Genomic DNA, 53,608 nt, shown 5'->3' on the forward strand with positions numbered 1-53,608 from the left:
TTATTATTATCATTTAGTTATAAAGTGCCACAAATGTCCGCAGCGTCGTACTTAGATAATACAATAAAGCAGTACAAGGCGAAAAACAGGACATTACAATGTAGGCATAAACAGTGCACCACAAAACAGGCAACACAATAGAATATAAAGTAAACACATAACCAAAGTGGCAAGGTTCCAAGGAGAAGTGCACCAGCTATTCTGTATAGGAAGCTAACTTTTATATATAGCTAGTGTCATTTTCATGTTACTGGGCCGTGCCATTGATGGGAATGTATCTAATATTTGCCAATATAGATATAAATATGTAGCTTTTGTCTTTTATTATATTGCATGGTTATTTGCATCAATCTTCAACTGCATTTCAAACTTTATCTGCTGCCACAGTTGACTTAACCTGCTAATTAATTAATATACCGTGGTGCTGGTTTGTGCCTGGGTATTTGTGTTAGGTGTTGGTACAAGTGGTCATCTAAGTCGCCTCTAGTGGTCACCTACCCCACAAGGGGTGAAACATTAGTTTTGGATCTCACAAACGGTACAGGCCACCTGTACAGTCCCGCTTGCAACCCTATCCGAATTTAGGGGAGCACAAGGTGAGGATCCAGTTTTGTTTGGAGTTTTTAAAATCATTGTAATTGTAAACGGGCAACCAGTGTCTGGTGTTGCTGTGCTAAGGTTGCCTTGCTGTATCCTCCAGAATGATGTTCTTTATCGGAGGGATAAGCATATACAAATTGAGAAGGTATTCCAGAAATTGGTGGTCCCACTACCTTAAGGAGACAGCTACTGACTTTGGCCCATACCAGACCATGGTGGGATCATCTTGGAAGGGACAAAACCCTTTGCCAAAATCAAATTTAAGCCAAGGTAGCAAAGTTCTGAGCATCAGATAATCATCAGTAAAACACACAGAAAACTGATATATATATATATATATATATATATATATATATATATATATATATATATATATATATATATATTAAGACCTAGCCATACACATCTCACAAGGGCTACATTCAGTGGTGGGTTTCAGCCGGTTCTCACCAGAACCGTTACCTAATTTTAGGCTCGGTTCGGTGAACCGGTGACTACAGGCTGAGTCCACCCCTTTCGTTGATGGGGAAAGCAGGCTTCTTGATAAAAAAAACAAAAAAAACCCTCATATGTCCGCGGCGTCAGCACTCCTCATCCCTGGTCCACGTCATCACGTCACGCCCGACATTCAGTGAGGAGCGGCGCAGAGAGGAGTCGGCAAGCAAGAAGCAAGAAGCAAGAAGACAAGAAGAGAAAAAAAGAGACGCAAGAAACCGATAGAAAAGTTAAGTGAAGGAATGGAAGCAAGGGGGAGCAAAGGCAGCATGGCAGAGTGTGAAGGGGGAGCAAAGGCAGCATGGCAGAGTGTTTTGAGGGGGAGCAAAGGCAGCATGGCAGAGTGTTTTGAGGGGCAGTAAAGGCAGCATGGCACAGTGTTTTGAGGGGCAGTAAAGGCAGCATGGCAGAGTGTTTTGAGCGGCAAAAGCAGCATGGCACAGTGTTTTGAGGGGCAGTAAAGGCAGCATGGCAGAGTGTTTTGAGCGGCAAAAGCAGCATGGCACAGTGTTTTGAGGGGCAAAACACATTTTTGTATACTTAAAACGGTCATTAGGGCAGAGAACTGGTTGTGAATCTTTTTGAATCCCACCACTGGCTACATTGCATTGAAAATACAAACACCTAAGGGAAAAGAAGCATCTAGACTGTAATATACAGATTTTTGCAGCCTCAATCAGAGGCAATAGTTAAACCTATATCTGCTGCTGATACAATTATTAAAACTTCAAATACTCAAGGACAGCCTCTGAAGTATTGCATAAATCAGTGGCTTAAAGAGGGCCCCAATAACAAAACATCCATAATACACCGCCTATCCATCTGCAAAGACCAGAATCGAACCAACTCAGGCGAACTACTAACCAAACAGCGGATCCAGGGTTATAGCTGTGAAGGCTTGTAGGAGCTCTGATAACTAATACAATAGCTCACTAGCACCATATACTTGCCTGAGAACACCGTATAACGTTCACAAGAAGAATGTAAATATCACTCCTGATTTTGAACTACATATCCATACTATGATATTCTATTTTCCGCTTAGGTGCCTCAGCCTGACAATTACGCTTTAACAATTCAGCTTTGTTCTACAACCTGACATCCGAAAAGAAGCAAACGGAGAATCCTTAATCATCATCTACTAAGCAGTGGAACGCTCAAACTCTGCAGAAGATATTCAACCACCAATCAGAAGACTCTCAAAGTGTGACCTGCAACACAAGTCCAACACCTCAAATCAATGAGGTGTTGGACTTCTAACTCCCCCTTCTAATGGAGGCGGATGGACCCATTACTAACCCTATTATGAACATCCCCTAATCGACTTAACAACAGAACTGAGAGCATCCTTAAAGGAATTTAAGGCTCGGATCCCCACAAATTAATGGTGCGAGTGACTTTTCTGTGGAACTTGTTGTTGCTTTAACTTGTGTTAGATGATTCTTTGTGCTCTATAGTGAATACTGTTCATACAGGCTGTAGATGTTTCATTTACATATTGCACTACATAGTTATTAATAATAGTTATGTAAAAGACTTCTGTAAGTGTCAGGTTTAGACCACTTCCTTCCCACATATGTTCCACATTTTATCACATTTCCCTAGTGACAAAATCTCTAGTTGTCAGCTGAGAACTCAGTAATTCGGTTATTTCCCCAGTTACAATTTGCTATCCTTCCCCCTGCTCCCCGCTATAGTCCTTCTGTAAGTTTATGGGAGATTTCAACATGGTCCTAGAACCTAAGATAGATCTTCATCTGAAGGTTATTTCTCGTGGCAGTTTATGTAATTCCTCTACTTTAAGGCACATTTTGGCAGAATTTGACATTTACCCTCTGACCAACATTGGTACACACACAGCCCACTCAGTACTTTTACCTTTGCAGTCTGGCTGGTCCAGTGTGCAATATGATGTAGCACATGCCCTTGTGTTTCTAACTCCCATTGTCCTATAGATTGTAAGCTTGTGAGCAGGGTTCTCTTACCTCTCTGTCTGTATGTATTACCCAGTATTGTCTTATTAATGTTTGTTTGTAAAGCGCTACAGAATTTGCTGGCGCTATATAAATAAATGTTGTTGATGATGATGATGATGATGATGATGATTTACGACTTGTAGAGGGTCATACACCATAATACCATTCTTCTCACATGTACCTATGTCATACTCCCGTGTAAACTTGATCCTGACACATAAGTGGTCCCGCCAACAAACCCGATAGATAGATATAGTACCGATAACGCGGATGGACAATGCGCCCACTCACTATCATCTGTTGAGGCCAAACAAGTTGCACAGGGAAAATTACTAGATATTAAATAAACGAATCACCCGCAAGACGCATCAATATTTAGGGCTAGATTTACTAAGCTGCGGGTTTGAAAAAGTGGAGATGTTGCCTATAGCAACCAATCAGATTCTAGCTTTCATTTATTTAGTACCTTCTACAAAATGACAGCTAGAGTCTGATTGGTTGCTATAGGCAACATCCCCACTTTTTCAAACCCGCAGTTTAGTAAATCTAGCCCTTAGTCTCCAATTCATTGGCTTCCCTGAGAGAGCAGACGTGCTGGAACCTATTAGAGGTCTGGCTGCTAGGGCAGGTGGATCATAAATATTTTACTCCATATATCGGCATGGAGTGCACCCATTGTGTAACATGTTAGGAGCCAAATCCTGATGCTCCACCTTGACCATCTTTTCTAAATGATAATGATATAATTAAGCAAGAATAAAAAAGACCTTTGAAATTTGCTAACACTACAATTGCCATTTACTCGGATTTCTCTGCCAAAGCACAGAAACAAAGGAGGCTAATGGGAGAGGCCAGCATTCAAAACCTTGGAATAAGACACATCACAGTGTATCTGGCTAAATTATGGGGTATATTTACTAAACTGCGGGTTTGAAAAAGTGGAGATGTTGCCTATAGCAACCAATCAGATTCTAGTTATCACTTATTTAGTACATTATACAAAATGAACTTGAACTTGTTAGATTAAATAATTAACACCACTAATAATATAACCTTTCCCATGTCACAACTTTTGTGACTACTTGATTCTGAAGAAGGCTGGAGGAGAACCTGAAACGTTGTGCATATGTTTCCCCACCTGCCGTGTGAAATAAACCAGCTTGTAAGAGCCAGTTGAAATATATCCAGCCTGGAGATGTGTTACCTAAAATATTTATGGACCTGCTGTTAGTACTGACTGGAGGTACCGAATGCAAATTCTTATCGGTGGCAGTTGCTAATGTGGAAGCTATTACGGAAAGAAGGGTTGAGGTTGTCTCATTGACATCAAAGAACATACTGACTTTCCATACTTCTGCGGTGCTCGATCACTCTAAATATATGAAAAGTAGGTTTCGTAGACTTGTAGGCCTGTGGAACAAGTACACACTATTGGAGAATGTACGAGTTCTTAGATTTTCAAGAGGTTTGGGAATTTATTACAGCCTCTATTCTGCAGGTCTAATGCATCTTTATGACTAAATGGACTTAAATGCTGAATCTTTATAAGTGGTTGAAGCACTTAGTGATGAAATAAATCAGCTGAAACAAGTCGTCATACAAATTACCAAGCAGAAAGTGTTGGAAAAGATAAGATGAATGTGGAACTTTGAGTTTCAACCAGTATAGAGAAATTAAAAGATGAGATCAACAAGGTTAAACAATGAATATATAAAGCAGATAACAATGATTATTTAAAAGAAAAAGTCTGTAACTGTCGAGAAGAGAGGTCAAAGTTTACCAGATTGTGCAAGGGAAGGAGGTCACAGCTGATAAGTAGGGGTGTGCACCGGGCACTTTTAGTGTTTTGGGTTTTGGGTTCTGATTAGCTTGAGGTTTTGGGTTCTAATTTGTTTTGCCAAAACACCTGACGAAAGGTTTTGGTTCTGATTTAGGGTTTTGGGTTCTGATTTATTTTTAAAAAAGCATAAAAAGCGCTAAAATCCAGTTTTTGTTTTTTTTTACACTCCTACGCTATTATTAACCTCAATAACATTCAATAACAATCATTTCCACTAATATCCAGTCTATTCTGAACACCTCACACCTCACAATATTGTTTTTAGTCCAAAACGTTGCACCAAGGTAGCTTTCTGGACTGCGTAGTGGAGTGGCCCCGGTACCCAATTTGGTACCGGGGCCACAATACCTCCTCCAACTGGTCTGAATTCCACTGCACAGATGGCTGCTCCTCCATCCTCTGCAGCATATAGAGGGTGGAGTTCTAGCGCGTCAATACCTCTTGTTTTCGATCATGACAGTGCATTTTAATTATTTTTGGATTTGGCCCCAACACTGAATGTAGTTTAATATCTGATACGCATCAATCTGGACTGCGTAGTGGAGTGGCCCCGGTACCCAATTTGGTACCGGGGCCACAATACCTCCTCCAACTGGTCTGAATTCCACTGCACAGATGGCGGACACCGGATGCACGTCTTACACCAACATAGCTGTTAAGGCCGCAGTTATTTTTGGGTACAGCAGCAACAGTGAACGTAGTTTGACTTTTAGATAGCAGTACCTAGTATTTTTTGGGTACAGCAGCAACAGTGAACGTAGTTTGACTTTTAAATAGCAGTACCTAGTATTTTTTGGGTACAGCAGCAACAGTGAACGTAGTTTGACTTTTAAATAGCAGTACCTAGTATTTTTGTTTACAGCAGCAACAGAGAACGTAGTTTGACTTTTAAATTGCGGTACCTAGTTTTTTTTGTACAGCAGCAACAGTGAACATAGTTTGACTTTGAAATAGTAGTACCTAGTATTTTTTGGTACAGCAGCAACAGTGAACGTAGTTTGACTTTTAAATAGCAGTACCTATTATTTTTTGGTACAGCAGCAACAGTGAACATAGTTTGACTTTGAAATATCAGTACCTAGTATTTTTTAATTAATTTTTTTTCCAATTATTTTTGTATAATTTTTTTATAATTTTTTTAAAATTATTTTTGTATAGGTTTTTTATAAAAAACAATAAAAAATTTTTTTATAACTTTTGAATAATTTTGAAATAACAATGCCCTTAGCAGAACAGAGCTCAGGACACAGGCAGCACCACTGGACTCAGCAGGACAGAGCACAGGACACAGCACCACTGGATTCAGCAGGACAGAGCACAGGACACAGCACCACTGGATTCAGCAGGACAGAGCACTGGACAAAGCACCACTTGACTCAGCAGGACAGAGCACTGGACAAAGCACCACTTGACTCAGCAGGACAGAGCACTGGACAAAGCACAAAGAACCACTAAACTGATCAGGAGCTCCCTAACTACAACCTCCCTCACGAGTGATCACAGCCAGAATGAAGATGGTGCCCGCAAGGTGAGTATTTATGACATCCGAGTCTTGCGAGATCAGACGCGAGACTTGGATGTCATAGCCTCGGTTTGGCTCCGTTTGGCGCCCGGAAGTTCCCGAACAGTGCTCGGATCCCGTCGGATCCGCACTGTTCGGGTGGGCTCGGATTTGCGGAATCCGAGCCCGCTCATCCTTACTGATAAGTAACAACAGTGTTACTGTCCAATAAAATACTTCAAATTCCGATAGTCAACCTTCTCTAGAACTACAGAGTTCAGACCTGGGAGAGAGCAACATGGAACTCACAATAACCATGAGAAGCAAAAGGAAACTTAACCGCCGTGACCACAAAGAAATAGCAACAGACAAATCCTTCCTAAGGAAACACGATTCTCAAGATGAATCAGTCATTAATTTATCTGCATATACATTAACAGAGGCTGAACAAATTGCTTTCCTGAAAGGATGTAGATTTGTGCTCGATGAATTTGGAAATAGCTTTCGTACTTAGATAGAATTAGTGAGTGTGTTTAGGACAATTAAAAGGAAGGCTTTCCCTGCCACAAGAGGACATTTGAATATTACAATACAAGCTGTTTCCATCCATTCAAATGTAAATGATACATATCTATTGGTAGATTATAAGATAGGACAGAAATTAGATCAGGTGTCATAAATAATACTATAATTAAAATTGATACATATAATTGCATAGCCTTTGAAAAAGAGATTATTAATATTGATAAATGAATGCTTCTTACTAAAGACCACCCGAAAAAGTCACCTAAAATGCATAAGAATATAGAGTGGCATATTCAATTAGGATTCGCGCCCACGAATACGCACGGCTGCACGGGTCCGTAATGACTCTTTATATGCGCAGCCGAGTACAATCACAGGCGCAAATCCTAATTTAATATGCCCCAGAGAATCTACCAGGTAGACCCATTTTATCGTTGATTGATTTCTCATTGAAACCTTTTGATCAGCTCTTAGAACAATATTTAAAGTGTTTAGCACAGAACAGAGAGTATTACTTGTTGGATATGACAGATTTTTTTGTGTTAGTGGTTAATTCTAACATCCCACATGATGAAGGAATGAAATGCATCACTGAGGGCTTATAGGAAGCCAACCTGGAAGGTCAGATGAACTTTTTTAGGTTTGGTGATAGATACATGCAAAAGTCGGGATGTGTGACGGGAGCATCCATGTCTTCTTCATAAGCTACTATTTTCATGGCCCCAAAATACATAGCAAGGACATAGACTGCAGATAGCCCGATCAGCATTACATGTACACCATTGATATACCAATTACTCAATGACTTCCTTATATTTTTTTTTACTAATAAAAAGTTATTTTGGTCTGTGTACCTATTATGTTTTCTCTAGAGTTCTCCACTCTTTCTACTATGGATTTCACCCATGCTGTGGTGTGTTCCTGGGAACGGCTGAATTCTCTAGGAGGTCCAGTTGGAGACTAGAAGCCTAAATTGTTTAATGGGGGCGCTCACCATCCCTTGACTGGGAATATTTTTACCATGGCTAGTATTGAAAAAATATTTTTTTTGATAATCCTGCACAGGTCCGGCTGGAACATTTTAGACCAGGGGACAGCATTGGGCTCAGCAGCCTGTTAGGAACATCCTAAAGGAAAAAAAAATGGAGGTAGACCAGTGACCCAACCCAAAGTAGCCCACTATGTGACCGGCCCAAGGCCCCTCAGCCCAGCCAGTCCCAGATTCTGTATAGAATAAATACGTCAAGCATTTGTACAGATTCATAAATGCTTTGTTTATAATTTAGACAGGTCGGAAATTGTATTAAAAAGTATGACGGATTAGGTTAATTTGTATCATCAGATGCTCAGGATTAAAATATAATACAAACACATGTAGATTTAAAGGTGAGCTAAGGACGTGTACAGCAAGTTTTAGGGGAGAGGAAAGGATGACTGACAATGCAAAGACGTTTAAATATTAATAAACCGAGGGAGGAACTACTACTTGAAAGAAGAAACGAAGCAGAAGAAGATAGACTACTAAAGAAGAATAAATAGTTATTTCTATCAACAACCAGAATAAACCCTCTCCTTTGCTATAACTGTGCTTTCTGTAACACAATAATAACGAGAGTAGCATAGCCAAAATCAAGACAGCTAATTCCGACTAGAGATTTTCTTACTTGTGAAAGAAAGGAAGTAATTTATGTTTTTAAAGTGCCCCTGTGGTTTGGTCTATGTAGGACAAACTAGTGGAAAGATTAAAATTAGTTTGTGAACTATAGAGAAAGTGTAGGAGGAGAGCACAAGATGAATATTACATAACTAAACATATCTAAACCTTCTATCTGAAACTAGAGGTAATGGATTCAAATCAAAACGCAACTTGCAGTCAAGTTGTAGTTTTAAAAAAGCATGAGCGTAGTTCCAAATTCATTCAAATCAAAGTGGATCTTCTGATTCATTGAGGAAAGTAAAGCAAAAAAATTAGTAACTTTGCACCTTGGCAAAACCATGTTGCATTGGAGGAGGAGGTAATTTAAAATGTGACGGCAGATTTCTAGTTAGGGTAGAGCATGTTCTAGATCAACTTTAAATTTCAGTGTACAAATAAAGCTAACAAGTATTTGTGTGCTAGATGAAAAAACAGCCAATATTTATCTTATGTGCAAAATAATAAGCTAATTTGCACCCCTTGTATTGTAACTTGGTTTGTTCAGGAGAAAGGTTACTCTTTTTTTTTTTGCCTTACTTTCCTAAATAAATCAGGGCCAAGATGCGTTCCCATTTGAATCTGGGTGGAAGTACGCTCTGACTGAACGTTACTAGATGTATGTAGCAGACAGAACAGAGTGCAGGATACAAACATTGGTGCAATATAAGGTGACATCAGAATGCACACAAAAAAAAACATATTTTAAAATAGAGTTTGACGGCAGATAAGAACCGGTTGGCCCATCTAGTCTGCCCAATTTTTAACCTGTGGTAACCTCAAACCCTATTTGATCCTTTAATCTTTGTAATGATATCCTTATGTCTATCACAAGCATGTTTAAATTGCTTTTCTGTATTAGCCTCTACCACCTCTGATGGGAAGCTGATCCACTTGTGCTGTAGGCCATGCACCATTTTAGTTGCCCTTCTTTGTACAGTCTGTAATGTATTTATATACTTCTGGAGATATGGCCTCCAGAACTGACCACAGTATTCTAGATGAGGCCGTACCAATGACCTATACAGTGGCAATATTACTTCTTTCTTTTTGCTACTGATTTCTCTCCCTATACAATCAAGCATCCGACTTGCCTTTCTCATTGCTTTGTTACATTGCTTACCTGCCTTTAAGTCACCTGAACTATTGACTCCTAGATCCCTTTCCTCCCCAGTAGTTTCCATTATTGTGCCATTAATACTATATTTAGCCTTTGGGTTTTTAAAACCCAAGTGCATGATTTTGCATTTTTGGGCATTAAACTCTAGTTGCCACTCTCTTGACCATTCCTCTAGTCTGCCTAGATTCTCGATCATTTGTTTTACCCTTCCTGGTGTGTCTACCCTGTTACATATCTTTGTGTCATCTGCAAAAATGCATACTTTCCCTTCAATACCATTTGTAATGTCACCAATAAAGATATTAAAAAGCACTGTCCAAGTACAGATCCCTGGGGTACTCCACTGGTAACCTTTCCCTCCTGTGGATGTTCTCCACTTACTATAACTCTCTGTTTTCTATCCTACATCCAAGATCTTATCCATTCAACCATCTTAGAATCCTACCCAACCTTTCAAGTGTATTTAACAGTCTCTTATGCGGGACAGAATCAAAGGCCTTACTAAAATCTAGATAAGCTATATCTACAGCCCCTCCTTGATCTATTGCTTTAGTCACTCAGTCAAAAAAGTCAATAAGATTTGTTTGACACGTTCTCCCCCCAGTAAATCCATGCTGTTTGGGATCCTGTAAGTTACTGGATTTGAGATATTCTACAGTTCTTTCTTTTAATAGTGTTTCCATCAATTTCCCACTACTGATGTTAGACTCACTGGTCTGTAGTTGCCTCTTCCTTGCTTCCACTTTTGTGTAGTGGGACTACATTGGCTCTTTTCCAGTCCTCTGGAATTACTCCTGTATCTAGTGACTGATTGAATAATTCTGTTAATGGTGTTCCCAACACCCCCTTAAGCTTTTTTTAGTATCCTTGGATGTGTCACATCTGGCCCCATTGATTTATCCACTTTCAGTTTTGAGAGCTCTGTTAGGACCTTCTCCTCTGTAAATGTACTTGTATCTACCTCATTTTTATGAGTATACTTGCAACTTAACTGTGGCCCCTTCCCCACTCTTTCTGTAGTGAACACTGAGCAAAAATACTTATTAAGATGATCTGCTATTACCTTGTCACCCTTAACAAGACTCTCACTCTCTGTCTTTAGACTTATTCAGCCTCCTTTTGTTTTTCTCCTTTCACTTATATACCTAAAAACAAAGTTTTGCCCCCTTTGCCTACTGACTGGGCCATATTCTCTTCAGCTTGTGTCTTTGCACATCTGATTACTTCTTAGTCTCCTTCTGTCTAACAAGATACAAATCTTTGTCTTCATTGTTCTGAGTCTGTTTACATTTCCTAAAGGTCATCTGTTTTGCTTTCACAATACTCGCTACTTATTTTGCAAACCACACTGGCTTCCTTTTTCTTGTGCTTTTTCTAACCCTTTTGATATAAAGGTCAGTTGCTTTTAGTATTGCACTTTTTAATTTTTCCCACCTCTCCTGCACTCCTTTCAAGTTTTTCCACTCTGCCAAAGAGTCACTTACACAATTTCCCATCTCTACAAAGTCAGCCTTCCTAAAATCTAACACCTTTGTTTTTGTGTGGTATGAGTCGGTCTCTGTCTTTATACTAAACCATACTGCTTGCTGATCACTGGATCCTAGGTTCTCACCCACATATACATCAGATATTCTGTCACCATTTGTAAAAATTAAGTCTAATATTGCGTCTTTGAGAGTGGGCTCCCTCACCATTTGCTCGAGGGATGCTCCCTACAAGGAATTCAGAATGTCCCTACTTCTAGTAGAACTTGCAAAAGACCCTTCTCAGTTCACGTCAGGTAGATTAAAGTCTCCCATGATTATTACTTCTCCTTTTTATTGATGTCCTGCAATAAGTTGCTGTCCAGTTCCTCTTTCTGACCTGGTGGTCTATAGGAAACCCAATCCATGAAGCTCCGACAAACAGTTCTTGAGTGATGTCGATTCTAGGAGCAGTTTGGAACTCGGTAGCTTTGTAACCGAAGAAGCGCATCAAGACTCAGAGGTCTTGTTTTGTGAGCTTGTATTGCCTACCGCTTTGCAGCTGAACTGCTGTTGCTCTTACACATTTCCACTTGACAATGACAGCACTTACAGTTGACCGGGGCAGCTCTAGCAGGACAGAAATCGGACTAATTGACTTGTAGGAAAGGTGACATCCAATGACAGTGCCATGTTGAAAGTCACTAAGCTCTTCAGGACGACCCATTCTGCTACTAATGTTTGTCTATGGAGATGGCATGTCTGTATGCTTGATTTTATGTACTTGTCAGCAATGGATGTGGCTTAAATGACCAAACACACTAATTAGAAGCAATGTCCACAGATTTTTGGCCATGTAGTGTATGAGGTGACTGTTTGTAATGGCAAATATGTATTATTTATTATTATCTGTATGTCACGTCTCACGGGATATTCCTATCAGTCAGTGTTAACGCAGACCTTCCCAAGACGTGGAGTCTAACGAACCCCCTCCCCCCTCCCCGTCCTCACCAAGAACCGCCGCAAGGCGGGGTGGAATTTGCTGCTGGAGGATCGCAGGTCACAGACCTTAGGTTAGTCCACTGACGTGATAGGTGATAAACGGCAGGTAAGAGATCCGGCAGGATAAAGGAGAATAGACTCTGTACAGGTAATGTAGTACGGCACAGTGGGCCAGGATTAGTTAGCTGAAGAAACACAGCACATTCTGAAGCATCCAAGTCGAATACAGTGGAGCTCTGGGTTGGATACACTGAGGATACACCACACTCAAGAGAGTCGCCGGGTCAGATTCACTTGTGTTCAGACAGCAGAGAGGTCAGAAAGGATGACCAGCTCGGATACAATGGAGCACAGACAGCAGAAATGCAATGAGGATAGCCGGGTCGGATACACAGGTACACAGACAGCAGCGTAGTCAATAAGGATAGCCCGGTTGGATACACAGGTAGCAGCGTAGTCAATAAGGATAGCCTAGTCGGATACACAGGAGCACACACAGCAGCGTAGTCAATAAGGATAGCAGGGTCGGATATTCAGGTACACAGGCAGCAGCAGATCCAGAAGCAGAGGTCAAACAAGCCAAAGGTCTTACACAGGGAATCACCACATGGAGAGTCAGACGCCAAGTGGTAACTCGTTGCTCTGACACAGACAGTGTGTCAAGAGTGCGCTAGATATAGGATAAGGGAATTCAAATTCCTCGCCCCTGAGTTTCATGACCACAGCAGCACTGCAGCGGCAGAGATCGCGAGCATGAACGCGGAGAGGTAAGTTTCTTATACTGTATTTTGGCTCAAGATACAACCTGTTGTTACATATATGTGCCATTGCAAGTAAAATCTACAATATTTTATGAGAAGATCCATATTATTTCCAATTGGCTTATGGATAAGGTAAATCTATTGCCTCCAATGGTTCTCGTCAATAAAAATCAAAATTTAAATGGCTGCGTCCCCTGCAGCAGCTGCGCAACCTTCTCTTATGGTAGTAATGCCACATATCCCTTTATTGCAGCTATAGAAGTGTGCCAACAATTGTTTTACACTTCCCAGCATGTCAATGAACTTGACAAAAAGGCCGGGCAACTATTAAGTGAAATTGTGGTCACTATTAGTGACCACAATTTCAGGGCAATATAATAAAAACAGGGATTTTCTAACAAACTCCAGTTCAGATCACACCTGTTTCGCTGATTGTTATTCATCTCTACGTACTTAATCTAGAGCTGAAATTGGCAATTACTTGTCATTGGTACAGTTGCCTTCCCTGAGATCGAATAATGTTGAGGCTGAGATCACACTTGAGGACATTAAGCAAGCCAATCCCTACTGGTGAACACCGGGCACTGCTCTCCCACTCTCAGAACGGCATCATTCCAAAGTAGAAGTTTCAACCCACCAATATGTCTATAGGAAGCTACTTTTGAAGGTGGACAATTGTCCTCCTCAATGAGAGAAGCCCTAAAAAATTCAAGTCTTACCTATTTCCCTTATTAATATGGGCACCAAGATCTTGGCCAAAATGTTAGCATTACTCTTAATAAAGTAATTACTATGATGACACTTAGAGACCAATCAAACTTCCTGCATCGATGATCTACCACCACCAATATACATATATTATACACAAATGTTCAGGTCCAGCCCGATAACTAAGACACTAGACCTATAGCATCATTAGATGCTGCTAAATCGTTTGACTCCATTGAATGAGGTTTCCTCAGCTCAGTCATGCTGAAAATGAGGTTTGGTACAAGATATTTGAAATGGGCACATATGTTAGATACACTTCCAAGAGCTAAGGTGACAACTGGAAATCAGACTTTCCATTGCTTCATTTGCTATTGTGCTGGAACCCCTTACACAATAGATATGGGATAATGAAAATAAGGTAGGTTGCCACATAAAGATGTTGAGGAGAAGATCTCTACGTACGCAGATGACTTGCTGCCAACCCCCAGTTGTCCATCAGACATTGTTAATAGTGGTTCATTTATTTGGACGATATTCAGGGTTAGTAATTAATTAGGTCTACACATAGGCCAGATCATCTTACTTGTAAAAATACCTTTATGTATTTGTACTAAACCCTGCTGACTTTGTCATGCGATGCCCCTAAATATCATTTGCGCTCCTCTTCGCTTAAATCCGGAATACAGGGGGAACTGATTCCTGCAGTCATTTGTCTAAGCGAGTGTGGAGCTACTGGCTGGCTCCTACAGTGCTGCACTCACCTGGCAGTGACAGGGAAAATTAAAATTTGGGTATAAATAGGGGTATAAATAGCTAAGCCTGACACTCTGGACTTGTGCTCTGGGTTACAGGACTTAGCGATGATACTGATATTGCAATGTACTCAGTATCCTACATATTATGCAGGCAAGAGGAGAGGACACCCTTGACCATGTTTTGCCCCTTCTCAAATCTGTTTAGTGCAACAGTCTGCTGAGCGTTTTAGGGGCTGATTTGGGCCATCCGAGAACTAATTTGTAAAATTGGTATACTAGTGAAGAGGGACTTTCTGTGTAATAAGAACTCCCTCCTAATTGTACAGGTCGAACTAAGCTGCTATCTTTGGCCTATGAATGACGGCTGAGTGCCCTCCAGACTAACTTTCCAAAAGTTAAACATCACTGGTAGAATGATTTGGGTCTATTGGATTGGAGTTGGGTGGGAAGCGATTTCAGCCATTGGTGGTCGCAATCAATTTGGCTTAAATATTATTGCTTTTGGCTAAACAGTGGAGACTGTTGTCCAAGCCAACTTGCTCCTAATTGAAGGCATTAGTGAACAAAGACTTGCCTATCCATAATATTATCTATACATAGAGAGGATGACATTCCAAATTCGATAGGATCTTGCAATGAAGAGATGACCATGCAGTGTTAAAGCAATGTGCTTACACAACGTGTATTTAATTTGGATATTGTATTTCACTTCATGGCAGTTGAGAAACTTCCCTTCCTGTTTTCTTTACTTCATTCTTTATGTTATGCGTCCATGTTGTTGATCAATAAAACCAATAAAAATAAGCTTTATAAATAAGAGTACAACTAGTTTAGTGCATGAGTTCCTATAACTAAGCACTTGAGCTTGTTTAGGGGTAGTGTGTGTTCTGCAGGGTCATACGTTTTTGCAGAATCCAGAAATATTGCACCAGTCAACTGTTCATTCTTCATACATTACAATACCATACAACATTTTATTGCAAATTGATATGGGGTTGTCACTGTGAAATGGTTTGGGCAGAAACCAGAATGCCGTGGAATGAGAAAATTTGAAGTTTTGTAGAAGTTATTGAGCCAGAAATTAACACATTTTTCTATGGCATGGAAATAGCTAGTAAAGAAATAGAACTGAGGGATGGATTAAGCCCGAGGGAAAATAAAAGCTGAGGTTTGTGTGCATAACTATTGGATCACTATGGGTTAACAAAGCAGGAAGATGTGGTGATGTCCGGACAAGTGTCATAGGAAGCAGGAGCCAAAGGGAATGGATTAAAAGAGCGGGGAGGATATAGTGAGCTCTCTTGGTTCCAGGGATTCCCGATTCATGGACTCGGTAAGCGCTTCCTGGGGGAGATGTATCCTTTTCTGCTGATATAAGTACCCTGTAGTCAAAGGGGTGATTACCAAATCTTGGTGAACAATTGATGCAAGGGCCTGGTTATCTAAAATAGGAGTGCCAGTACAGGCACGGAGGAATGATGAGCCACTTGGTGCACAGGCTCGTGGTATAACACAGTTGTGCTGGTTCAGTTCCGGAGGTAGGTTTGGCCAACCTGGAGCACGGGCCATGGTATAACACAGGTGCGCTGGTTCAGCCCCGGAGGTATGATGGTACAACATGGAACACAGCCCGTGGTAAGGAACGGGTGTGCTGGTTCAGCCCCGGAGGTAGGTCTGGTCAACCTGGAACACAGGCCGTGGTATGGCAGAGGTGTGCTGGTTCAGCCCTGGAGGTAGGTTTGGTCAACCTGGGGCACAGGGCGTGGTATGGTACGGGTGTTCTGGTTAAGGCCAAAGGTAGGTTTGGTCAACCTGGAGCACATGCCGTGGTATGGTAGGGGTTTGCTGGTTCAGCCCTGAAGTAGGTTTGGTCAACCTGGGGCACAGGTGTGCTGGTTCAGCCCCGGAGGTATTTCTGGAGTCGCCTGGTGAGCGCAGGCAATCCACGGATTGAAGTACTAAGGTTGGTTTAGCTTTTGTCGTGGCAGGATAAGCAGGGTGGGTGAAGGGCACATTCATTGTAGGCGGGTGTTTGGAACTCGTTCCCTTCGAAGAGTCGGCATTAGGTTCAGTGCAAGTACAGTTCCTCTGGGTTGGCTTGCAGTGCGTTACGATTAGCCCAGAAGGGTGCAGATTCCGGCATGCCTGCGGACCGTTGTCCCATTAACGTGCAGATACTAGAGTGCCCTTATGTATAGACAAGGCTGAGTACAGTGTTCTCCCGCCACCATAAGCTAAAAGTACATAAAGTACTAAAAGTCAGCCCAACTCTGTTGATGACTAGGAAAGAAACTGAGCGGAGCCGTCAAGGAGTGTTGTCCACATTGTGTTGGGGGGGAGTGGTCAACATGGGGCGTTAATGCATACATTATAATAAAACATTACCAGCCACATCACGCCAGCCTCCCACTCCAGACACATTATAACACCCCCAGTACATTGTACTTATCTATGCTTCTGGAGCTGCTGACATCCATCAGGGTTAGAACTTCCTGTAGAGTGAGCAGGGAAGCTGTTGGTCTCACGTGATTACCAAACCAAAGCTCCTCAACTTGCTCTGCAGGCTGAGTCCTGTCTGGGGACTGGGAGCAACTATTCGCTTTCTCCTGCTAATCAGAACTGGATTAAGGCTCGGGGGGCCCAGAGCACTTAAGACAGGGGTGTTCCTATGATGTAATATGGTTATTAGACACATTTTAGACAAATATACAAGCAAAAATAATGTTAGTTGCACGCAGTTCTGCCTTCACGAGCAGTACAGTGTGAAGCGGGACATATCTCCCAACTGTTCTTGTAGTCAGACCAAATCCTAAGTAAGTGAGACACTCACCCAAAATCGGGACTGTCCCACCAGATTCAGGACAGTTGGCAGACTGTACGGCTCTCTCCTACCTGTTCTTGTCACTTTCACCAACTGTGGCTGCTGGTGTATTTAGATCAGTTGCTGCTTTTCTGGATCCTGGAATGTTGGAGGCCCTACTTGGAAACAAAAATGGGTACATGAAATTTATAACACCAACCAACCCTAGAATTAAATCAATAGCACCCACGTTATATAATTAGGCCTCTCTCCAGTCCCAACATTAAAAGAACAGTATTCCAATTTGATAAATAGATCTATTTCCCTCCAAGCAGCCCTGACATTAAATTAATATCCTCAAACCACCCCAGCATTAAATTAAAGATGACGCCACCTCACCTAAAATTAATAGGCCCTGTTTGGAAAAGGGATAGAAACTGTTCACCTCCTGGAAAGCTGCGCAACTTATAAACATTCTACACCTCCCAACCTTAAATCAATAGCATTCACGTTAAACAAATACGCCAATTTTTTCTAATAACCCCCAACATTACATTGTTAGCAAATCTATTACATCAATTAATATCATGACAATACATTATAAGTACCCAAATTACAGCAATATATACCACCCCTCTCCCCCACCCACACACTCTCATACTACTTCAATACCCACCCCATACGTACCAACTTTCTGAAGTTGGCTTCCGGGAGCCTGTTGGGAGAGGTGGGCGTGATGCGGGGCGGGGCTCCAAAATTCGCGTCATTTTGGAAACATCCCTGTGACGTAATAATGCGTCATTTTACAGCAGGGGGTGGGGCCAAATGCCGCGATTCCCGGTGAATCACGGCGTTTTGCACCTAATTCGGGAGATTGCCACACTCTCCCGGGAGTCTGTGAGTGTTGGCAAGTATGACCCACCCACATTACAGCAATCATGAATACCCCCCCCCCCCCAAAATTACAGCAACCAAGCATAACCCCTACATTACAGCAATACCCTTTCCCACTTATTAGCAATACTAACCCCAAACACACTACAACATTATCACTACCGTGACACCCCCACACTACAGCAACACAACCAATGTTCTGCTTTTTTTAAATATGCCACAAAATAACACACAATAGTGGCACACATATAATTTATAAATACCCTTTTTTCTCAATTAAATTGTAATGACAGACTTTTCATGAATCATTCTATGTCTCTGAACCACTCAGAAAACACATAACTGTTGAATGATCACCTGAACCTACACTACCACATTAAAAAAATTTCCATCTACAGCAAAATGTCAGAGGAAATGTTTTTTTTTTTTAGTACTGTAATTGGATATGCGTCTTTCCTATTATGTTTAACTAACACAGTATATAAATTAAGGGGAGTGGAGGGGGTTGGTGATAAATGCAATAGTGCCCCCAAATCATATTTTTTCATACTGTAGTGTCCCATGTTAAAGGCAGGAAAAAAATTATTGCACACAAGGAAATCTACTAACATACCTGATTATGGTGTCTTATACCAAATATCTGTTCGCCTACTGGTTCTCCGCTGGGCGGGGAGGGAGCCACAGCTTGTCTGAGCGCATTCGCGCTTGGCAGAAGGTAGATGGAGGTGAGAAACAGCAAGGGGAAGCGGAGCGCAACACATGTAGTAAGGTGGTTAGTTCCTGGGGAGGAGCCAGCCATTAGGAGACCAGTCAATGAAGGGGCCGGTCACCAATAGGCTAGAGCCAGCCCCAATAGCTAGGGCTCACAAACTACCATGCTGGGATCCTGAATGGCAGATAGAATATAACAGAAATAAAGTTATAGTCAATCCGCCCCTTTGTTTGCCGGTCCCTGCAATGGTCCATTAAGCCATTGGCCCCTCTGGCATTTGCCAGAACTGTCAGGTGGCCAGTCCGGCCCTGACTCTATAGACTCTGCGGTGGTTTAAAAGCTGACTCCACTGTCCGCTTGTACAATGGCAAATGGTTCCTCACACATTTAGTAAGGTACTGTTGAACATAACTGACCTGTAGGATGTGGTTCTTGATTTCCTGATACCACAAACCTCACTGATCAGGGAACTCTCAAAGTCTCTCACTGGATCCAAGTGGATTAGAGCTTGTAGCCTATAGTCTACCTCTTTGGTCCCGAAAGTGAAATGCCTGGGCAGACCTGGTAAAGAGGTCTATTACCACTAGGACATTGATGTATTTTCTTTCTTCAGGTTCAGTGGTTAGGAAGTCAATGTAGATGGGCCCTACAGCTCTTGACGTTAGCTAGAGGTGCTATCTTCATCTGTGCACATTGGTCACAGTTCCGGCAGTAATCATTGATTCAGTTTACACAGCTTGAATGTGCCTTTTTCCAGAGAGGTAGCAGTCTGACAGGTTGTGTCTGCAGTAAGAGTAATCACCAGAGTAGCTGATGAGATCTCCGTTTTAAAGGGAAGGTGGAAGTGTCACCTGCCCATCAAGCTATGGTTGTGGGATGAGTATCAAGTATAAAAACGTGCCTGTTTCATTGCTCAGTGTGAGAGATGCTCAATAAGTTGCCCAGGTCTAGAAAGCTGATCTCTGTTAAGTTAGTGTTAGTGTCACCAGGAAGTGTGTGAAACTTACATGTTGTCTACTGCTTTGCCATTCTGACAATAAAGCAAAGTAAACAAATGAGAAGTTGTTCATGTCTGCAGCATCAGGAGAAGTATGCTCTTGCCACAATATATATATATTGTGGCAACCTCCCTGGCTATAGTAATGTACAGCACAGTTCAGTGAACAGGAAATCCTAGATGGAGATGCTTGGCAAACTCTTCCCTCCTAACTTTTCCAACGCGTTTCGGCTACAGAGAGTCTTCATTAAGTGACGCTGCTCGGGACTCCCCTGATACAATCTGTAAACTGGCAAAATGCGTAGGTAATTATATTCTCTACTCTTCTAAACAGGAAAGTGTTTGGGGGTGTATACGGTGGTATGCCATACCGCCGCATCTCCTACTGCCTTCATTGTAACACTATCAAAATTCCATTAATTTACATTCCCATTACATTTTCCCTACCACCACTTCTAAATTGCCACTTCGACCATTGGATACATTACTAAAATAAATATTAGCTGATAATTACCAGCAATAACTGTGTTCATATTTGGTTACGCTATATATAATTTCCTCTAAACTGTTTCACATTCAGTCACACTTAGCGGAAATGCATCAACAAGTATATAAATGTGAATACATTATATTTAACATTCGTAAAAGAGGCAGAAGTGCAAATTTATTGTAACTTTATTTTTCTCAAAATGTAGTTTAAACAATAAATTGTTGACATATATATGAAATCTCACGATAAGTGAAGAAACCTGATATTTAACAGATTAGTGGCTTTGTGATCAGAGCTGACCACAGATCCTTAACAGTCAGCTGACCACCAATCCTCAATGGTAAGCTGACCACCGATCCTCAACAGTATGCTGACCACTGTTCCTCAACAGTCAGCTGACCACCGTTCCTCAACAGTCAGCTAGCTGACCACCGTTCCTCAACAATCAGCTGACCACCCATCCTCAACAGTGAGCTGACCACCCATCCTCAATAGTCATGACCACCTATCCTCAACAGTCAGCTGACCACACATCCTCAACAGTAAGCTGACCACCGTTCCTCAACAGTCAGCTAGCTGACCACCGTTCCTCAACAGTCAGCTGACCACCCATCCTCAACAGTCAGCTGACCACCCATCCTTAACAGTCAGCTGACCACCCATCCTCAACAGTCTGCTGACCATCGTTCCTCAACAGTCAGGTAACCACCGTTCCTCAATAGTCAGCTAGCTGACCACCATTCCTCAACAGTCAGCTGACCACACATCCTCAACAGTCAGCTGACCACCTTTCCTCAACAGTCAGCTAACCACCCATCCTCAACAGTCAGTTAGCTGACCACCATTCCTTAACAGTCAGCTGACCACCGTTCCTCAACAGTCAGCTAGCTGACCACCGTTCCTCAACGGTTAGCTGAACACCCATCCTCAACAGTCAGCTGAAACCCATCCTCAACAGTCAGCTAACCACCAATCCTCAACAGTCAGCTAGCTGATCACCGTTCCACAACAGTCAGCTGACCACCCATCCTCAACATTCAGCTGACCACCGTTTCTCAACAGTCAGCTAACAACCGTTCCTTAACAGTCAGCTGACCAGAGCAAGTCCAGATTTAAAAAACACCTTGCACCTCTCGGACATTTATTCTGTACCTACCCATACTCCCATGTCCCACTTTTGATAGCCCTCCTTGGTCCCAACTTCCACTGTATTCTATTTAAATAAAAGAAATAGAAAGAAATCAGTAGTATGTCAATGCCTGTTTGGAAAATGATGTATCTAATGAAAACTCACTAAACAAAGTTTAAAACAAAACAATGATTGATCAACAAGCTACCAGAAACACGGCCTGCGTGGTTATTCCATCACAGCATATATGCGTATCTACAGTCATGGGCAAAAGTTTTGAGAATGACACAAATATTGATTGTCACAAAGTTTGCTGCTTCAGTGTTTTAAGACCCTTTTGTCAGATGTTGCTATGGTATACTGAGGTACAATTACAAGCATTTCATAATTGTCAAAGGCTTCTATTGACAACTACATTAAGTTTATGCAAAGAGTCAATATTTGCAATGTTGATCCTTCTTTTTGAAGACTTCTACAATTCGCCCTGGCATCCTGTCAATCAACTTCTTGGCCACATACTGACTGATGGCCGCCCAGTCTTGCCTAATCAAAGCTTGGAGTTTGTCAGAATTTTGTGGGTCTTTCTTTGTCCACCCGCCTCTTGAGAATTGACCACAAGTTCTCAATGGGATTGAGATCTGGGGAGTCTCCTGGCCATGGACCCAAAATTTTGATGTTTTGATCCTCAAGCCACTTAGTTATCACTTTTGCCTTATGGCAAGGTGCTCCATCATGCTGGAAAAGGCATTGATCATCACCAAACTGTTCTTGGATGGTTGGGAGAAGTTGCTGTTGGAGGATGTTTTGTTTCCATTCTTTATTCATGGCTGTGTTCTTAAGCAAAATTGTGAATGAGCCCACTCCCTTGGCTGAGAAGAAACCCCACACATGAATGGTCTCAGGATGCTTTACTGTTGGCATGACACAGGACTGATGGTAGCACTCACCTTTCCTTCTCCGGACAAGCGTTTTTCAAGATGCCCCAAATAATCTGAAAGGGGATTCATCAGAGAAAATTACTTTACCCCCGGCCCTCAGCAGTCCAATCCCTGTACCTATTGCAGAATATCAGTCTGTCCCTGATGTTTTTCCTGGAGAGAAGTGGTTTCTTTGCCGGTCTTCTTGACACTAAGCCATCCTCCAAAAGTCTTCGCCTCACTATGCGTGCAGATGCCCTCACACCTGCCTGCTGCCATTCCTGAGCAAACTCTGCACTGGTGCTTCTCCGATCCTGCAGCTGAATAAACTTTAGGAGACGGTCCTGGCGCTTGCTGGACGTTCTTGGGCACCCTGAAGCCTTCTTCACAACTATTCTCCTTGAAGTTCTTGATGATACAATAAATGGTTGATTTAGGTGCAATCTTACTAGCAGCAATATCCTTGCCTGTGAAGCCCTTCTTGTGCAAAGCAACGATGACTGCACATGTTTCCTTGCAGATAACCATGGTTAACAGAGGAAGAACAATGATTTCAAGCACCACTAACTCAATCAGCCTTGTCCTCGTCAACACTCTCACCTGTGTCGAGAGAATCACTGACCTGATGTCAGCTGGTCCTTTTGTGGCAGGGCTGAAATGCAGTGGAAATGTTGTTTTGGGGATAAAGTTCATTGTCATGGCAAAAAGAGGACTTTGAAATTAACTGCAATTCATCTGATCACTCTTCTTGACATTCTGGAGTATATGCAGATTGTCATTATAAAAACTGAGGCAGCAGACTTTGTGAAAAATAATATTTGTGTCGTAAGCGGGATATTGTATTAGAATTACTGCTGCAGTTTTGTACTGGGTATAATTAAGCACTTTGCAGACAGTCGGGTGCAGACTTGTGCGCCTGCAAAATTACCCTAATATAATTTTCCAAACAAATTTTATTTAACAATATAATGTCTCTTTCATTGAACTATATTGCTGCGCCTTTCAATTAATTACACTACAGATTCTATAAAATAACAAAGGAAGGAAATAAGCATTGTATCTCAGAGAAATATATGACCAATAACCCACCAAGAAGTTGAATGCTTGTGTAAACACCACAGTCTTCAAACCTCAGCGTGACAGGAACCTCTGACCCTGCTGGTAATTTTATAACTCGCTCTGTGACTTCCTGGCTGCCTCCATCCCCCCCTCCCCTCCGCCACATGCAGCCCTGTCCTCACAAACACAATCACATGGGGGACAGGTCACAGCCTCCCTCAAGATCAATGCACTCACTCCTGAAATACTCTGTGTTGCTGAGTGACTCTGCTCGCAATGATCTAACTTTCAATCTTTGACTTCCTGTTTGCCTCTATTCCCCTCCCCTGCCACATGCAGCCCTGTCCTCACAAACACAATCACATGGGGGACCGGTCACAGCCTCCCTCAAGATCAGCGGACTCATCTCCTGAAATATTCTGTGCTGCTGTGAGCAATTCTGACCCCAACATAATATAATGAGTGCATGGAACGACAGACGCACACAGATGTCCTACCGTGTCCACGATCGGTCCACCTACTGTCCACACAGATACCCAACACAGCTTCTCACACCATCTTGGCCTGCTCAGCACAGGAAATCACCTTTTTTCCTTGGTCTTTTCGAGACCTTCCAGCCGGTGGTGCCTCTTCTGCGGTTCAGCACGTGGGGATCTTCTGCCTTCTTGACAGGGGCGCTCCTAGCCCTTACAAGGACTCCCTGACGCTGCTGCCATCTTCTTTTCTTGACCTGGTGGCTCTTTTCTGGCGATCCTCAACTTGACTCTCACTGGACTCTGACCATTCCTTGATGTCCTCTTCCTATTGCTCCACCACCGGTCTGTACTGTTTGACGCTAAAAATTAAAACGGCCGGAGGTGAGCCCTGATTGGCTCACCTTTCTGGCCGTCACTTGACTGATGGCGAATCATTGCTGATTTGCCGCTGCCAGCACCAGGTCCTGGAGAAAAGAAAAAGTCACCTACCAGTGCCAGATCCAAGCATCGGTAAGTCCAATCTTCTTTTCTTCTTGTCTTCTTTTCTTTTCTCTTTCTGATCTCGCCCTCTTCACGGGCTCTACGGCCGGGCACCCTCTCACAATAACACAACACAAGTGTGAAAAAACATTAATAAAAACAGATGGCCTCAGTGCAAATGCATATGTATCAACGGACGAGAAGCCCTATTACTGTACAAAAAACTATCTCCACAATGGCTGTTCTGTCAGGATGGCATGAGATAAGAGATCAAAATATTTTTTTAAGACAATGCTTTCATCATGAAATTAAGTTTTTTTTACGTGTAAAGGTTTTTTTAAATTATTTTTCAAATAAATGTTAAGTGAAACTGAAAACCCAAATTTGTGCAAAACTACAGACTCTCCCAGCGCCACGAGAAGTGACCTATTACCGCTCCGGCTGAGTGTCACTTATCTGTCTTGTCGAAGGTTCTCCACTGTCAGTGTAGTTTTTTGGGGGGGTTTTCTTTATGAAACCCAAATTTTTCAGAGTCTGTGTGTTGTGATATATTTGCATCTGCCTGTGACTTGGAAAAAGCAGCCCGGTGGCTCAGTGGTTAGCACTTCTGCCTCACAGCGCTGGGGTCATGAGTTCAGTTCCTGACTATGGCCTTATCTCTGTGGAGTTTGTAAGTTCCCCCCTTGTTTGTGTGCGTTTCCTCCCACACTCCAAAAACATACTGGTAGGTTAATTAGCTGCTATCAAATTTGACCCACGTCTCTCTCTCTCTCTGTATGTTAGGGAATTTAGACTGTAAGCCCCAATGGGGCAGAGACTGGTGTGAATGAGTTCTCTGTACAGCGCTGCTGAATTAGTGGCGCTATATAAATAAATGATAATGATCTCCTATTTTTCTCTGATTTTTTTTATACCCTCAGCATCAGTCTCGTTAAACCATTTCTTGCAATTCATTGGTTATTGCAGAAATACTCGTTACAAAAAAAACTGACAATGATTCCATTTGATGCAGCTGTGTCTTTCACTAAACAGAAACGATGCTACAGCTTAATATAGTGGTTGGTTTAGCTTACTTGCCACCCGACCGCCATGAATACACAAACACATCCCTCTCGGGGTGATCTGACAAGCGGTTAGACATACTGAGAAGACTCTGGCTTGCGTGGGAGTAAACATGTTATGTACAGTCATTTCGGTGGTTAGCCCTGGAGGCGTTACAAAGTTCAATGATCTTTTATTTTGTTCAGTGTCCTTGTGTTGATTAAAGTACTCTGTTTTCTCATGCCTTTAGTGTCTCGTAGACATTCTGTTCAGAACACTCCTTTGGGTCTAGAGCAGTGGGTGGGTCAAAATGACTGAGGCACTAATCAAGTTGACTCTACTCTAGAATGGATATCCTTAAAACCTGGATTGTTGGGGGGGGGGGGGATAAGGTCAAGAGCTTGGAAATCCCATTTTAGAGGTTACATCAGTGGTGCTCAAACCCTCAAGAGATACCAACAGGTCATGTTTTCAGGATCTCTGTCTGTAAACACAAGTAGAATATTTACTGACCCAGAAGAAGAGAAAAACCCAACTGTACATAATTAAAGATATACTGAAAACATGACCTGTTGGTAGCTCTTGAGGTCTGAGTTTGGGCACCTCTGGGTTACAAGATATGAAGTGTGAGAGCGTTAAAGGTACTTGTCGCCTTTTCACAATGGAGGCAGCCATTTTGTGCGCTGAACCAATATTCAGACTATCAATCCACTAGGAACCAGTGAGATCACGGAGGCATGTGTAACACGTGTTAAACGTCTAATAATGTAAATCTATGGACAAATACAAATGAACATTTCAGAGCTATTAGCTTTGGGGTCGTAATTTAAGTAACGGATGTTAACCGCGTACCAAATGCAGGCACAGACGCAAAAGCTGTTGGTCTAGGACAGTGTTGGCTAACCTGTGACACTCCAGGGGCTAGATTTACTAAGCTGCGGGCTTGAAAAAGTGGGGAAGTTGCCTATAGCAACCAATCAGATTCTAGCTATCATTTTGTAGAAAGCACTAAATAAATGATAGCTAGAATCTGATTGGTTGCTATAGGCAACATCCCCACTTTTTCAAACCCGCAGCTTAGTAAATCTAGCCCCAGGTGTTGTGAAGCTACAAGTCCCAGCATGCTTTGCCAATATATAGCAGCTTATTGCTGGAAGGGTATGCTGGGACTTGTAGTTTCACAACACCTGGAGTGTCACAGGTTAGCCTACACTAGTCTAGGAGACCTGCAATGAAAAATTATTTGTTTAATCAATACATTGTTTTTTTTCCCCCAGTGGTCTCCAGAGACAATTTACTATCCAGCCAAGTACCTCTGCGATTCTGTTGATCCTCGAAAACCCAGCCCCTCCCATGCACATAACAGCATACTTGCCAACTCTCCCGGAATGTCCAGGAGACTCCCGAAGTTCGGGTCGGTCTCATGGACTCCCGGGAGAGCTGGCAAGTCTCCCGGCTAAAATGACGCGATTCGTGGTGAATCACGTAATTTTGGCCCTATCCCCCCGCGACAAAACGGCATATTTGTCGTGGGGGGGGGGGGGGCAAAATGAAACGTGTGGCCTCGCCCCCTCCCGCTAGACACGCCCCTCTCCCGGATACAACTTGCCAAAAGTAGGCAAGTATGCATAATACCAATAGTCCACGGCCTTTGTTACAAACAATGTGTGTTCGTTGTTATGATTTTCTTTTTTATTTTAAGTAATTAAAAGTGTTTTAATAAAATACATTTTTAATTAAATTGACATTATTTATGGATTACATAAAGCACATTAGTGCTATACCCTATACTCCGTCCTGAGCGTGTGATGTATAAACGTGTTTCCGCTGGTGGGCTGTGACACATTCTGCTCTTGGTATTTCTCACTCTCTGGGGTCTATATAACCAGTTTAGGGGGAAGGGCTGATGTCACAGGAGAGATATGAGAGAGCGAAAAAGAAGAAGAGATAGGGGAACAGACTGTGCATCACTGAGGGTGTGAAACAGGGCCTCCTGGTGTCTTACCTATCACCAGGCCATGCCTCATTATTGTGTCGCAGCTATTTCTAAATATCATTACTAATCTGAGCATTCTACTGAGCGTCCCTCACATGTGGTGTTCAATTCTCACAAGGGGGCAATGAGATACAGTACAGCACAGTAAAGGGATCTTGCTAGCATTGCTTACTGTCCTAAAATTGTCCCCACCTTTAGATAACTTTAACGTATGAATGTGGAGTCATCTTTAACAATCAAAATAATCATTAGTTGGTCTATTACTATGCCAATAGCAGTAATGTTGCACAGGAGAGAGTAACATGAGGCAGACAGAAAGCCGGGAGAGACCCATGTTCTGATAGATACCAGATTAGTGACTGTCAATCATTGCTGTCCTACTGGTCCTGTGTCACCATCGTACATTGCAAAGGAAGCATGGTAATACTGCACTGACCACATGTATGGTGCTGTGATAGTACACACGTGTGTCACATGGTAATACTGCACTGACCACATGTATGGTGCTGTGATAGTACACACGTGTGTCACATGGTAATACTGCACTGACCAAATGTATGGTGCTGTGATAGTACACACGTGTGTCACATGGTAATACTGCACTGACCACATGTATGGTGCTGTGATAGTACACACGTGTGTCACATGGTAATACTGCACTGACCACATGTATGGTGCTGTGATAGTACACACGTGTGTCACATGGTAATACTGCACTGACCACATGTATGGTGCTGTGATAGTACACACGTGTGTCACATGGTAATACTGCACTGACCACATGTATGGTGCTGTGATAGTACACACGTGTGTCACGTGGTAATACTGCACTGACCACATGTATGGTGCTGTGATAGTACACACGTGTGTCACATGGTAATACTGCACTGACCACATGTATGGTGCTGTGATAGTACACACATGTGTGTTTAGGAGACATGGTAACACTGCACTGGTCACATGTATGATGCTGTGATAGTACACACGTATGTCACATGATAATACTGCACTGACTACATGTATGGTGCTGTGATAGTACACACGTATGTCACATGATAATACTGCACTGACCACATGTATGGTGCTGTGATAGTACACACGTGTGTCACATGGTAATACTGCACTGACCACATGTATGGTGTTGTGATAGTACTACACACATGTGTGTTTAAGAGACATGGTAATACTGCACTGGTCACATGTATGATGCTGTGATAGTACACACGTGTGTCACATGATAATACTGCACTGACTACATGTATGGTGCTGTGATAGTACACACATGTGTCACATGGTAATACTGCACTGACCACATGTATGGTGCTGTGATAGTACACACGTATGTCACATGATAATACTGCACTGACTACATGTATGGTGCTGTGATAGTACACACGTATGTCACATGGTAATACTGCACTGACCACATGTATGGTGCTGTGATAGTATACACGTATGTCACATGGTAACACTGCACTGGCCACATGTATGATGCTGTGATAGTACACACGTATGTCACATGATAATACTGCACTGACTACATGTATGGTGCTGTGATAGTACACACGTATGTCACATGATAATACTGCACTGACTACATGTATGGTGCTGTGATAGTACACACGTCTGTCACATGGTAATACTGCACTGACCACATGTATGGTGCTGTGATAGTATACACGTATGTCACATGGTAATACTGCACTGACCACATGTATGTTGCTGTGATAGTACACACGTATGTCACATGGTAATACTGCACTGACCACATGTATGGTGCTGTGATAGTACACATGTATGTCACATGGTAATACTGCACTGACCACATGTATGGTGCTGTGATAGTACACATGTATGTCACATGGTAATACTGCACTGACCACATGTATGGTGCTGTGATAGTACACACATGTGTGTTTAGGAGACATGGTAACACTGCACTGGTCACATGTATGATGCTGTGATAGTACACACGTATGTCACATGATAATACTGCACTGACCACATGTATGGTGCTGTGATAGTACACACGTGTGTCACATGGTAATACTGCACTGACCACATGTATGGTGTTGTGATAGTACTACACACATGTGTGTTTAAGAGACATGGTAATACTGCACTGGTCACATGTATGATGCTGTGATAGTACACACGTGTGTCACATGATAATACTGCACTGACTACATGTATGGTGCTGTGATAGTACACACATGTGTCACATGGTAATACTGCACTGACCACATGTATGGTGCTGTGATAGTACACACATGTGTGTTTAGGAGACATGGTAACACTGCACTGGTCACATGTATGATGCTGTGATAGTACACACGTATGTCACATGATAATACTGCACTGACTACATGTACGGTGCTGTGATAGTACACACGTATGTCACATGATAATACTGCACTGACCACATGTATGGTGCTGTGATAGTACACACGTGTGTCACATGGTAATACTGCACTGACCACATGTATGGTGTTGTGATAGTACTACACACATGTGTGTTTAAGAGACATGGTAATACTGCACTGGTCACATGTATGATGCTGTGATAGTACACACGTGTGTCACATGATAATACTGCACTGACTACATGTATGGTGCTGTGATAGTACACACATGTGTCACATGGTAATACTGCACTGACCACATGTATGGTGCTGTGATAGTACACACGTGTGTCACATGGTAATACTGCACTGACCACATGTATGGTGCTGTGATAGTACACACCTGTGTGTTTAGGAGACATGGTAACACTGCACTGGTCACATGTATGATGCTGTGATAGTACACACGTATGTCACATGATAATACTGCTCTGACTACATGTATGGTGCTGTGATAGCACACATGTATGTCACATGGTAATACTGCACTGACCACATGTATGGTGCTGTGATAGTACACACGTATGTCACATGGTAATACTGCACTGACCACATGTATGGTGCTGTGATAGTACACGTGTGTGTGTGTAGTATGTTAACACTGCACTGGTCTGGTGGGTGATAGTACATATGTGTAGCATGGTAACACTGCATTGGTTTGGTGGGTGAAGGTACAACTATCGCCCGAACCTTTGTAGGGTCATGTTCTGCACACTGGTTAGCTGTTATGTAACAAGCTGATATTTATAACTCAGTCTGATTACCGACGGGGGAAATGAGGGGGGGTGAGAAGCTAAAGATCTATAGAACGGACACCTAGGAAGGAAGGACACACCCTCAAATCTGCTTGATCAGTGCAAACAAAAATATAAAAACATTCAGGAAATGATATAGATTAGTAAATGTGAAACTGCTTATACTATGATTTCTCAGTGTCTTTAACCTCACGCTGTCTACCAGTGTGACCTGATGTGGTGTCTCCTAGCCCATTCCTGTGCTGGACCCCAAACTGGAGCCAGCCACTGTGTCCAGGGCGACCATTTATAGGTTCCTGGTGGTTAGATCACTGAGACACAACGGTTCGCACCATGATAACACAGCTGGAGCCACGCAAGTACATTTGGTGGTATCATCACTGGGTCTATCAGTAGGAGAGAAAGCCACAAGGTTCTCCTAAACTTCTACCATTTGTGCCATCACCGAATATATAGGTTTCATTCTAAAGAATATTGGTTCAGACCACAAATTGGCTGCCTCCCCTATGCCTCAGAGACCATAGTCATCCAGCTGCTGAAGCAGCTCAACCCTGTTCAGTGAGGTTACTGGTGGTAAACGTATAGGAAGCACTCCGGTGAACAATGATTTAACCCACAAAAAAATGGCTACCTCCACTGTGTATAGATGAAGTATCAATCATCTAAAAATACACATAAGGTTAGTGAAAATCAAACTTGTCTGAAGTCAACTCAGGCCCCCATTGAGGCACAAGCAATGCATTATTTGACATCGATATACATAAAAGGCTGTGTGTATTTGACTTGAATGATATACTGGCAATCAGCTTTTGCAGCTGATTGCCATGTTAGGGGGAGGTGCCTCTATCTGAGAAGGCGAAGTGGGACTGACAGGCCTGCTAAGCAGAAGCACACGTTGTTGATTGATGGGTTGATACACTTGGAGAGAAACAGTGATATCACAGCAGCTCAGATTAATGCATCTGGTTAGAACTTCTTCAGCATTGAGATATGTTGTCTGACACTTCAAAGGAAACGTCAAAATACCCAGTTCCACCCAATCGAGACTGTTCGACAATGTTCCTCAACAAGTGCAGAAGTTTCAAGAAAAGTTCCATCTCTCTAGTCATTTAATGCTTCTATAAAATTACTGTTTCTAAACTCATGAATGAAGTTAACTTCTTTCTTTGATTTTGTGTCTTCAATTTCTTCACTGTAACAAGGGTGAGGAACAACCATGGGCTTCAACATGGCTCCCTCAAATACCAAATTGTTCATTGGTTTCTTCAAAATGGTGGTACTAAGTATGAAAGTAAAAACATTTCTTGATAGATGTAGACTAGAGGTGAGTAAGAGGACCACATTAGGTACGGGTGATGTGTAATGTGACAATTTGGTGGCAGTTTTTTGGTGGTCTGGCCTTTAGTAAAATGTGCGGTTTCGAAACCTCCAAAATAAATTCAGAAAACAGACGTTTTCACTAAACCGAACTTTAGTCAATCTCCCCCATTAGTTATAAATAGGAATACAGTCCAAAGAACTCAAAGGAAGTCAACAATCAGTATAAGAACTAAGATAGATACAGAACCAGTAAAGAACAGACAAATTTTTGAGCAATGAAAAAAATTTGAGCCAGTTGAAACCATGATCGAGTCGTTTTGCGCCTGTTCGAACCGACTCAACCTTAAATTGATAGTTTTTCAACTTTTTTTTTTTTTTTTAACAAACAACGAACCTCACATGTGAATTACGAAAAAAAATATTATTTTAAAATATTATTTAAATAATGTTTTAAAATAAAAAAAATAAACCTCCTCCCTACAAATTTTAACGTGAATGGCTAACTTGACCCTCAAACATGAACCTTAAATGGTGAACCTCAAAGTCAAACAGCAAACCCTGAATGCAAAATGCAAACACAAGTCACCAATTTTCTAACTATTTGTTCACATCGGGGTCTATAGATGACTGCATCAGTTTGACATTGACCATGTCTAGGGATGGATATACTGGACCCGATTCATCTTTGAATGCAACCTGCACGCAAGTTTTGTTTTTAAAACGAGCACATAACTTTGGCGTACGTGCACCCGAGTACAAATCCAAGAGGATCTCAAGATACATTTCCATTTGAATCTGGGTGTAAGTACGCTCTGCCTATACAGTACTTGTAATATGCGAACAGACCGCAAGTTACGCACATGAATATTTGCAAAGTCAAGTCCCATCAGAACGGGTACAAAAAAAAAAAAATTATAAAAGAAATTACCAACTCATAATACTATAATTATTAATAAAAACGATGCAAATGGTCACCGGCAGGCAGCAAACAGGAATACCAAGGTCAAGCCAAAAGGTCAGGGCGGGCATCGAGCAAGGAGGGTCCAACAACAAAGCCAAGGGTTGAGACGGGCAGCAGGCAAGGAATATCCAAGAACAAGCTGGGTCAGTCAACAGGTAATCAAGCAGTGAAAGTAATATCAGCAACACAGCAGGTTTGACGCAATGCAGGGCAAAAAAAACGATATATACCTGGCAGGGAGGTCAGACGGGCACAACAACCAGTGTGAGCCGTCATAAGCAGCGCAGGGGATCCCCAAGAAGCTGGCAGAGAGAATGTAGAATCCCGACTGCGTGGCAACAGCCGGAACAAAGAACTCGGAGTGTTCCGTCGTAACCCATTACTTGAATATGCGTCGGAATGCCCTTTCTGTACATAGCCTACTTTGGTTCACCCCTGTTATACCCATCAAGTCTTAGGCAGTTGTAAGTGTTGCCTGCGGACACGGCTTGCATGCTATTGCGCTCACTGAAATAGGGTCCATATTTGAGCATGTGCAAAGCTATTTCACGCAAGATACGGCGTGCAAACGGACTTATGTTCGAAGATGAATCAGGCCCACTGTATCTAGGTAAAATATAAACACTCCAATAATTGAATGTATATTATTCAGCTCAGTAAGGCCACATATCCACTGGCGTTCTATTTCTTTGTTCTCCGATACTAGTAAAAACACGTCACGGCATTTGCATTAGACATGTGCTTTTACTATGACGATAAATCGTGCAAAACGTGTATAGTGTATACGCATGAATCGGCATGCTGGTCAGTACTAAAATCGTTAAAAATATCGCATCAGGGGAAATTTTCTGTAGTGTGCACCCAGGTTTAGAGAGAAGTATAAATATGGTCTCTTTCCTTCTTTCTGATCTGAAACTATTATTATTATTATTAATCTTTATTTATAGGGCGCCACAAAGTTTCCGCAGAGTCGTACAAATTACAGACAGTGGACCATACAGGGTAAAACATACAGAACAATAAACAAAAAATACCAGGGGGTAAATGTATCAAGCCGAGAGATTTCCGGCGGGTTTGAAAAGTGGAGATGTTGCCTATAGCAACCAATTAGATTCTAGCTATCATTCTGTAGAATGCACTAAATAAATGATAGCTAGAATCTGATTGGTTTTGTCACACCCGCCATAAAGCTCTCGGCTTGATACATTTACCCCCAGGACTTCAAAGCTCCAAACATAGCTTACACATTAAAGATGGAACACAAGAATAGGTATAGAGACAGGAGGGAAGAGGGCCCTGCTCGTGAGAGCTTACATCCTAAAGCAGGGGTCAGGGAACTTTGTTTTACCTTTTACCCCAAAATATATTTAGATACGCCGACGTTACCCCCTCGATTTGAAAGGAAGGAAATCATATATTATTAATTATTGGAATTCAAAATTTTATTGAATCTATTCAAAATTTCTTTGAAAGTTTCAACTTCAAAACTTCAAGTTTTGGAGAAATGATGTTGCTTCATTTTTGATACGAGAGCATCAATATTGGGGCATTTTGATGTCAAAGCAATTTGTATACAGTTTTCAGTGTCCAATCGATTTCTCTGCTTTGTTTTTATGTTCTTTAGAGTGGAAAATCCTTGTTCGCATAGGTAGGTTATTACAAGAGGCAGCAACATTTTGACTACCTCCTCATGTGCAATTTTGAATGCCTTTGCAGTGGTTGATATCCAAAAATATGACAGATCTGCTTTGTTTTCAAATGCAATGCGTGCTTCATTATTGCATCAAAGCTCAAGAAGTGTCTCTGCCAACCCTTGAGGCTCTTCTGGTACAACAGCAATTTCACATTTAAAGGGGTCTACAATTCAACTGACAGTATGTGAATCGCCAGCATTACCCCCAGGAATTTCATTTTTACCCCATTTGGGGTAATTTACCCCTGTTCCCTGACCACTGTCCTAAAGGGATTGCAAACAGACAGGAGGAACAATGGAGGGACAGGGGAAGAGAGAGTTGAGGAAATCAGGCATGAAGAGCATGTTAGGTGGATGACTGGTACGCTTTGAGGAAGAAGTGAGTTTTAAGTGTCCTTTTAAACTAGCAACTCCTTTGTATAGTTGTACAGTTGCAATATTATAGAACCTTGCACAGAATGCTAATTCAGCCACCTCAAGGATGTAACATACACATAGCATTTTAATCAAAATGGCAAAGTCGGCACATACACAAACTCATCGTTTTCCTTTACATAATGATTTTCACATAAGATATTACAGGATACGTGTTTACAAATCTGATAAGCAAAATTTGTAGTTGCACAACAGGCCATCTGTTTACTCACAGGAGGTTAGCTGTTCACTAGTTTCTGTCCATTTAGCCACACTTGTGGTCAAGCTTTGCTAAATAGTCACAAAACAAACCACACCCAAGATTTTCCTAAAACGTGATGTGTTACACAGAATATATTTAATTTTAAAACGAACACATATGAAAATTCTTAATACATTGCCATATTAATCATTGAGCATTACCTCTCAATTTTAACCCTGCCTATTTCACATCCTGATCATCCAATAGTCCCCAAATGTACAGGGAATACAATAGGCTCTCTGACCCTAGTCAAACCCACCTAAAAGTTTACATGGCACCATTCAGAATCAAACTGTAATGGATAATTAGTTGCAAAATGATCTAGTACCTCTTATGCTGTAAATGTTACCACTGACCTCTGCAAAACTGTGGCCAGATACTAAGAGATATTTTTATACACCAGGGGTCAGGGAACTTTTTTACCTTTTACCCCTAAATATATTTAGATACACCGACGTTACCCCCTTGATTTGAAAGGAAGGAAATCATATATTATTAATTTTTGGAATTCAAAATTTTATTGAATCTATTCAAAATTTCTTTGAAAGCTTCAACTTCAAAACTTCAGGTTTTGGAGAAATTATGTTGCTTCATTTTTGATACGAGAGCATCAATATTGGGGTATTTTGATGTCAGAGCAATTTGGATACAGTCTTCAACGTCCAATCGATTTCTCTGCTTTTATTATTATTATTATTACCTTTGACTTATAAGGCGCCACAAAGGGTCCGCAGCGCCGTACATTACATATACAGAAAACAGAACCAAGACACAACATGATACAAAAATGTATACAAGCACAGGTGGCAGGGTAAAGCAAATCAGATTATATCTGGGACAGATAGTGAAAGGGATGGTAGAAATCAGCGAGAAGAAGGCCAAAGCTTAAGAAGACAGGGAAAACAGGGCTAGGGAAGCAGGCCAAGAGGTACAGAGGGTGAAGGAACAGTAGAAGGAGCACACAAGGAAAGAGGGCCCTGCTCATGAGAGCTTACATCCTAAAGGGAAGGGGGGGACACAAATAGGGTGGTACTAACTGGGGGAGAGAGCCAGGACAAGGGAGTTAGAAGTAGGACTGATAGACTTGAATAAAGAAATGAGTCTTAAGGGCACGTTTGAAGCCTTTGAGAGTAGATGCTAACCTGATGGAGCGTGGAAGATCATTCTACAGCAGGGGAGCAGCCCGGGCAAAGTCCTGAAGACGAGAGTGAGAGGAGGTGATCAGTGAAGTAGTGAGGCGGCGGTCACAGGCAGAGCAGAGGGGGCGGGTAGGAGTGTAGGTAGAGATGAGATTGGAGATGTAGGGAGGGGAAGATTGACCAAGAGCTTTAAAGGTGAGGATGAGGAGTTTAAATTTAATTCTGTAGGGTATGGGGAGCCAATGTAGTGACTGTTGGAGGGAGACAGCAGATACAGAGTGGCGGGAGAGAAAAATGAGGCAGGGAGCAGCATTGAGGATAGACTTAAGAGGATCAAGGCGAGAATCAGGTAGGCCAGAGAGAAGGCGGTTGCAGTAGTCAAGGCGAGAGATAATAAGCGAGTGAACAAGAGTTGTCGTGGCTTCCATGTTGAGAAAGGGCCGTATCTTAGATATATTCCGAAGGTGGAAGTAGCAGGATTTTGAGAGGGACAGAATGTGAGGCTTGAATGAGAGGGAGGAATCAAGGATGACCCCAAGGCATCGGACTTGGGGGACAGAAACAAGGGTAGTGTTATTAACAGAAATAGAGAGGGGGGGGTGGGAGAGTCCTGGCAGGGGGGAAGACTATAAGCTCGGTCTTGGAAATATTGAGTTTAAGGAAGCGTTGGGACATCCAAGATGAGATGCTTTGTTTTTATGTTCGTTAGAAAATCCTTGTTCATAAAGATAGGTTATTGCAAGAGGCAGCAACTTTTTGACTGCCTCCTCATGTGCAATTTTGAATGCCTTTGCAGCTGTTGACATCCAAAAATATGACAGATCTGCTTTGTTTTTTTAAATGTAATACGTGCTTCATTATTGCATCAAAGCTCAAGAAGTGCCTCTGCCAATCCTTGAGGCTCTTCTGGTACAACAGCAATTTCACATTTAAAGGGGTCTACAATCCAACTGACAGCATGTGAATCGGCAGCATTACCCCCTGGAATTTCATTTTTACCCCATTTGGAGCAATTAGCCCTGTTCCCTGACCACTGTTATACACAAAAGCACAGGTTCATTCCTACAATATGAGCAGATGTATCATCATCAACATTTATTTATATAGCACCAGCAAATTCCGTAGCGCTTTACAATTGGGAAATGTATTACATTATTGTATTACATTATTAGCCATAATATGAACAAGACCAATATACTTCCCAGCATTCCTAAATGAAAAACTAGGACAAAATAGGTTGTGGAAAGGAATGAGGACAAGGCAGGTACCCACTGCAATGTATGGACTTCATCCTTCAATTGGAGATCTGGGGGGGGGGGTCTAGGCAGACATGAATCTTCAGTGGTCACCCGGCTATGAACCAGCCTAGAACTTTTACGGACTTACAACCTTTACTTACAATGCACTTCCTAATTTCCCAATGCTATGCCTATATCTCGCCCTTATTGGTGTAACATGGGCCCACGGACCTCAGGACTATATCACAAATATGAGACCTTTTAAGAGCTATGTTTAGTTACCCCCTGGCTGGTAGTTTACTGACCTGGACGGTTAATAATGCAAATTGGTACCAATGTTATTAGGGCAAATAAATATGAGACGGGGAGGTCTGTATTTTTGGGAGTCTATTTTGCACATTCAATCCCTAAAAAGTCTGCATTGGTGTACTTATTTATTAAATGATTTATGATAAAACACACACATACCTTTAAATTCAGCTCAAGTTACAGAAAGTAGTGTACAGCCGGGTATGAGACGCTGATAGGAGGGCTGATTTTTGGGCAGGGCAGGAAGGGCATTTGACCATACTTGCCAACTCTCCCTGAATGTCAGGGAGACTCCCTGAACTAGGGGTGATCTCCCTCACTCCCTGAAGAGTCTGGCATTCTCCCTGATACTGAGCCAGTACAAGACGTGGTTGTCTTCGCCATCTGTGGCATGATGACACAGTTCAGAAATTGTGTCCTATGTCCATGTATTGATGCCTATGGAGGTGGCCATTTTCATGGAGACCAAGATTTAATCATAGACTGACAGGTAAGACAACATGACTTCAGTAATGGAGACAGAAATGTAAAAGACACTTCGGTCTCTAGAGATTCATTAGCTGCTTTTCTTTAACGCATAGTTGCCTAATGTCCGGGAGACTCCTGCATTCCTGGGAGACCTCCTGGGAGAGAAGGGCAACCTCCCGGTTCTCGCCCCCACAATAGATAAGTGGTGGTGGCGGGGCTTAATGACGCAAATATCCCATTATCTTAGCCCCTGTAGTAATTGACCAAAATTATGACAATCGTTTAGGGGGCGGTGTCAAAATTATGCAATTCATCAAGCCCCGCCCCCGTGCGCCTTCCTTCCCCGGGATCTCCCTGAATCCAATGAGGAAAAGTTGGCAAGTATGCATTTGACCTGCTATACAGCATCCAAGGAGACAGTAGTTTCCTTATTCCAATGTGACTACTATATTATTAGGAATATATTTAATACTTGAATGAACTATAAATTATAATGCTTTATTTTTTTGTTTATTGTAATAAACTAATCATTTTACATTGCAATCAAAGGGTGGGCTTTTATTTATAATCAAGATGAATACTATTATCTTTGATCATACAGCCAACAAACTCTAAAAAAATGTTGTTGAATGTAGAAACATAGGAAAAAAATGCTAAGATGTCACACAATTAAATTATTTATGATCACATTAACAAGTGTGAAAAGCAGAAGCATAAAGTCACTGTGAAATGCAGTTGCTGTCACGTGGTTTCATGTTGAGCCGTCAATCATCCAGACCGCGGCACATAATGCATATGTACTTTGCACGGTACTACAGCGCCCCTAGAGGCTATATCGGGGGACACACAGACTACGCCTGCGCAACAAGATTGCCGGCTACGCATGCGCAACCGGCTGTCTTAGGTCCTCGCAGACGCAGTGAGGAAGCGGCGAGCAGGGTGGAGCAAGATGGCGGCAGCTGCGGCTCCGAATGGCAGTGGAATGGAAGTGGACGGTGCCGGTGAGTACGTTGGCGGTGCCCTGGGCTCCGTAGAGACGGGAAATGGCTACTACGGAGGGCGCAGGATGGGCTCTGGCGAGGTGACGGTGATAAACCATGGCTGCTGATGGGCGACTGTGCCTCCCGCGCTGGGGTGGAGGAGGTGGGCGTGTACCAGGGTTTGCGCTGTCATTGGCTCGTTGAGCTGTCAGTTACTGGGCGGCAGGAAGTGACGTTAGACAATGTTATTTTTTTTTTCTTAACAATGTGAAGTTATTATTTGATTGTAATAATATGTGGTAATTGTTATTATTGCAGAATAAAGTCCTGCTGGCTGCCCTCTCATAGATACAGCTATACATATGACAGGCCAACCTGTGGTTCTCTAGGTGTTGTAGAACTACAAGCCCCAGCATGCTTTGCCAGTAGATAGTAAGGTAGTAGATGGAGAGCCACAGATTGCCTAGGCCTGATCTACAGAAGTCTGTTAGATGGTCTGTGTGCGGACGGGAAGTAGAATAGGAATTATTGTCTCCTATGGAGGTGTACACACAGCGAGCTCGTAGCGCTGGTTACAGCATCCAGTGTGTGTACGTCTCCATAGGGGACATATAGTTCTATTCTACTTGCAGTCTAACTGTATTCACCTAGTCGCTTAGCGTAGTGAGGCGCATAGTTGTTGTATGTGGATGTCATCCATAATATGCCCCATGAGTTGTCGGCATCTTTGACATCCAAACTTCTGCGGCAAGAGGGCGATCTGTTACAGGGGAGGTGGGGGAGTTACTTCTCAAACATCAGGGCCTGGACATCACACTCCTGCCTTCTTGCTAGTGGTGGAGAAGAAGGATTACAGTTACCAGCTTCTTCCATAATACTCCTTGCCAGCATGTGCCCACCACACTGCAAGTGTTCCATATTACCTGCATCTAGCATGTGTTCTCCTTCATGCCCGCACTGCCATCCTGTGTCCTCGTTCATACACGTGGACTGCCATCCCGTGCCCTCCTTCATACACCTGCACTGCCATCCCATGCCCTCCTTCATACGCACGCACTGCCATCCTGTGCCCTCCTTCATATACGCACACTGCTATCCCGTGCCCTCCTTCATACGTGAGCACTGCCATCCCGTGCCCTCCTTCATACGCAAGCACTGCCCATCCCGTGCCCTCCATATGTGCGCACTGCCAGCCTGTGCCCTCCATAATATGTGCGCACTGCCAACCTGTGCCCTTCATAATATGTGCGCACTGCCAGCCTGTGCCATCTATCATACGTGCGAACTGCCAGCCTGTGTCCTCTATCACATGTTTTTAAAGCACAAGAAATTCAAAAACTTTTTTTTAATTCCTTGATTGTTGATTATTACAATGTCTGCAATCATGTACAGTCTGTAGCACTGAGAGTGAAAGAAACATAGTTATAAAGAATAGGGATGTAATACACTGTGTATCCCCATTTCCTCATGTGCGTGTGTGTGTGTGTGTGTGTGTGTGTGTGTGTGTGTGTGTGTCTGTGTGTGTGTTACAGCATCTCTTCACACGTTTATCTGTGCCCCAATTACAAGTACATACGTGTGTACTACACGCTATTCTCTGTAGATCCATCGTGAAGACATTGTGCTGGGCGTTGGATCCAGTGATCGGCGTCAACCACCCCCACGTAATATAAACAGGGATGTAAAGGGGGAACACTGAGCTCCAAAAACCAAATTTACCTAAATCTCGTAGGGCTGGAAATAATTGGATAAGCACAGCTAATTGTATTTTCTGCATAAACAGAGATGTGTAATTTGTGACTTTGATTATAACTATAGTCTTTCTTCCTATCCCCCCCAGTTCTCCCCACGGTGATGGCACAGGGGGTGACCGGGAGTGTGGCTGTTGCTCTCCATCCCCTGGTGATCCTAAATATCTCCGACCACTGGATCCGAATGAGATCACAGGAGGGGCGACCGGTGCAAGGTAAGACGTTACCCGTATGACCCACCCAGGCCGCCGTCGTGGCTCATACCTCCCAGGATCTCAGTGTCTGCGCTCTATCTCCTCCACAGTGATCGGGGCTCTCATCGGGAAGCAGGAGGGGAGGAACATCGAGGTGATGAACTCGTTTGAGCTCCTGTCTCAGATCAACGATGAGAAAATCACCATCAATAAAGAGTATTATTACACAAAGGAGGAGCAGTGTGAGTACTGACAGCGGGCAGCAGGGTGCGATAGAGAGTGGGGTCTCATGGGGTAATGATAAGCGGTATTCCATCATATCGCAGGATATTACTGTCCATTTCCAAATCTATCCAAGACACCCACAGATTAGGAGCAGTGGTACTAGCCATACATATACTGAGAATTGCACCAAGCAAACAAAACAAGAGGTACTGTGCAGCTGTCCTTAAATTCAAAATAAGAAAACATACTGAGCTTTACATCCCACGTACAGAACAAGAGATTTGGGGCTAGATTTACTAAACTGCGGGTTTGAAAAAGTGGAGATGTTGTCTATAGCAACTAATCAGATTCTAACTGTCATTTGTTTAGTACATTCTACAAAATGACATCTAGAATTTGATTGGTTGCTATAGGCAACATCTCCACTTTTTCAAACCCGCAGTTTAGTAAATCTAGCCCTTGGTATTGTGCAGCTGTCCTCACATCCAGGATAATAGCACTTACTGAGAATTACATCCCACATGCAGAGCAAGAGAAGTGGTACTGTGTAGCTGTCTTTGCTTCTAAAATCTAAACCCATACTAAGAATTACACCCACATATAGCAACATACGTGTTACTGTGCAGCTGTCCAGTATGCAATGAGAACTACTCTTGAGCAGCTCTGGACAAAACTCCTTTATGCTGTCTCCATACCCCTTCTGGGAGGACTCTGCAGCAGTTTCGGGCCACTGAGTTACACACGTGAAGCTGCAGTGTGGACATTTATAGGTTAGTGGCCGCTAGATGACCAGAGCTGACTTAGAACATTAGATTCTAAAGACTTGTTTCCATATAAAATGATAAATGATTGTTGTCCACATGATACTTCTTATGTCTCCAGAATGCTCCTGTGCTGTAATCTGGGGGTATATTCATGTAACCAGCACTGTAAGTGTTAGCAATGGAATTGCGTCTCGCAATAAATCGATCTAATGTGTGAATGTTTCTTCTATAGTTAAGCAGGTGTTTAAAGACATGGAGTTCCTGGGCTGGTACACAACTGGAGGTCCCCCAGACCCCTCAGACATTCACATCCACAAACAGGTATAGATGTCTTTTATTGGGCTGAATATATTTGGGGAGATAATAAGGGCAGAGACACTATGGGACCACCCTATAAAACTAACTATAAGGTGAAGAAACTGGAGAAAGTAATGGGGTATTAAACAGTGCGGAGGGTGATTTGGTCCCAAGTCCTCCTATAATAAGCTTTTCCCTTCTCATCCAGGTGTGTGAGATTATTGAGTCCCCGCTTTTCCTGAAGTTAAACCCTATGACAAAGCACACCGATGTAAGTACCCTGATCCGTTCAGATTCCACCTCCTTTTCTCTATATTATTCCCCATCTTTTACGTCTAATGCACTTTCTCCTCCCGCAGCTTCCGGTCAGCGTATACGAATCGGTGATTGACATTGTGAACGGAGAGGTGAGTCCGGCCCCTCGTGATCTACTTGTCTTGTACGATTATTGAGGTTTTTAAGGAGCGCTTGACTAGTGTCTGAGCACCTTATCGGGTTCAATCTTCATCTCCTGCTCGCCCGTGCGTACCCTCAGCGGCGGGAGAACCTGTGTGAGGCAGTGACCTGTCCCCTCGTTTGATTATGTCAATGGGGAGAGGGCTGCATGTGACGGGCGGCAGTCCTGATGATGTGAGGCGGGGAATGGGGGTAGCGGGAACCACTAGTGGAAGGAGCAAGTTCCTCAGCAGCACAGAATAGGACATCAAGGCTCCTAGTAATGAAGGAAGATTGTGGTGTTAAATGCACCTCTGTGTGAAAGAAAAGTTCCTACATCCAACCTTTTTATTAACATGGTGGTAACAGATCAGATGCTGTAACCCATAGCGACCAATCCTATATCTGCTGCGATCAGTCTAGTACAGGTTAGACGACTGAACGCTATGATGTACGTCTTCATGTCTTTGTTTTGGAAACGTTTCTGACGACGTTGGCCTATAAAGTAGATAGCGGAGGAAGAGTGGGCATATTGCTCTATTACTGTTAGCGCTGAGAACCCCCCATCCACCAATTGGAGGTAGAACCAAGAGAAGGATATGCTTAGTCTCATTGTATGTATAACGGAATCCAATATAATAATCAATAATTCCGAAGATGAGGTTAATCGTTATAGAGGAGGATATCCAACGGTGCATTCCATTCCCAAAAATAGCGATTTGACATTTCATAGTTTATTGTACGTCAAAATAAAGAGAATAGAGAAAAACAAACATAATATCTCTTCACAAAATTAAATAATGTGATATTAATACCCGTGTACATCTACAAAGACTAATAGATTAGATCAAAAATGATTCATCATTCTCTTCATTTATTAATTCATCAGAAAATCAATAACTGTTTCAGAAAATATATTGAATATTTCTTCTTATGAAAACTTTCATAGTTGAAGCATTTAATCCAGTGGATCCAGTTAGTCAGTGGTAAAAAGTCCCGATCCTGTAAGTATATAAGGACAATGCATAAAGGATCTCCTTCGTTGTGATTCCTCTCTTCCTTGTGGTTATTACATATCAATGGAATATGTATCTAAATGTAGAAAAGGTAATTTTACTTGTGGCATAGTTAACAGATAGCAGAGCGATGGGGTTGTTCACTTGTAGTGTTCTTTCCAAATACAATCTCTTTGGTCATGTTCTTAGCGGTTCTCCGTTCTCGTCTATGTAGATTTTAGTGGTTGGCCAACAATTAGCTTGCACTCCAGTTTCGCCTACTCTGTGATCACCTACTCTTTTTTTTTTTTAGTTTTTCCTTGTTGTCTCTCATGATCCCTAGTCATCTCTGTCCTCCCGATCCTTGTTGTCTCTGGTGATCCCTAGTCATCTCTGTCCTCCCGATCCTTGTTGTCTCTGGTGATCCCTAGTCATCTCTGTCCTCCCGATCCTTGTTGTCTCTGGTGATCCCTAGTCATCTCTGTCCTCCCGATCCTTGTTTTCTCTGATGATCCCTAGTCATCTCTCTCCTCCCGATCCTTGTTGTCTCTGATGATCCCTAGTCATCTCTCTCCTCCCGATCCTTGTTGTCTCTGATGATCCCTAGTCATCTCTCTCCTCCCGATCCTTGTTTTCTCTGATGATCCCTAGTCATCTCTCTCCTCCCGATCCTTGTTTTCTCTGATGATCCCTAGTCATCTCTCTCCTCCCGATCCTTGTTGTCTCTGATGATCCCTAGTCATCTCTCTCCTCCCGATCCTTGTTGTCTCTGGTGATCCCTAGTCATCTCTGTCCTCCCGATCCTTGTTGTCTCTGGTGATCCCTAGTCATCTCTCTCCTCCCGATCCTTGTTGTCTCTGGTGATCCCTAGTCATCTCTCTCCTCCCGATCCTTGTTGTGTCTGTCCTCCCGATCCTTGTTTTCTCTGGTGATCCCTAGTCATCTCTGTCCTCCCGATCCTTGTTGTCTCTGGTGATCCCTAGTCATCTCTCTCCTCCCGATCCTTGTTTTCTCTGGTGATCCCTAGTCATCTCTCTCCTCCCGATCCTTGTTTTCTCTGGTGATCCCTTGTCATCTCTCTCCTCCCGATCCTTGTTGTCTCTCATGATCCCTAGTCATCTCTCTCCTCCCGATCCTTGTTGTCTCTCATGATACCTAGTCATCTCTCTCCTCCCGATCCTTGTTGTCTCTGGTGATCCCTCGTCATCTCTCTCCTCACGATCCTTGTTGTCTCTGGTGATCCCTCGTCATCTCTCTCCTCCCGATCCTTGTTGTCTCTGGTGATCCCTCGTCATCTCTCTCCTCCCGATCCTTGTTGTCTCTGGTGATCCCTCGTCATCTCTCTCCTCCCGATCCTTGTTTTCTCTGGTGATCCCTCGTCATCTCTCTCCTCCCGATCCTTGTTTTCTCTGGTGATCCCTAGTCATCTCTCTCCTCCCGATCCTTGTTGTCTCTGATGATCCCTAGTCATCTCTCTCCTCCCGATCCTTGTTGTCTCTGGTGATCCCTAGTCATCTCTCTCCTCCCGATCCTTGTTGTCTCTGGTGATCCCTTGTCATCTCTGTCCTCCCGATCCTTGTTTTCTCTGGTGATCCCTAGTCATCTCTCTCCTCCCGATCCTTGTTGTCTCTGGTGATCCCTAGTCATCTCTCTCCTCCCGATCCTTGTTGTCTCTGGTGATCCCTAGTCATCTCTCTCCTCCCGATCCTTGTTGTCTCTCATGATCCCTAGTCATCTCTCTCCTCCCGATCCTTGTTGTCTCTGGTGATCCCTCGTCATCTCTCTCCGCCTGATGCTAAATATCTTTGATGACCCTTGGTCATCTCCCTCCTTGTGATCCTCATACTTGATACTTGTGATGATTTTGATATTACCAGCCCCTATCTGTAATTTATGATTCATTGTAATCTCACTATATATTTTGTCTATTTGATCACTACCCAATAAACTTTCCTTTTGCTTATGATCTCTTCCAGGCCACCATGTTGTTGGCTGAGTTACCGTACACTTTGGCCACAGAAGAAGCAGAAAGAATTGGAGTAGATCATGTAGCTCGAATGACAGCGACTGGCAGCGGAGAGAACTCAACAGGTGAGAGGTGGAAAACGAGCTGGTAAAGCAATGGGTGTCTGTGTCGGTCGTATTGTGCACACGTTTCCTGATCACCACGTAAAATCTCTCGTTACAGTGGCGGAGCACCTCATTGCTCAGCACAGTGCCATCAAGATGCTGCACAGTAGGGTCCGACTCATTCTGGAGTACGTTAGAGCGGCTGAGGCTGGTAACTACACATCTGCTTCTACTTGTCCTCTAACTTCTCAGTATCTCCTCCTGTAATGTCCGTGTGACCTTTTGTGTTCTTCTCGCTTTATAGGAGAGGTTCCATTTAATCATGAAATACTGCGTGAGGCCTCCGCCCTCTGCCACTGCCTCCCTGTACTCAGCACTGACAAGTTCAAGACAGATTTCTATGACGTAAGTATGAAATTGACGTGTCCTCACTGTCCACATTAGATCTTCCGACACCTCTCTCCGATCTAGTTACCATCTCTCTCTCTGTATCATCTAATTCCCTCCATCTTCTCCCTTTCATGGCAGCAATGCAATGACGTAGGCTTAATGTCTTACCTGGGCACCATCACCAAGACGTGTAACACCATGAATCAGTTCGTCAACAAATTCAATATCCTATATGACCGCCAGGGAATTGGGCGGCGAATGAGAGGCCTCTTCTTCTGAAACCACCTTCCGAGGGGAGCGGAGGCTGCACCTACCACAATGCTCTTTTGTATAGATGGACTTTAGTGAGCAAAACACCGACCTGAGCTCTTATCTTATTGTTACTTTAGGAAATAGAAAAATAAAAATGTTATCTGACCATCATTTCGTTTCTTCACCTTGCGCAGTATTCCCCTTAAGCAGATGTGATAATAATGACTCAAGATTTGGCTGCCTGAGAATTGTAGTCCTCAAAAAGTCTGACACTGATTACAGCTGTAAATATAGAGTTTGATGTCACAAAGGAACCAAATGGTCCATATATTTGGCAAATTTTAGTGCCTAAGATTACTTGTTTTTAATTTCTTGTGTATGTTTTTTTTGTTAGTTTTTTTGTATGTTCCATTTTGTTTATTTTTAAGTTATAAATTCTCGTAAAAGCCTCATATTTATGCAAGGTGTTTTTGGAAAACTGCCCAATATTGTGCAGTCTTGCCAGGTATAGAGTGACAATATAACGTCTCTTTTCCTTCTACTAATAGATCTTCCTATTCAACCAAGGGGTAAATTTATCAAGCTGCGGGTTTGAAAAAGTGGTTGCTATAGGCAACGTCTCCAATCAGATTCTAGTTATCCTTTATTTATTACATTCTGCACAATGACAGCTAGAATTTACTCTTAGCTGGGCTACCAGCGAAACGCGCAGAGCATGGACCCCTCTTGCACACAGCTACTTGTGGACTGTCACATAATTCCTATGTCATAAGTACCCAAGGAACGGGCACCCTGATCACAGTACACACGGTTAATATGAACATAAGCAGAAAAGCCAACATGCTACATCTTATAAGGGAGGCGTTGGTCCTGCTCTGTATTTCTCACTTGTTGGTTGAACTCGCTTTAATGCTGTTAATTAGTTGATGTTAAAGAAGCCATCAGTGAGTAGAGTTCAGGTTAATGTAGTGTAAGAGGAAATAGTGCACCAGGTAAGACTCCCGTATGCAATGGGGCATATAGACTAGTCTGTATAAATCAGAGCACCCATTTCCTACAGTGCAGCCAGATCTAACCTACAGTATGTATTGTACTGAATATAAAGTTTTGTTTTGTTGTTTATTACTGTGTGAAAGACAGCTGGAGGGGGTAGATCACAGATATCCGGCCACCACACTGACTAACCATGCTAGAAATATGTATATATTTTGTGTATTAGATGATAATCTTCCTCTCACCAGACGGCAACCATTTACAACTCCTTCCTTAAGTGTAGTTTACATACACCATGTACATAACACTATACCACTATTAGAGCTGACGAACGTGGTGCTGCTCTGCGTGTGTCAGCGCTACGTGCCAAGGGCAAGTTCCGATCTATGGAAGCTCCAGCTGTGTATGGTAGAAGGGCCTCCTCTCGCCAGTCTTCAGACCTCTCCATTATTCATGAATTTGGATTTTTTGGATCTCTCCTGGTAGGAGCACAGGCGCATCCATCACCAGTGCAAACAATATAATGTATGAACCTGTGCTGCTGCATGGAGACAGTCGCTGCCTGAGGATATGTTTCAGAACCGGTGCATTGTGGCATACGTTTATATACAGGTTTGTTTGTTTGTATATTATGCCCATAAATTGAAAATAATATTTAATATGGCACTGAAAAAAATCCCTTCTTTTCCTAATTTATATAAAATTTGTTTTGACAGGTTAAAATTTTTTAAAATTAACTGTTCTTCCCAGAGAAATCAGCAAGAAGCGATGAAAACTCTTTTGTCTTTATGTACTAACGTTCATGGCCCCTGGGCATGTTTTTGGAGTGGAGCGACACCATATAGTAATATTGAGTTATTCCATATACCGCGTTCTTCTCCAAAACAGCAGAGATGGCAGGGTTTTGGTGGCGAGATGAGGAAAATATGGGATAGAGTGGAAAGGTGCTGCTCTTTCCTCCATATTTTGTTTTTTTAATTTGTTTTTTCTTGCCATGTTCACATAGGTTTACTCCTGTTGATACAGCTTCCTCCCTCCAGAAACTTACTGGTTATTTGGCTTCTGACTATATATGCATTCTGGCTTTTATTTGCAGACATCCATTTTAATGGGGCAAGATCTATCACTAAATTGTCTGCCCAAGAGATAATATCTTAGAATGTCTAATGCCCACTTATTGGCCAACACTTCCTGTGACAGGATGGACCGCCTATGCCACCCTGTCTGTTGGTGCTGGGAACCGGCTGGGCTTACTTTGCCACCGTTCCCTTTCGTTATCCCAAGTGTGCCCTCAAACTGTAGTAAGAGGGGCTTACAATGCTGCCACCTCTGGACTCCTTCATGACATCCAGAACAGGGTTCCTTCTGGATAACTGTCGCAGCTAGTGTACCTCCTTGCTGGTGCACGTGGGCTAGTACCCCTGACCTCTTCCTATAGATCAGGGCTGCTGTGTATGGATACCCCTGGCCTATCACACTGGCCAGAGCTGCTGGGTAGCGGGCAGAGTGGTGGTACTGGAAAGCTGGGTCCAAACCTCAGAACAGCCGGAAATGGATTACAGTTGGGTCTAATCTGTAGGTCACAGGAAATTACAGCATGGAAGTTGTCCAGTAGGTCTTGAAGCAAGTTATGTTTATTTAGCTCAAGTGTCCTGATAAGGACAGTTCACACTGGTTGAAGGTACAGTGATCAAAAGGTCATACGAAACAATAATACATTTCAATGCAATCCAGTGCTCTTTTTATACAGTTTTTGGAGACCAGCTTGACAGGAGGTAATCCATCCTCTCCCTTTAACCAATCTGGACTGATACATGCAGCTTGCACTTAAATCAACCCAGAGAGGTTAACACCTTGTTACATAGAAGCTAGTTGCAGGGGGAGGGGGGGTATACGCATCTAAATATTCTTAAGAGAATAATTTTATGCATTGCTCTATTGGATCTTCTCTCTAGTTTGTGTCGATAAAACATGATAAACAATGACATACAGTTTTGCAATTACTGATTATCTGCTGCCTTATTTAATTTGTCTGGAAGAACCCTAGGAAACCTAGTACTCACACGTCAGACTCCCAACAAGATGGATATGCTCCATCCATGCAGTATTCAGATGCATTGGGAGTTTTACATAACAGGCTGTGGATGGCGGTGGTGGTTGTTACCAGGATTACAGATTTTGAAGTACTGGATTTTGCCAGCGAGATCAAGGAGCTTTGTCGTCTGTGGCCCTACCCTGGCCGGGGCTCAGGTCCTACCCGGAGCTAATTATTACCATGGCCTGGGTGCTTAACTCTAAATGTATGTGTATAGATAGAACCTTGCATGTTACAGCTCAGTCTGCCATTTTGTTGAAGTACTTTTTGCAGCATGTTACTATACTGCCCTGCATTAAATGCTAGTTTGCAGATAATCTCCAAGGTCATCAATAAAAGTATTGACAAGGAGATAGCCCATTAATGATTACCGTGATACACCAATAATGAACCTTATACCAGTGCACATGTACATACTGTTTTAGACCCGTTTGTGCCAGACTTTTGTGGAACATTATGGGACAGTTTAGCAAAAGCCAAATTGCGTTGTCAAAACTCAGTTTGAAGTTGACCTGCTTATATTAAAACAAAAAAACCCAAAAACTAATTGTTTGGTAGGACCAGTTCTTCATGAAACCATGCCAACACTTCCCAAATTATTTTCTGCACTATATCTCAGAATAGCATCCATCAGAATACTTTCATATAATTTATAGACTACTGAAGTCTGATTTATAAGTCTCATTTCTTGGTTCCAAATTTGTTCCACCAAGCTTGCGGCTCTGACCCAGTTCTGAGGGACTCCAAAAATACAATCGTCATCATTAACAAACACGGGTGGATACTTTATGGGGGGTATTCAATTGTTAGCGAGTTTGGAAGTTCGAGCGTGCAAAGTCATTTTTTTGCTATTTTACCTTATTTTCGAGCGCGAAAACTTCTCACGCAATATATATATATATATATATATATACACACACACACATCATATATATATATATATATATATATATATACACACACACACATCATATATATATATATATATATATATATATATATATATATATATATATATATATATATATAAATATGTCAAATAGATAAATATATTACTTTGCAACTGCAGGTCATATATTTAGTTGAACCCTCCATAGTACTGCAGGTTAAATTAAATATTATCTTCATACCATATAGCCCATGAATTAGGAGTATATAGGTACAGGATTGTAGTATATCCAGCTTTTATTATTTAGATCACTTTTTATGAGTATACTTTTATTCTATATTTCGCTTTTAAATAAACTTTAATAAAGGTTATATTTTAACAAAGGATGGTTCGAACATATGTTCAGCAAAACAATAAATTATAGAGGATTTTGTGCACCTAAATAAAGAAACTTCTGTTCTATCTTCTCCCTACCTATGAGATTGTATCTGGACGCCAGCAATCCAGATCTGGCAGGCCCCATCTCCGGAACAACTCCTGAAACACCTGAGGGTGCAATTCCCATTCCCACTTCCCAGTTGTCCACTCAGGGAATGAACACTGCAGAAAGTGCTGGAACAAAGTTCTCCGCCCACAAGATCTGCTCCGATCAACCTGCATGGTTCTTGTGCTTTTTGTTCCTCCTGTGATTTACATATGCCACCGCTGTAGCGTTGTCAGATTGGAGGCTGGCCAGCTTCCCTTGAAGGAGGGTCTGCGCTTCCAGGAGGGCTAATCGCATGGCTCTTAGACTCGTCTGCCAATAAACATTTAAGCTCTGTCAGTCCAAAGCCCTTGAAGACAGATGGAGAACAACCACTCCCCAACCCCTGACTGGCATCCGTTGTTACCAGGATCCAAGACCATGGGACAAAGGATCGGCCCATCATCGGATGTTCTGGAACTAGAAACCAATCCAGAGAACGACGAGTCTCCCTGGCGAGAGTCTGATCCGTTGGGCTGCCCGATGAAGAGCGGATCTCGACCACTGTTTCAGTAGATCCCACTAAAAGATACGAGAGTGGAACCGACTGTAGGGGAGAGTTTCAAATTTCAATACCATTAACCCCAGAACCCTCATGCCCAAGTGCACCCCATGTGGACGGCTTGTCCTAGACCTTTGGGTTTGGACGTCTCTTGCAGCATGGAAGGACTAGGGTGATTTAGGATTGACCGTAGAGATTGAATCTTCTGTTATGGGAGAAAAATCTTCTGAAGAGCAGTGTCCATGAGGACACCTAGGAACATCATCCTTTGTGAGGGCACCAACTGTGATTTGGGATAATTGATTATCCAACCATGCTGTTCCAGAATTCGAATAGACAGGGTCAGATGATGACTGAGAAGGGGACCCGATGAGGCCTTGAAAAGTAAATTGTTCAAATACGGGACAATGTGCACCACCAGAGTACGCAAAAGTGACGCCATTACCGCCGTAATCTTCATGAAAGCTCTCAGGTGAGTGGAAAGGCCAAAGGGGAGTGCCCTGAACTGAAAATGGGAGCTTCTGACTGAAAAACAAAGGATGGATTGATGACCCTCCCAAATAGGAACATGTAGATAAGAGTCCTGAATGTCTAGAGGTGCCAGAAATTCCTGGGGGTTCCAATTAGTTGACCACTGAGTGGACTGTTTCCATCAGACACTTGTCCACTCATAGGTGCTGGTTTAGGCCCTTGAGGTTTAGAATTGTTTGAAACGAACCGTCTGGTTTGGGCACCAAGAACAGATTTGAATAGAACCCTGGCATTTCTGAGATTCCAGGACCCTGCAAATGACCCCTGCTGAAAGAAGTGAAGCAACTGACTGGCATATTGCCAGTCTTGACTTAACCACGAGGCAAGGCAGTGTGAAAAATTCCATGTATCAAAAGGGAAAAAGTAAGACTGCACCAAGCATCACATTTATTACCTCCTCAAATACGTATTTCTCTCATTCTTAATTATATAGGAGATACTAATAGAGGAGGGGTGCACCCGATCAACAAATACATCGTTTATACAGATTGAGAGGAAAGAAAAAGGATGATCTTATGGGGCCCCATAAGATCATCCTTTTTCTTTCCTCTCAATCTGTATAAGTGTGAAAAATTCCCCCTCCCAAAAAGAAAACCAAATGAGGAGCAGGATCTATTATATCTATAAAATAACCTCTAGACATGATCTCCAAGATTCAACTGTCTCAGGTGGACGCCACCCACTGATCTTTTAATAATTGTAGGCGACCTCATGTGGACGGCTTTTACTAGACCTTTGGGTTTGGACATCTCTTGCAGTAAGAACCTCTACCTTTGTGAGACTCTCCCCAGGTTGCAAGGGGTCTGCCCCTATTGGCGGACTGGCCCATGTAGGCCGCGTTTTCACGAAATGACTGCCGAAAAGCCCCTCGGGGTTTGTGGTTTGGGAACGTTCACCGGCAGGAAAGTACTTTTACCTCCTGTTGCTTGGCTAATCATGTTGTCCAGTTCCGGACTGAAAAGGACCGCCCAGAAAATGGTGAAGCTTCTAAGGACTTTTTTATTCCACATCCCTTGAACAAAGCCAAAGGGTCCTCCTGGCTGCCACTGCAGATACCAAAGAGGAGATGGAAGCCGCATTTTGAGCCTCCTCGTAGATAACCCGAAGCTTCCTTCAGGTGGAGCACAAGGAGTAATTCAGAGTTCTGTAAACCTGCAGCTAGCTGCTCAGCCCAAGACTCCATTGCTCTGGCCACCCAAGCAGACAAGAACAAGGATCTAAAAGCTGTGCAGGCCACAAGAAAGATGGTCTTGAGGAGACCCTCTATTTTACGGTCTGTGGGGTCCTGAAGAACCGCAGAGCAGGGTACTGGCCAACCTAGCAACCTA

General features: G+C 42.7%; 1 protein-coding gene across 1 annotated transcript; it reads left to right on the forward strand.

The window, feature by feature from the left end:
* The first annotated feature begins 39,272 nt into the window (after nt 1-39,272).
* On the forward strand, nt 39,273-46,918 carry COPS6 (COP9 signalosome subunit 6). The gene is made up of 10 exons (XM_075206486.1): nt 39,273-39,395; nt 41,215-41,340; nt 41,430-41,561; nt 42,541-42,629; nt 42,814-42,876; nt 42,965-43,012; nt 46,012-46,126; nt 46,224-46,316; nt 46,410-46,510; nt 46,634-46,918. The coding sequence occupies exons 1-10, from the start codon at nt 39,344-39,346 to the stop codon at nt 46,772-46,774; spliced, it is 960 nt and encodes a 319-aa protein (XP_075062587.1). The 5' UTR covers nt 39,273-39,343; the 3' UTR covers nt 46,775-46,918.
* The last annotated feature ends 6,690 nt before the right edge of the window (nt 46,919-53,608 follow it).

The sequence above is a fragment of the Mixophyes fleayi genome, chromosome 4, assembly GCF_038048845.1.
Source record: "Mixophyes fleayi isolate aMixFle1 chromosome 4, aMixFle1.hap1, whole genome shotgun sequence".
NCBI lineage: Eukaryota > Metazoa > Chordata > Amphibia > Anura > Limnodynastidae > Mixophyes > Mixophyes fleayi.

Excerpts from the sequence above, each read along its gene's own strand:
- COPS6 (XM_075206486.1), top strand. The coding sequence starts at position 39,344 with ATGGCGGCAGCTGCGGCTCCGAATGGCAGTGGAATGGAAGTGGACGGT. Across the intron at positions 41,562-42,540 it reads TTACACAAAGGAGGAGCAGT|TTAAGCAGGTGTTTAAAGAC; the intron begins GTGAGTACTGAC and ends TTTCTTCTATAG. Across the intron at positions 43,013-46,011 it reads TTGACATTGTGAACGGAGAG|GCCACCATGTTGTTGGCTGA; the intron begins GTGAGTCCGGCC and ends GATCTCTTCCAG.